This window comes from Bufo bufo, chromosome 9 (assembly GCF_905171765.1).
Source record: "Bufo bufo chromosome 9, aBufBuf1.1, whole genome shotgun sequence".
NCBI lineage: Eukaryota > Metazoa > Chordata > Amphibia > Anura > Bufonidae > Bufo > Bufo bufo.
The window spans coordinates 226,653,071-226,723,946 of NC_053397.1; the positions used below are offsets into that span (position 1 = coordinate 226,653,071).

The 70,876-nt window shown below is 49.3% G+C and overlaps 1 protein-coding gene, 2 long non-coding RNA genes and 8 other non-coding genes across 12 annotated transcripts; all 11 read right to left on the minus strand.

Moving 5' to 3' along the window:
* Window positions 1-6,340: 6,340 nt before the first annotated feature.
* LOC120979442 lies at window positions 6,341-12,926 on the minus strand. Its single transcript, XR_005774286.1, has 3 exons — window positions 12,853-12,926; window positions 9,722-9,726; window positions 6,341-6,434 (listed from the first exon to the last, which is right to left on the minus strand). It is a non-coding gene; the product is annotated as an uncharacterized LOC120979442 (long non-coding RNA).
* A 19,177-nt stretch (window positions 12,927-32,103) lies between these two features.
* On the minus strand, window positions 32,104-32,234 carry LOC120979933. The gene has a single exon (XR_005774433.1). It is a non-coding gene; the product is annotated as a small nucleolar RNA SNORA35 (small nucleolar RNA).
* A 27-nt stretch (window positions 32,235-32,261) lies between these two features.
* On the minus strand, window positions 32,262-34,247 carry LOC120978867. Of its 2 annotated transcripts, XR_005774199.1 has the most exons (3): window positions 33,527-33,655; window positions 33,429-33,493; window positions 32,263-32,802 (listed from the first exon to the last, which is right to left on the minus strand). It is a non-coding gene; the product is annotated as an uncharacterized LOC120978867 (long non-coding RNA). The 2 variants fall into 2 exon arrangements; XR_005774198.1 differs by lacking the exons at window positions 33,429-33,493; window positions 33,527-33,655 and adding an exon at window positions 34,072-34,247 and having other exon boundaries at window positions 32,262-32,802.
* Window positions 32,649-32,721, minus strand: LOC120979909. The gene has a single exon (XR_005774408.1). It is a non-coding gene; the product is annotated as a small nucleolar RNA SNORD38 (small nucleolar RNA).
* Window positions 32,925-32,992, minus strand: LOC120979911. Its single transcript, XR_005774409.1, has one exon. It is a non-coding gene; the product is annotated as a small nucleolar RNA SNORD38 (small nucleolar RNA).
* Window positions 34,248-47,603: 13,356 nt separating the features above from the next.
* On the minus strand, window positions 47,604-47,733 carry LOC120979932. The gene has a single exon (XR_005774432.1). It is a non-coding gene; the product is annotated as a small nucleolar RNA SNORA35 (small nucleolar RNA).
* A 69-nt stretch (window positions 47,734-47,802) lies between these two features.
* Window positions 47,803-53,778, minus strand: RPS8 (ribosomal protein S8). The gene is made up of 6 exons (XM_040407252.1): window positions 53,724-53,778; window positions 52,937-53,043; window positions 52,583-52,682; window positions 52,048-52,223; window positions 49,547-49,676; window positions 47,803-47,960 (listed from the first exon to the last, which is right to left on the minus strand). Exons 1-6 carry the CDS (start codon window positions 53,725-53,727, stop codon window positions 47,851-47,853), a joined length of 627 nt encoding a protein of 208 aa, XP_040263186.1. The 5' UTR covers window positions 53,728-53,778; the 3' UTR covers window positions 47,803-47,850.
* LOC120979906 lies at window positions 49,055-49,134 on the minus strand. Its single transcript, XR_005774405.1, has one exon. It is a non-coding gene; the product is annotated as a small nucleolar RNA SNORD55/SNORD39 (small nucleolar RNA).
* LOC120979908 lies at window positions 51,939-52,010 on the minus strand. Its single transcript, XR_005774407.1, has one exon. It is a non-coding gene; the product is annotated as a small nucleolar RNA SNORD38 (small nucleolar RNA).
* LOC120979912 lies at window positions 52,752-52,855 on the minus strand. Its single transcript, XR_005774410.1, has one exon. It is a non-coding gene; the product is annotated as a small nucleolar RNA SNORD46 (small nucleolar RNA).
* LOC120979907 lies at window positions 53,119-53,198 on the minus strand. The gene has a single exon (XR_005774406.1). It is a non-coding gene; the product is annotated as a small nucleolar RNA SNORD55/SNORD39 (small nucleolar RNA).
* Window positions 53,779-70,876: the final 17,098 nt, after the last annotated feature.

A 70,876-nucleotide genomic window follows, 5' to 3' on the forward strand; every position in this document is an offset into this window, starting at 1 on the left:
TACATCCTGTATTATACTCCAGAGCTGCACTCACTATTCTGCTGGTGCAGTCACTGTGTACATACATTACTTATCCTGTACTGATCCTGAGTTACATCCTGTATTATACTCCAGAGCTGCACTCACTATTCTGCTGGTGCAGTCACTGTGTACATACATTACTTATCCTGTACTGATCCTGAGTTACATCCTGTATTATACTCCAGAGCTGCACTCACTATTCTGCTGGTGCAGTCACTGTGTACATACAATACTTATACTGTACTTATCCTGAGTTACATCCTGTATTATACTCCAGAGCTGCACTCACTATTCTGCTGGTGCAGTCACTGTGTACATACATTACTTATCCTGTACTGATCCTGAGTTACATCCTGTATTATACTCCAGAGCTGCACTCACTATTCTGCTGGTGCAGTCACTGTGTACATACATTACTTATCCTGTACTGATCCTGAGTTACATCCTGTATTATACTCCAGAGCTGCACTCACTATTCTGCTGGTGCAGTCACTGTGTACATACATTACTTATCCTGTACTGATCCTGAGTTACATCCTGTATTATACTCCAGAGCTGCACTCACTATTCTGCTGGTGCAGTTACTGTGTACATACATTACTTATCCTGTACTGATCCTGAGTTACATCCTGTATTATACTCCAGAGCTGCACTCACTATTCTGCTGGTGGAGTCACTGTGTACATACATTACTTATCCTGTACTGATCCTGAGTTACATCCTGTATTATACTCCAGAGCTGCACTCACTATTCTGCTGGTGCAGTCACTGTGTACATACATTACTTATCCTGTACTGATCCTGAGTTACATCCTGTATTATACTCCAGAGCTGCACTCACTATTCTGCTGGTGCAGTCACTGTGTACATACATTACTTATCCTGTACTGATCCTGAGTTACATCCTGTATTATACTCCAGAGCTGCACTCACTATTCTGCTGGTGCAGTCACTGTGTACATACATTACTTATCCTGTACTGATCCTGAGTTACATCCTGTATTATACTCCAGAGCTGCACTCACTATTCTGCTGGTGCAGTCACTGTGTACATACATTACTTATCCTGTACTGATCCTGAGTTACATCCTGTATTATACTCCAGAGCTGCACTCACTATTCTGCTGGTGGAGTCACTGTGCACATACATTACTTATCCTGTACTGATCCTGAGTTACATCCTGTATTATACTCCAGAGCTGCACTCACTATTCTGCTGGTGCAGTCACTGTGTACATACAGTACTTATCCTGTACTGATCCTGAGTTACATCCTGTATTATACTCCAGAGCTGCACTCACTATTCTGCTGGTGCAGTCACTGTGCACATACATTACTTATCCTGTACTGATCCTGAGTTACATCCTGTATTATACTCCAGAGCTGCACTCACTATTCTGCTGGTGCAGTCACTGTGTACATACATTACTTATCCTGTACTGATCCTGAGTTACATCCTGTATTATACTCCAGAGCTGCACTCACTATTCTGCTGGTGCAGTCACTGTGTACATACATTACTTATCCTGTACTGATCCTGAGTTACATCCTGTATTATACTCCAGAGCTGCACTCACTATTCTGCTGGTGGAGTCACTGTGTACATACATTACTTATCCTGTACTGATCCTGAGTTACATCCTGTATTATACTCCAGAGCTGCACTCACTATTCTGCTGGTGCAGTCACTGTGTACATACATTACTTATCCTGTACTGATCCTGAGTTACATCCTGTATTATACTCCAGAGCTGCACTCACTATTCTGCTGGTGGAGTCACTGTGCACATACATTACTTATCCTGTACTGATCCTGAGTTACATCCTGTATTATACTCCAGAGCTGCACTCACTATTCTGCTGGTGCAGTCACTGTGTACATACATTACTTATCCTGTACTGATCCTGAGTTACATCCTGTATTATACTCCAGAGCTGCACTCACTATTCTGCTGGTGCAGTCACTGTGTACATACATTACTTATCCTGAGTTACATCCTGTATTATACTCCAGAGCTGCACTCACTATTCTGCTGGTGCAGTCACTGTGTACATACATTACTTATCCTGTACTGATCCTGAGTTACATCCTGTATTATACTCCAGAGCTGCACTCACTATTCTGCTGGTGCAGTCACTGTGTACATACATTACTTATCCTGTACTGATCCTGAGTTACATCCTGTATTATACTCCAGAGCTGCACTCACTATTCTGCTGGTGCAGTCACTGTGTACATACAATACTTATACTGTACTTATCCTGAGTTACATCCTGTATTATACTCCAGAGCTGCACTCACTATTCTGCTGGTGCAGTCACTGTGTACATACATTACTTATCCTGTACTGATCCTGAGTTACATCCTGTATTATACTCCAGAGCTGCACTCACTATTCTGCTGGTGCAGTCACTGTGTACATACATTACTTATCCTGTACTGATCCTGAGTTACATCCTGTATTATACTCCAGAGCTGCACTCACTATTCTGCTGGTGCAGTCACTGTGTACATACATTACTTATCCTGTACTGATCCTGAGTTACATCCTGTATTATACTCCAGAGCTGCACTCACTATTCTGCTGGTGCAGTTACTGTGTACATACATTACTTATCCTGTACTGATCCTGAGTTACATCCTGTATTATACTCCAGAGCTGCACTCACTATTCTGCTGGTGGAGTCACTGTGTACATACATTACTTATCCTGTACTGATCCTGAGTTACATCCTGTATTATACTCCAGAGCTGCACTCACTATTCTGCTGGTGCAGTCACTGTGTACATACATTACTTATCCTGTACTGATCCTGAGTTACATCCTGTATTATACTCCAGAGCTGCACTCACTATTCTGCTGGTGCAGTCACTGTGTACATACATTACTTATCCTGTACTGATCCTGAGTTACATCCTGTATTATACTCCAGAGCTGCACTCACTATTCTGCTGGTGCAGTCACTGTGTACATACATTACTTATCCTGTACTGATCCTGAGTTACATCCTGTATTATACTCCAGAGCTGCACTCACTATTCTGCTGGTGCAGTCACTGTGTACATACATTACTTATCCTGTACTGATCCTGAGTTACATCCTGTATTATACTCCAGAGCTGCACTCACTATTCTGCTGGTGGAGTCACTGTGCACATACATTACTTATCCTGTACTGATCCTGAGTTACATCCTGTATTATACTCCAGAGCTGCACTCACTATTCTGCTGGTGCAGTCACTGTGTACATACAGTACTTATCCTGTACTGATCCTGAGTTACATCCTGTATTATACTCCAGAGCTGCACTCACTATTCTGCTGGTGCAGTCACTGTGCACATACATTACTTATCCTGTACTGATCCTGAGTTACATCCTGTATTATACTCCAGAGCTGCACTCACTATTCTGCTGGTGCAGTCACTGTGTACATACATTACTTATCCTGTACTGATCCTGAGTTACATCCTGTATTATACTCCAGAGCTGCACTCACTATTCTGCTGGTGCAGTCACTGTGTACATACATTACTTATCCTGTACTGATCCTGAGTTACATCCTGTATTATACTCCAGAGCTGCACTCACTATTCTGCTGGTGGAGTCACTGTGTACATACATTACTTATCCTGTACTGATCCTGAGTTACATCCTGTATTATACTCCAGAGCTGCACTCACTATTCTGCTGGTGCAGTCACTGTGTACATACATTACTTATCCTGTACTGATCCTGAGTTACATCCTGTATTATACTCCAGAGCTGCACTCACTATTCTGCTGGTGGAGTCACTGTGCACATACATTACTTATCCTGTACTGATCCTGAGTTACATCCTGTATTATACTCCAGAGCTGCACTCACTATTCTGCTGGTGCAGTCACTGTGTACATACATTACTTATCCTGTACTGATCCTGAGTTACATCCTGTATTATACTCCAGAGCTGCACTCACTATTCTGCTGGTGCAGTCACTGTGTACATACATTACTTATCCTGAGTTACATCCTGTATTATACTCCAGAGCTGCACTCACTATGCTGCTGGTGCAGTCACTGTGTACATACATTACTTATCCTGTACTGATCCTGAGTTACATCCTGTATTATACTCCAGAGCTGCACTCACTATTCTGCTGGTGCAGTCACTGTGTACATACATTACTTATCCTGTACTGATCCTGAGTTACATCCTGTATTATACTCCAGAGCTGCACTCACTATTCTGCTGGTGCAGTCACTGTGTACATACATTACTTATCCTGTACTGATCCTGAGTTACATCCTGTATTATACTCCAGAGCTGCACTCACTATTCTGCTGGTGCAGTCACTGTGTACATACATTACTTATCCTGTACTGATCCTGAGTTACATCCTGTATTATACTCCAGAGCTGCACTCACTATTCTGCTGTTGGAGTCACTGTGTACATACATTACTTATCCTGTACTGATCCTGAGTTACATCCTGTATTATACTCCAGAGCTGCACTCACTATTCTGCTGGTGCAGTCACTGTGTACATACAGTACTTATCCTGTACTGATCCTGAGTTACATCCTGTATTATACTCCAGAGCTGCACTCACTATTCTGCTGGTGCAGTCACTGTGCACATACATTACTTATCCTGTACTGATCCTGAGTTACATCCTGTATTATACTCCAGAGCTGCACTCACTATTCTGCTGGTGCAGTCACTGTGTACATACATTACTTATCCTGTACTGATCCTGAGTTACATCCTGTATTATACTCCAGAGCTGCACTCACTATTCTGCTGGTGCAGTCACTGTGTACATACATTACTTATCCTGTACTGATCCTGAGTTACATCCTGTATTATACTCCAGAGCTGCACTCACTATTCTGCTGGTGGAGTCACTGTGCACATACATTACTTATCCTGTACTGATCCTGAGTTACATCCTGTATTATACTCCAGAGCTGCACTCACTATTCTGCTGGTGCAGTCACTGTGTACATACATTACTTATCCTGTACTGATCCTGAGTTACATCCTGTATTATACTCCAGAGCTGCACTCACTATTCTGCTGGTGCAGTCACTGTGTACATACATTACTTATCCTGAGTTACATCCTGTATTATACTCCAGAGCTGCACTCACTATTCTGCTGGTGCAGTCACTGTGTACATACATTACTTATCCTGTACTGATCCTGAGTTACATCCTGTATTATACTCCAGAGCTGCACTCACTATTCTGCTGGTGCAGTCACTGTGTACATACATTACTTATCCTGTACTGATCCTGAGTTACATCCTGTATTATACTCCAGAGCTGCACTCACTATTCTGCTGGTGCAGTCACTGTGTACATACATTACTTATCCTGTACTGATCCTGAGTTACATCCTGTATTATACTCCAGAGCTGCACTCACTATTCTGCTGGTGCAGTCACTGTGTACATACATTACTTATCCTGTACTGATCCTGAGTTACATCCTGTATTATACTGCAGAGCTGCACTCACTATTCTGCTGCTGCAGTCACTGTGTACATACATTACTTATCCTGTACTGATCCTGAGTTACATCCTGTATTATACTCCAGAGCTGCACTCACTATTCTGCTGGTGCAGTCACTGTGTACATACATTACTTATCCTGTACTGATCCTGAGTTACATCCTCTATTATACTCCAGAGCTGCACTCACTATTCTGCTGGTGCAGTCACTGTGTACATACATTACTTATCCTGTACTGATCCTGAGTTTTACATCAAGACACGGAGGCTTCCTATTGCTTACTCCTTCTTTACTTCCACCAATAGCAGCAAAGGAGAAATTAACATAATCAAAACAATAAAGGCCCCTCCCCTGACAGATCCTATAATAAGCAGTGTCCTCTTTATATCTTCCTCTTTCTTTGCTGCTCCACCAAAGATAAGTGACCTATATATTCGATTATGTGATTTAGATTTTGAAGCAATTTTATGTATTTTCATGGCGTTTTAATTCTGGCCTAGTAGATAGATATATATGCTGTTCTGACCTATATCCAGGTCTCCCCCCCCCTTTTTTCCCTTCATTTTGGAGATTTTATCTCAGTATATTCTGTATTCCCCTCATTTGGGGGCCCCCCCCCCCCCCCTCTCTTCCCCTTTGCGTTTCTTCATCGGCGGTTTTATCCCCTGTAGCCTTTCGTCTTGGGGGTGAGTTCTTTTGACCCCCCTCCTCTCCCACTACCTTTGTCACCGCTCCGATGCCTTCCCTCTGCTATCCGGCGGCATAGGTTATCGGCGGCAGGTTTCTTTAGCCTCCCGCGGCTCCGAGACCTCGCGAGATCTCGGCGGCCATCTTGGGAGCTCCCGCCCGTCTTCTCGCGGGATTTCGGAGCGCTCTCCAGTGCATTGCTGCTCCTCTCAGCTCCGGATCGGCTCCTACCTTACTGCGGCGATTGGGGTGATTAACCCCTGTTTAGGTTAGTTGGCTTTTCTACCCGAGATTAGTACCTTTAGATTAGGTTCCCCATCGGCCACCAGACATTATATTTTAGATCTTAATAACGAGATCATGTCCTCAGACCGCTCTCCCGCTGGGCCTAATCCCCCCCCACCCACAGGGGACCCCAGCCTGACAGACATGAGTGCACAGGCCCTGGAGCTACAACGCTCAGTGTCTAGTGCCATTATAGAGGCCATGGGATCCATGTCCTCAATGATCTCTCAGACCATATCCCAGGCATTATCTGCCCATGCTCCTGGCCCCTCTAATCTATTGCCTGCACTCATTAACCCGCAGCCTACCATTGAACCTCCTGCCCAGGAGACTTTGACTGGTGTGATCCAAGCCACCCATGATAGCGCGCTTAGATCGCGCAAAAGAGCCTTACCGCGCCAGGCAGAAAGGGCGCGAACGTGGAAATGTGCTAGAGCACAAACTGATGACTTTGATTCTGATATTGAATCGGACATGGAGGCTTATGCGGAGGCAAGTGACCACTCTGATGGAGTGTTAGATATGGAACCTCAGTTTCCAAGCACCTCGGGCCCTAGGCCTTCCACATCTGAGTCCGTGGGCGCATCCACCTCTACCCCTAACACGGCTTCTACCCTGGTGGATCCTTCTGGTAACCCACTATTTGATCCTGATGCCCTCCACCACCCTAGGTCGGCGGAGTGGTTGCCGGTAGCTCATGTGAGCGATTATTTGGAGCATTGGGTGCGTCGTCCTCTCAGCAAAGAGGCGCGCAGCAAGCTCCGTACAGAATGCCCCAGACCATTGATCCCTAACAAGGTCTGTGAGACCCCATCTGTGGATCAGAAGATGACTCAGTTTTTAACTAAAATCGGCTGGAATCCCCGTAAAGGGTTAGATTCCGCAATTAAGAGCTGTCAGGACAAGCTCCTTGACATTTTTGGCCCCCTCGCCAAAATCTTTGAAATGGCCGAATCGGCCAAAGTGGACGGCTCTCCGATAGATCCGGAGGAGCTTACTGGCTGGATACAGAGAGCCATTTGTATTGCGGGCAGCACCAATTCCTCCCTGTCCATTGAAAGGCGTAAAGCCATCCTGTTTAAAATTGACCCAAAATTGGCCAACCTGGCACTCACTGAGACAGGGAAGGATGCTCAGGGTCAACTGTTCGGGGATTCCTTCATCAAGGACCTCAGCAGGTACGTTGGAGCGTTTACCGCATTGGACAAAGCCCAGTCCTCCATGAAAAGGGTATTTCAGGGACGGGTCTCCACTAGGGCCGGCAGTAGTAGGGGCCGTCTGTCCGGCCGCTCCAGTTATCATGCCCGCAGCTCGGGCAGAGGCTCCTTCAACCAGAGGCCTCCTTTCCAGGACCAAAGAAATCCCCCCTCGTTCTTCCCGGCCAGAGGCGGCCAATGGCGTTCCAGGTCGGTTAGAGGGAATCCGAACTACAGAAAATCTTTCGGTAAGTCTTTCCCCAGTGGGGACTTCTTTCACTCCTTGTGTAGGGGGCAGACTCCGTCTATGTTCCCACGTTTGGTCCAGCATCACATCAGATCCATGGGTGCTGAACACTGTACAGGGGTTCCACATAGAACTTACGAGTTCGCCAGATCTCGTCCCTTCTCCCCCTCCCCTGGCACTACCGGACAGGGAGCTAGTGGACGTGGAACTTTTTTCCCTCTTGCACAAGGATGCGATAGAAAGGGCTCCTCCTACCCAAAGGGGCGTTCTCAGCCACATTTTTCTAGTTCAGAAAAAAGGGGGCCAATTTCGTCCGGTCATAAATCTCCGGGCACTGAACTCTGTGGTGCGCTACCGCCACTTCAAGATGGAGGGGATTCACCTCCTTCGGGACTTGCTGATTCCGGGGGACTGGATGGTGAAGCTGGATCTCAAGGATGCCTATCTGACGGTCCCGATTGCCTCCTCCTCCAGGGATCTTCTGCGCTTCCTGTGGAAGGGCGAAGTGTGGCGCTTCACTTGCCTACCGTTCGGCCTTTCCTCAGCGCCTTGGTGCTTCACCAAGTTACTGCGCCCAGTCATGGCCTGGCTTCGGAGCCGTGGGGTTCGTCTTGTCATTTACCTGGACGACATCCTCATTATGCACCAATGTCGGTCGTCTCTGCTGCAACACCTCCAGTGGACCTCGGATCTTCTGACGGGTCTGGGTTTTCTACTCAATGTCGAGAAATCTTGCCTCACACCGGCTCGACGTATGGAGTTTCTGGGCTTCACGGTGGACTCTGTCGCGGAATCTCTCAGCCTCCCTGCAGAGAAATTGCGGACGATACGCAAGGAGTTGAGACATGCTCTCTCAACTCCCTCTCTATCCCTACGCCACCTGGCTCGCATCATTGGGTTACTTGCCTCCTCTATCCAGGCAGTCTTTCCCGCTCCGCTCCATTATCGGGCTTTACAGCGCCTGAAGATCGCCCACCTCCGTGCCGGGGCCTCGTTTGCAGACACTGTGATTCTGGATCAAGAAGCTCAGGAGGAACTTCGCTGGTGGTTGAGCAATTTGGAAGCCTGGAACGGCAGAGCAATCTTCGGATTCCAACCGGAATTCACGGTAGAGTCGGACGCGAGTCTCCAAGGATGGGGTGCCCACTGCGAGGGTATCTCCACTGGGGGTCGATGGTCGGAGTCAGAGACCCATCTGCACATCAACGCTCTGGAACTTCTAGCGGGTTCGTTTGCCATCAGGAGTTTCACCAAGGGCATAGCTCATGCATGCATCCGTCTACGCATGGACAATGTGTCGGCGGTCCGATACGTCAATCACCTAGGCGGCACTCAATCGGCCACCTTAGCCCGACTGGCGAAGGAGTTCTGGTCCTATTGTCTGTCCAGGGACATCATGATTCAAGCGGAGTACCTGCCGGGTCTTCACAACTACAAAGCGGATCGGAGTTCCCGATGCTTCACGGACGGCAGCGACTGGAGGCTGAATCCGGAAATGTTCTCCACAATCTCGGACATCTGGGGTCCTTGCTCCATAGACCTTTTTGCTTCCCGGCTCAATACTCACCTGTCCAGGTTCTTCAGCTGGCGGCCGGACCCGGAGGCAGAAGCGGTGGATGCGTTTCTACAGGACTGGTCCTCAGCCCTACATTACGCGTTTCCACCGTTTGCCATGATCCCGAGGATGTTGCTACAGACTCGGCGTCAGATGGCGGAACTGGTGGTGGTGATTCCCTTCTGGGGATCTCAAGCCTGGTACCCGATCCTCCTAGAACTCCTGGTCGACGTACCTCTCCTACTCCCGACGCGGACGGATCTCCTCCAGGACCCTCTGGGTGCCCCACATCCCCTGCTGGTCGAAGGCTCCCTTCAACTTCTTGCATGCCGAATTCCAGGACTCCAGGAGAGGTCGAGGGAATTTCGGAGGCAACTAGACGCCTCCTGGACAACGCTTGGGCTCCCGGCACCCGAAAATCTTACCGGGCAGCTTGGGGATCTTGGGTTAGCTGGTGCATGGAACGGGACCTGGATCCCGTTTCGGCATCTGTAACCCATTTGTTGCAATTCCTGACTTCTCTCTTTGAGGCAGGGAAAGCTTATCGGACCATCAATTTGTTCCGTTCTGCGATTTCCTCGACTCATCAGGGATTTGACGGCGTTCCGGCTGGTCAACACCCTTTAGTGTCTCGACTTTTACGTGGCTCACGCTTGGCTCGGCCTCCTCGGCCACGTTTCACCACTACGTGGGATGTTTCCCTGGTCCTTTCGTTCCTCTCTTCCTGGCCCGACAACGCGGCCCTTTCCCTCCGTCAACTGTCAGCCAAGTTGCTGACCCTTTTTTGCCTGATTTCCTGTAAGAGGATCTCTGATGTCAGGGCTCTGGATCATGATGCCAGATCCTTTACTCCCGAGGGTGTTACTTTTAACATCACGCGGCGCACCAAGACCAATATTCGGTCTGTGTCCTATCCCAGTTTTCCGTCTTCCCCGGCACTCTGTCCTGTAGCTTGTCTACGGGAATATGAGTTGCGCACTCGTGCTCACCGGTCTGCGGACGTTCCGCAGCTTTTCCTCTCTATTCGCCATCCCTTTGGCCCGGTGACCAGTCCCACTTTGGCGCGTTGGATGAAGTGGGTCATGTCCCTTTCTGGGATTGATACGACAATCTTTACCGCTCATTCGGCCAGGGGCGCGGCTGCTACTGCCCTGGCAGTTTCGGGGGCTCGTTTGGAGGACATTCTGCGTCTGGCTGACTGGTCTAGGGCCACGACGTTCACAGAGTTTTATTTCCGTCCGACCCCTCATGTGTTTTCTGCTATTATTGAGCAGCTTTGAACTTGCAATACGAAGCCTCCGTGTCTTGATGTAAAACTTAATGATTTTCCTATTTCATGACGTAAAGTCATAGTTTTATTAAAGACACGGAGGCGAGTATTGCCCGCCCTAGGTTTCTCTTGCCCACCCTATTATTATTTTAATGTTATGGTATTATTATTGACTATTACACTGTTTCTGTGATTATTTATGACATTTTACCGTCAAGATTGATTATGGTTCTGTTAAGCGACCTTTTTAATGTACGACCGTTATAGGGTCGAGATTGCACATTTGTACCCATGTGTTTACACTGGCTATATTATTTGTTTTGTTATAGGTTGAAAGATCCTTGGCGGATGGCATTCCGTGTTGTTCCGGGTTTCCTGAAATGTTAGCCATGTTGGCTTGAGTTCTTCAGTCGGAGGAAAAGAATGGTCGGTGTCGGAACCAGTTCCAGTTCGGTTCGTTTTTCGGTTATGGTTTGGCGGTTGGTGTCGTGGATTCAAAGAAAGAGGAAGATATAAAGAGGACACTGCTTATTATAGGATCTGTTTGGGGAGGATCCTTTATTGTTTTGATTATGTTAATTTCTCCTTTGCTGCTATTGGTGGAAGTAAAGAAGGAGTAAGCAATACTCGCCTCCGTGTCTTTAATAAAACTATGACTTTACGTCATGAAATAGGAAAATCATTAAGTTACATCCTGTATTATACTCCAGAGCTGCACTCACTATTCTGCTGGTGCAGTCACTGTGTACATACATTACTTATCCTGTACTGATCCTGAGTTACATCCTGTATTATACTCCAGAGCTGCACTCACTATTCTGCTGGTGCAGTCACTGTGTACATACATTACTTATCCTGTACTGATCCTGAGTTATATCCTGTATTATACTCCAGAGCTGCACTCACTATTCTGCTGGTGGAGTCACTGTGCACATACATTACTTATCCTGTACTGATCCTGAGTTACATCCTGTATTATACTCCAGAGCTGCACTCACTATTCTGCTGGTGCAGTCACTGTGTACATACATTACTTATCCTGTACTGATCCTGAGTTACATCCTGTATTATACTCCAGAGCTGCACTCACTATTCTGCTGGTGCAGTCACTGTGTACATACATTACTTATCCTGAGTTACATCCTGTATTATACTCCAGAGCTGCACTCACTATTCTGCTGGTGCAGTCACTGTGTACATACATTACTTATCCTGTACTGATCCTGAGTTACATCCTGTATTATACTCCAGAGCTGCACTCACTATTCTGCTGGTGCAGTCACTGTGTACATACATTACTTATCCTGTACTGATCCTGAGTTACATCCTGTATTATACCCCAGAGCTGCACTCACTATTCTGCTGGTGCAGTCACTGTGTACATACATTACTTATCCTGTACTGATCCTGAGTTTTACAGCCAGACACGGAGGCTTCGTATTGCTTTCTCCTTCTTTACTTCCACCAATAGCAGCAAAGGAGAAATTTACATAAACATAACAATACAGGCCCCTCCCCTGACAGATCCTATAATAAGCAGTGTCCTCTTCATATCTTCCTCTTTCTTTGCTGCTCCACCAAAGCTAAGTGATTTCTATATGTTCGATTATGTGATTTTAGATTTGGAAGCCATTATGTCTTTGCATGGTGTTTTATTACTTGCCTAGTATATATAGACTGTTCTGACCTCTAACAGGGTCTCCCTTTTCCCTTCATTTGGAGATTTTATCACAGTACTACTGTATCCCCCATACTCCTATTGCGGCCTTCATCTGGGGGTCGTCGTCCCCCCTCCCTCTCTTTCCCCTCTGATTTGTTTCATCAGCGTTTTTTATCTCCTAAATCCTTTCCTTTTTGGGGTGTGTTTCCTTGACCCCCCTCCTCTCCCACTACCTTCGTCGCCGCTCCGATTCCTCCCCGCTGGTCTCCGGCGGCATAGGTTTTCGGCGGCATATTTCTGTTGCTTCCCGCGGCTCCGAGATCTCGCGAGATCTCGGCGGCCATCTTGGGAGCTCCCGCCCGTCCTCTCGCGGGATTTCGGAGCATTCACCAGTGCCTTGCTGCTCCACTCGGCTCCGGATCGGCTCCTGCTACACTGCGGCGCTTGGGGTGATTAACCCCTGCTTAGGTTAGTTTTCTGCCACAGATTAGGTACCATTAGACTAGGTACCCCCATCAGTTACCCTGCATTTAGATTTTATCTCATAATAAACGAGATCATGTCCTCAGACCGCTCTCCCTCTGGGCCTAATCCCCCCCCACCCACAGGGGACCCCAGCCTGCCAGTAATGAGTGCACAGGCCCTGGAGCTACAACGCTCAGTGTCTAGTGCCATTATAGAGGCCATGGGCTCCATGTCCTCAATGATCTCTCAGACCATATCTCAGGCCTTATCTGCCCATGCCCCTGGCCCCTCTACTCTAATGCCTACACCCACTAACCCGCAGCCTACCATTGAACCTCCTGCCCAGGAGACATTGACTGGTGTGATCCAAGCCACCCATGATAGCGCGCTTAGATCGCGCAAAAGATCCTTACCGCGCCAGGCAGAAAGGGCGCGAACGTGGAAATGTGCTAGAGCACAAACTAATGACATAGATTCTGATAATGAATCTGACATGGAGGCTTATGCGGAGGCAAGTGACCATTCTGATGGAGTGTTAGAGATGGAACCTGAGTTTCCAAGCACCTCAGGCCCTAGGCCTTCCACATCTGGGTCCGTGGGCGCATCCACCACCGCCCCTAACACGGCTTCTACCCTGGTGGATCCTTCTGGCAACCCACTATTTGACCCTGATGCCCTCCACCACCCTAGGTCGGCGGAGTGGATGCCGGTAGCTCATGTAAGTGACTACCTGGAGCATTGGGTGCGTCGTCCTCTCAGCAAAGAGGCGCGCAGCAAGCTCCGTGCGGAATGCCCTAGACCATTGATCCCCAACAAGGTTTGTGAAACGCCATCTGTGGATCAAAAGATGACGCAGTTTTTAACAAAAACCGGCTGGAATCCCCGTAAAGGGCTTGATTCCGCTATAAAGAGTTGTCAGGACAAGCTCCTCGACATTTTAGGCCCCCTCGCCAAAATCTTTGAAATGGCCGAATCGGCAAGAGTGGACGGCTCTCCGATAGATCCGGAGGAGCTTACTGGCTGGATACAAAGAGCAGAAATAGAGAAAAAAAAGGGAGAGGGTTATCCAAAAAGCTGCCAGGGACTGTGCTTTGTCCCTGAAGAAAAAGGATAAAGAAAGGGGCGCCACAAGGATGGTATGGAAAAAAAAGGGGAATTAAACAAGGAAAAAAAAGGTTTTGCTGGAGAGGCAGCTCTGGTGTGGGATGAGACCAACCACCACAGAGAAATCAAGATAATAAGTGAAGGGTAGGGAACAGGGGGTAGTCACCCACCCCGAGTTATAACCGGTCACTGTGTAAGAACAGTTGAGCGCCAAACTCCTAGGGGACAGAATAGAGGTGTTGGAAAATCGTTGACAATAGCAAAGATCACCAAACTCAAGTGCTATAGGCTGCTATGTAGAGCACTAATGAGAATAGGTGTTGAAAAATAGAATGATGCTTGTATAATTATTAGGTCAAGTCATATAGCAATATAACCGAATGGATGCATAAAATGAATATTTCAAGAGAGTTTAAAATATTGGAACTATGGAAATAAATAAAAAAATAATGAATAAAAACATTGGTAAAAATCCACTCACTTCACAGGGGGGGCACCACAAGGATGAACTAAAGCACCTGTGGCAAGTCACCCCCCTAAGCCGGGATCGCGTGTAAGTTGTCAGAGGTAGACGTCTACGTCCTGGGTGTACAGCCTGGTTGGTAAAGCAGCAGACAAATCCAAGGGTACGTATTCGATCCTCTTTAATGATTAAACATATAGGGCTCAACGCGTTTCAGGGGTCACAATACCCCCTTCATCAGGAGCAGGATATACCTGCTCCTGATGAAGGGGGTATTGTGACCCCTGAAACGCGTTGAGCCCTATATGTTTAATCATTAAAGAGGATCGAATACGTACCCTTGGATTTGTCTGCTGCTTTACCAACCAGGCTGTACACCCAGGACGTAGACGTCTACCTCTGACAACTTACACGCGATCCCGGCTTAGGGGGGTGACTTGCCACAGGTGCTTTAGTTCATCCTTGTGGTGCCCCCCCTGTGAAGTGAGTGGATTTTTACCAATGTTTTTATTCATTATTATTTTTTTTATTTCCATAGTTCCAATATTTTAAACTCTCTTGAAATATTCATTTTATGCATCCATTCGGTTATATTGCTATATGACTTGACCTAATAATTATACAAGCATCATTCTATTTTTCAACACCTATTCTCATTAGTGCTCTACATAGCAGCCTATAGCACTTGAGTTTGGTGATCTTTGCTATTGTCAACGATTTTCCAACACCTCTATTCTGTCCCCTAGGAGTTTGGCGCTCAACTGTTCTTACACAGTGACCGGTTATAACTCGGGGTGGGTGACTACCCCCTGTTCCCTACCCTTCACTTATTATCTGGATACAAAGAGCCATTTGCATTGCGGGCAGCACCAACTCCTCCCTGGCCATTGAAAGGCGTAAAGCCATTCTTTTTAAAATTGACCCAAAATTGGCCAACCTGGCACTCACTGAGACAGGGAAGGATGCTCAGGGTCAACTGTTCGGGGATTCCTTCATCAAGGACCTCAGCATGTACGTAGGAGCATTTACCGCATTGGACAAGGCCCAGTCCTCCATGAAAAGGGTATTTCAGGGACGGGTCTCCACTAGGGCCGGCAGTAGTAGGGGCCGTCTGTCCGGCCGCTCCAGTTATCAAGCCCGCAGCTCGGGCAGAGGCTCCTTCAACCAGAGACCTCCTTTCCAGGACCAAAGGAACCCTCCCTCGTTCTTCCCGGCCAGAGGTGGCCAATGGCGTTCCAGGTCGGTTAGAGGAAATCCGAACTACAGAAAATCTTTCGGTAAGTCTTTCCCCATTGGGGACTTCTTTGGCTCCTTGTGTCGGGGGAAGACTCCGTCTATGTTCCCACGATTGGTCCAGCATTACATCAGACCCATGGGTGCTGAACACTGTGCAGGGGTTCCACATAGGACGAGATCTGGCGAACCCGTAAGTTCTTTCTCCCCCTCCCCTAGCACTACCGGACAGGGAGCTAGTGGACGTAGAACTTTGTTCCCTCTTGCACAAGGATGCGATAGAAAGGGCCCCTCCTACCCCGGGGGGGCGTTCTCAGCCACATTTTTCTAGTTCAGAAAAAAGGGGGACAATTTCGCCCAGTCATAAATCTCCGGGCACTGAACGCTGTGGTGCGCTACCGCCACTTCAAGATGGAGGGGATTCACCTCCTTCGGGACTTGCTGATTCCAGGGGACTGGATGGTGAAGCTGGATCTCAAAGATGCCTATCTGACGGTCCCGATTGCCTCCTCCTCCAGGGATCTTCTGCGCTTCCTGTGGAAGGGCGAAGTGTGGCGCTTCACTTGCCTGCCGTTCAGTCTTTCCTCAGCACCTTGGTGCTTCACCAAGTTACTGCGCCCAGTCATGGCCTGGCTGCGGAGTCGTGGGGTTCGTCTTGTCATATACCTGGACGACATCCTCATTATGCACCAATGTCAGTCGTCTCTGCTACTACATCTCCAGTGGACCTCGGATCTTCTGACGGGTCTGGGTTTTCTACTCAATCTCGAGAAATCCTGCCTCACACCGACTCGACGTATGGAGTTTCTGGGCTTCACGGTGGACTCTGTCGCGGAATCTCTCAGTCTCCCTGCAGAGAAATTGCGGACGATACGCAAGGAGTTGAGACATGCTCTCTCAACTCCCTCCCTATCACTACGCCACCTGGCTCGCATCATTGGGCTATTAGCCTCCTCTATCCAGGCAGTCTTCCCCGCTCCACTCCATTATCGGGCTTTACAGCGCCTGAAGATCGCCCACCTCCGTGCCGGGGCCTCGTTTGCAGACGCGGTGATTCTGGATCAGGAAGCTCAGGAGGAACTTCGTTGGTGGTTGAGCAATTTGGAAGCCTGGAACGGCAGAGCAATCTTCGGATTCCAACCGGAATTCACGGTAGAGTCGGACGCGAGTCTCCAAGGCTGGGGTCCCCACTGCGAGGGTATCTCCACTGGGGGTCGATGGTCGGAGTCCGAGACCCATCTTCACATCAACGCGCTGGAACTTCTAGCGGGTTCGTTTGCCATCAGGAGTTTCACCAAGGGCATAGCTCATGCATGCATCCGTCTACGCATGGACAATGTGTCGGCGGTCCGATACGTCAATCACCTAGGCGGCACTCAATCGGCCACCTTAGCCCGACTGGCGAAGGAGTTCTGGTCCTACTGTCTGTCCAGGGACATCATGATTCAAGCGGAGTACCTGCCGGGTCTTGACAACTACAAAGCGGATCGGAGTTCCCGATGCTTCACGGACGGCAGCGACTGGAGGCTGAATCCGGAAATATTCTCCACAATCTCGGACATCTGGGGTCCTTGCTCCATAGACCTGTTCGCCTCCCGACTCAATACTCACCTGCTCAGGTTCTTCAGCTGGCGGCCGGACCCGGAAGCAGAAGCGGTGGATGCGTTTCTACAGGACTGGTCTTCAGCCCTACATTACGCGTTTCCACCGTTTGCTATGATTCCGAGGATGTTGCTACAGACTCGGCGTCAGGTGGCGGAACTGGTGGTGGTGGTTCCCTTCTGGGGATCTCAAGCCTGGTACCCGATCCTCCTAGAACTCCTAGTCGATGTTCCTCTCCTACTCCCGACGCAGACGGATCTCCTCCAGGACCCTCTGGGTGCCCCACATCCCCTGCTGGTCGAAGGCTCCCTTCAACTTCTCGTGTGCCGAATCTCAGGACTCCAGGAGAGGTCGAGGGAATTTCGGAGGCAACTAGACGCCTCCTGGACAACGCTTGGGCTCCCGGCACCCGAAAATCTTACCGGGCAGCTTGGGGATCTTGGGTTAGCCGGTGCATGGAACGGGACCTGGATCCCGTTTCGGCGTCTGTAACCCATTTATTGCAATTCCTGACATCTCTTTTTGAAGCAGGGAAAGCTTATCGGACCATCAATTTGTTCCGTTCTGCGATTTCCTCGACTCATCAGGGATTTGATGGCGTTCCTGCTGGTCAACACCCTTTGGTGTCCCGACTTTTACGTGGCTCACGCTTGGCTCGGCCTCCTCGGCCACGTTTCACCACTACGTGGGATGTTTCCCTGGTGCTGTCTTTCCTCTCTTCCTGGCCCGACAACGCGGCTCTTTCCCTCCGTCATCTGTCGGCCAAGTTGCTGACCCTTTTTTGCCTGATTTCCTGTAAGAGGGTATCTGATGTCAGGGCTTTGGATCATGATGTCAGATCCTTTACTCCCGAGGGTGTTACTTTTAACATCACGCGGCGTACCAAGACCAATATTCGGTCTGTGTCCTATCCCAGTTTTCCGTCTTCTCCGGCGCTCTGTCCTGTAGCTTGTCTACGGGAATATGAGTTGCGCACTTGGTCTCACCGGTCTGCGGACGTTCCGCAGCTTTTCCTCTCTATTCGTCATCCCTTTGGCCCGGTGACCAGTCCCACTTTGGCGCGTTGGATGAAGTGGGTCATGTCCCTTTCCGGGATTGATACGACGATCTTTACCGCTCACTCGGCCAGGGGCGCGGCTGCTACTGCCCTGGCAGTTTCGGCGGCTCGTTTGGAGGACATTCTGCGTCTGGCTGACTGGTCTAGGGCCACGACGTTCACAGAGTTTTATTTCCGTCCTTCCCCTCATGTGTTTTCAGCTATTATTGAGCAGCTTTGAACTTGCAATACGAAGCCTCCGTGTCTTGATGTAAAACATAATGATTTTCCTATTTCATGACGTAAAGTCATAGTTTTATTAAAGACACGGAGGCGAGTATTGCCCGCCCTAGGTTTCTCCTGCCCCCCCTTTTATTATTACTGTTATGGTATTATTATTGACTATTACACTGTCTTCTGTTGTTATTTATGACGTTTTACCGTTAAGGCTTATTATGGTTCTGTTTCAGCGACCTTTTTGATGTACGACCGTTATAGGGTCGAGATTGCGCATTTGTACCCATGTGTTTACACTGGCTATATTATTTATTCTGTTTCAGGTTGAAAACTCCTTGGCAGATGGAATTCCGTGTTGTTCCAGGTTTCCTGAGATGTTAGCCATGTTGGCTTGAGTTCTTCAGTTGGAGGGACAAGAATGGTCGGTGTCGGAACCAGTTCCAGTTCAGTTCGTTTTCGGTTATGGTTTGGCGGTTGGTGTCGTGGATTCAAAGAAAGAGGAAGATATAAAGAGGACACTGCTTATTATAGGATCTGTCAGGGGAGGGGCCTGTATTGTTTTGTTTATGTTAATTTCTCCTTTGCTGCTATTGGTGGAAGTAAAGAAGGAGAAAGCAATACTCGCCTCCGTGTCTTTAATAAAACTATGACTTTACGTCATGGAATAGGAAAATCATTTAGTTACATCCTGTATTATACTCCAGAGCTGCACTCACTATTCTGCTGGTGCAGTCACTGTGTACACACATTACTTATCCTGAGTTACATCCTGTATTATATTCCAGAGCTGCACTCACTGTTCTGCTGGTGCAGTCACTGTGTACATACATTACTTATCCTGTACTGATCCTGAGTTACATCCTGTATTATACTCCAGAGCTGCACTCACTATTCTGCTGGTGCAGTCACTGTGTACATACATTACTTATCCTGTACTGATCCTGAGTTACATCCTGTATTATACTCCAGAGCTGCACTCACTATTCTGCTGGTGCAGTCACTATGTACATACATTACTTATCCTGTACTGATCCTGAGTTACATCCTGTATTATACTTCAGAGCTGCACTCACTATTCTGCTGGTGCAGTCACTGTGTGCATACATCACTTATCCTGTACTGATCCTGAGTTACATCCTGTATTATACTCCAGAGCTGCACTCACTATTCTGCTGGTGCAGTCACTATGTACATACATTACTTATCCTGTACTGATCCTGAGTTACATCCTGTATTATACTTCAGAGCTGCACTCACTATTCTGCTGGTGCAGTCACTGTGTACACACATTACTTATCCTGAGTTACATCCTGTATTATACTCCAGAGCTGCACTCACTGTTCTGCTGGTGCAGTCACTGTGTACATACATTACTTATCCTGTACTGATCCTGAGTTACATCCTGTATTATACTCCAGAGCTGCACTCACTATTCTGCTGGTGCAGTCACTGTGTACATACATTACTTATCCTGTACTGATCCTGAGTTACATCCTGTATTATACTCCAGAGCTGCACTCACTATTCTGCTGGTGCAGTCACTATGTACATACATTACTTATCCTGTACTGATCCTGAGTTACATCCTGTATTATACTTCAGAGCTGCACTCACTATTCTGCTGGTGCAGTCACTGTGTGCATACATCACTTATCCTGTACTGATCCTGAGTTACATCCTGTATTATACTCCAGAGCTGCACTCACTATTCTGCTGGTGCAGTCACTGTGTGCATACATCACTTATCCTGTACTGATCCTGAGTTACATCCTGTATTATACTCCAGAGCTGCACTCACTATTCTGCTGGTGCAGTCACTGTGTGCATACATCACTTATCCTGTACTGATCCTGAGTTACATCCTGTATTATACTCCAGAGCTGCACTCACTATTCTGCTGGTGCAGTCACTGTGTACATACATTACTTATCCTGTACTGATCCTGAGTTACATCCTGTATTATACTCCAGAGCTGCACTCACTATTCTGCTGGTGCAGTCACTGTGTACATACATTACTGATCCTGTACTGATCCTGAGTTACATCCTGTATTATACCCCAGAGCTGCACTCACTATTCTGCTGGTGCAGTCACTGTGTACATACATTACTCATCCTGTACTGATCCTGAGTTACATCCTGTATTATACTCCAGAGCTGCACTCACTATTCTGCTGGTGCAGTCACTGTGTACATACATTACTTATCCTGTACTGATCCTGAGTTACATCCTGTATTATACTCCAGAGCTGCACTCACTATTCTGCTGGTGCAGTCACTGTGTACATACATTACTTATCCTGTACTGATCCTGAGTTACATCCTGTATTATACTCCAGAGCTGCACTCACTATTCTGCTGCTGCAGCAATAAAGGTAGAAGACACAGCAGCATATCCGGTGCACACACACACAGAGTACGACGTTTCGTCTACGCTGTAGCCTTTGTCAAGTTTACAAATGGTAGAAACTAGCAAACATAAATAGATACATGTGACCTCTCCTATAGAACGTTAGAGCCAATCATTCGGAGGCTCAGCCCAATCAACAAATGTCATTAAGAGCAGCCTATTCATCAATCAGGCATCTGAAATACATTATGATATAGATTTGTATCTGATCCATATTATGTATCGTTTGACATCACCAAGTTAACTCAAGCTCATACTTTGGCGTCTGACCGATCGCAATGCACATGTCAGTGACGTCACCGCGCTGCATCATCTAGTCACCTGATGATCACATGACACGCGCCAGGTCCTTTGCACACATGTAACTCAAGCAGTATGGAAGGTCCTATAAACGGACATCACCGCTGGCCCCACATATGTCAATGGGGACAACACCGTGTCTCACACATAGACATAATCATAAGGACAAAGCGATTTATCCAATCGATATCAAATTGATATTCCATAGGGCTGGGTACATGTTGCGCAGTATCATCTATCTATTGGTAGACATGAAGGTAGAGCTTGATTTCATAAAGGTCGGATGAAACAATATGTCAGATCCACATCATATAAATATATATTGTGAATAAACATATGAGATTAGTGACCCCAAAAAAATAATGATATATTAAACCATAAAATACCATATAAAAACTATGTTTTATACTGAGTCAGACATAAATAACTGAAATATACTGTACTACCTATCTACACTGTTCACGTTAAATTCGATATTGAGTCCCTGGGGTTGTAACGATTGTAATGTAAAGATCCATTTAAGCTCTTTTTTTTCTTAACATGCGCTCGCTGTCACCCCCCCTCCCCCACCTGGGAATATCAACAGTCAATGACCCTAAATCTCAGTTGGCTGACAGTGTCCACAGTCATTAAAGGGCTTCGCCAGCGGCTTGTCCAACGTTTTTTCCCTAATGTTACCTTTGTGTTTGTTAATGCGCTCCCTAATTCCCATGGTGGTTTCTCCTACGTAGACCAAGCTGCAGGGACATTCATGTGAACTACAAACCTGGACCGACGTGTGTAATATCCTGCAATGTTAGATTTCTTTCCGCGGTATGGGTGCATACAGGTATTCACCTTCAGCATATTCCCACAGTTACAACAATCTCCCATCTTTCTGGGTTTGAGGTAAGTCTGACCCCCTTTAATAACATCTCCTATGTCAGTTTTAATCAGTTTGTCATGGAAATTAGTGCCCCGCTTATATGCCATCAATGGCGGATTATCAAATTCACAAACAGTGGGAAAACCCCTATGTAGAATATGCCAATCTCTCCTCAAAATATGTGCTATGTCAGCACTGTGGCTGCCATAGGTGGACACAAACGGAATGCGTCCAGTATCCCTACTTGTAGGGGAAGCCTGAAATGTGGACACTGTCAAGAAAAAAGAGACCCTGGTCCTAGACTTGTGTAGCAACCTACCCGGATACCTCCTGTCAGAAAATGTATTACACATCTCATTGATGTGGTTGGTGAACACATGATCATCTGATACAACTCGTCTAACACAGGGAATCTAGCATGCGGCGTGGGTGACAACTATCATATCTCAGGAGGTTAATCCTGTCCGTAGGCTTCTTATACAAGTCTGTTTTCAATTCACCCCCTTCAATGTAAACCTGTACTGATCCTGAGTTACATACAGTATTATACTCCAGAGCTGCACTCACTATTCTGCTGGAGCAGTCACTGTGCACATACATTACTTATCCTGTACTGATCCTGAGTTACATCCTGTATTATACTCCAGAGCTTCACTCACTATTCTGCTGGTGCAGTCACTGTGTACATACATTACTTATCCTGTACTGATCCTGAGTTACATCCTGTATTATACTCCAGAGCTGCACTCACTATTCTGCTGGTGCAGTCACTGTGTACATACATTACTTATCCTGTACTGATCCTGAGTTACATCCTGTATTATACTCCAGAGCTGCACTCACTATTCTGCTGGTGCAGTCACTGTGTACATACATTACTTATCCTGTACTGATCCTGAGTTACATCCTGTATTATACTCCAGAGCTGCACTCACTATTCTGCTGGTGCAGTCACTGTGTACATACATTACTTATCCTGTACTGATCCTGAGTTACATCCTGTATTATACTCCAGAGCTGCAGTTCTTTAGTCCTAGTTCACACTTTAGCGTTTGGGAGCCAAAACCAGGCATGGGTGAAAAAACAGAAGCGGTGCAGATCTTTCCCTTAGGGCTCTCTCAGACGGCACATGAACAGGTAGGACCCAGAGTCTTCCGGCCTCCACGCCGCTGAGATAGAACATGTTGTCTACCTTTTGCTGGATCTTACGGATCATTGAACTCAATGGGACTGTGCACAGCTGGTGCCCGTGTTTTGCACACACTTTGCAGTCTGTAGTAACAGCGGCCCCGCAGTCCCGTGCCTGACCTTATTGCAGTGTTCAGAGCTCTCCCAGCTTGTCCAGTGTCTGCACCGTGGTTCTGGGAGCTGCATTCAGGGAAGTCTTCCCTCCAGCCTGTGAACAGCCCCTCTGAATTACAGGAGCTCATAAAGCTGGTCACTTCTTAGAACAAGCAGCAGAATTGTGATTCCAGCTCCGGGGTGAATTATAAAGCCTTATTTGTGAGCCAAACCTTGTACCTAATCTCTGTAGCCGCCCCTTAAAATAACTGACTGTATGAAAGCTGGACTTGTGTTTGGCTTTGACTACCAGACATCGGATAGTGGGATCTGCAGCACCAGCGCGGCCCCGGTGCCCACTGACCGTCCTCTTCATCGGTGCACAGGACATCATCTACTGTCATACATAAAGTCGGTTCTTCCAGAGCGCACAACAAGGACGGGCAGCAAAGTGTGAACACAACCGGCAGAGCTGCCACCTGCTGGCCAATTCCTGACATTACAGCTGGTGCTTATATAGACAGATCACGGCTCAGACGCTGAACGGCAAAATCTGCACCAAAACCACCGATTTGCAGCATAAATTACAGCACAGGGCAGATAAAAAAACAACAACATGTTCTTCCCAACAATAAGACTGGGGCACATTCACACAGCCCTAAGTGTTTTACAGTCCGGCCCCGCAATTGTGCGCAATAGGACATGCTCTCTCTTATTTGGGGGCCGCAAAACAGAAGTACGGATACGGACAGCGCACGTTGTGCTGCCTGTATCTTTTGCAGCCCCATTGAAATGAACGGATGCAGACACGTAAATACAGCCATGTGAATGCACCCTTAGGGCTCATGCACAAAACCGTTGTTGTTTCGCAGTCCGTTTTTCACAGATCCATTGTTCCATATCTAAAGCTTTTTTTAATTTCTCAGATTTAAGTCCTCTTCCGTTATTCCACAAAACATATCCGTATGCGATCCGTTTTTTGCGGATCAGAAACGGGAACAGTAACTTATTAATCACCAAACGCATGATTAATGGGCTGGGCAGAGCATTTCTACACTATGGATCCGCAAACTACGGATGTTCATATGTTCCGTATATTTTGCAGACCCGTTTACTTAAATGAGGTCTCGGACCGTGATTTGCGGACAATAATAGGACATGCACTACTTTTTTTGCAGAACGGAAATACGTAAACAAAATGCACTTTCCGTTGTTGCATTAAAATGAATGGTTCTGCATACGGTCCGCAAAAAAAAACGGAAAGAAAACACATTCGTGTGCATGAGCCCTTAAGCTGCACTGTGCCGCAGCCCCACCCTCAGAGCAGCATGCATCCCTGATCAGATCTGCAGCTGGACACGCTGCAGCGTTTTCCACCATTGAATGTGGGGCAAGTTCTGCGAGATGCAGTCAGGGAAAACGGATCTTCAGTTGTGGAAAATTCTGCACGGATTGTATAGATGTTTCTGTAACATTCGCCGCTGAAGGGAGAGATTCTGCGCCACACGGCACAGCACATGTGAAGGCGCTGCTCGGGCACATGCACACGTCCAAACTGAAATCCGCGCAGTCAAGTCGCATCAATTGGTGCAGATTTTATTCTCCCCACTGAAAATGGAGAAAATCCGGTCAGGAAAATTAAATGGACATGCTGCAGATTTTAACCCCATAAGGACCCATGAGATACATGTACGTCATGGTGATCGGGTTGGTGCAGGAGCTGCGCCCGCCCAATTAGCAGCAGGGGTCCGGCAGTCACTGACAGCCAGACCCCTGCTGAATGCTCCAGCCTATATTAACCCTTGCACTGCCACGGCACATGCGATGTATGGGAAGGGAGGGCGCTGCCATCGGGTCCCCGCGATGCTGTGACGGGGACCTGATGCCTTCCGTGACAGCCTGTGAGATCCAGCCCCATATCTTACACTGGTAATACACCTACAGCCAATGCATCACAATACAGAAGTATCGTAATGCATTGTAAAGGGGGTCAGACCCCCAAAAGTCCCAAAGTGGGACTAAAAAAAAGAAAGTAAAAAAAAAAAAAGAAAGTTTCAAGTAAAAAAATAGGGGGGGGGGGGGGGGGGGGAGAGAAAGGTACACATATTAGGTATCGCCGCGTCCGTATCGACCGGCTCTATAAAAATATCACATGACCTAACCCCTCAGGTAAACACCAAAAAAAAAAAAATGCTAATTCTTTTTTTTTTGTCACCTTACATCACTAAAAGTACAACACCAAATGATCAAAAAGGAGTATGCACCCCAAAATAGTACCAATCTAACCATCACCTCAGCCCTAAAAAAAAAAAAGCTTCTGCATAAGACAATCGCCCAAAAAAGAAACTATGGCTCCGACTATGGGGACACTAAAACATGATTTTCTTTTTGTTTCATACCACATGACCTAACCCTTCAGGTGAACACTGTAAAAAATAGATAAAATAAAAAGTGTCAAAAAAGCAATTTTTTGTCACATTACTAAAAGTGTAATAGCAAGTGATCAAAAAAGGCGTATGCACCCCAAAATAGTACCAATCTAACCGCTATCTCGTCCCGCAAAAAATGAGCCCCAACCTAAGACAATCGCCCCCCAAAAATACTATGGCTTTCAGAATATGGAGACACTAAAAAAATAATTATTTTCAAAAATGCTTTATTAGGCCTCTTTCACCCGCACTGAATCCGGACCCATTCATTTCTATGGGGCTGTTCACATGGGCGGTGATTTTCACGCATCACTTGTGCGTTGCGTTAAAATCGCAGCCTGTTCTATATTTTGCCTTTTTCACGCAACGCAGGCCCCATAGAAGTGAATGGGGCTGCGTGAAAATCACAAGCATCCGCAAGCAAGTGCAGATACGGTGCGATTTTCACCCATGGTTCCTAGGAGATGATCGGGATGGAGACCCGATCATTATTATTTTCCCTTATAACATGGTTAATACAGAATGCTTAGTAAAATAGGGCTGGAGGGGTTAAAAAAAATAAAATTTAACTCACCTCATCCACTTGTTTGCTCAGCCCGGCTTTTCTTCTTTCTTCTTCTTTGCTGTGCGGGAGGAAAAGGACCTGTGGTGACGTCACTGCGCTCATTACATGGTCAGTCACATGTTCATTCACCATGGTGATGAATCATGTGATAAGTGCAGTGACGTCATCAAAGATCATATTCCTCAAAGAAGACAGACAGAAGAGATGCCGGCTGCGCGAACAAGTGGATTAAGGTGAGTTAAATTATTTATTTTTAACCCCTCCAGCGCTATTGTACTATGCATTCTGTATGAAGGATGCTATTATTTTCCCGTGTAACCATGTTATAAGGGGAAATAATACAATCTACAGAACACCGATCCCAAACCTGAACTTCTGTGAAGAAGTTCGGGTTTGGGTACCAGACATGCAGATTTTTCTCACACGCGTGCAAAACGCATTACAATGCTCTGCAACCGCGCAGAAAAATTGCGCATTTTCCCGCGACGCACACGCATCTTATCCGGCCCAAATCCATGACGCCCGTGTGAAAGAGGCCTTATGTAAAACTGAAACAAACAACCAAAAAAAAAGTTGTCATATTTGGTATTGTCGCCTCCGTAACAACCTGCTCTATAAAAATACCACATGATCTAACCTGTCAGATGAAAGTTGTAAATAAAAACGGTGCCAAAACAGCTATTTTTTTTTGTTACCTTGCCTCACAAAAAGTGTAATATAGAGCGACCAAAAGTCGTATGTACCCTAAACTAGCACCAACAAAACTGCCACCTTATCCCGTAGTTTCTACTCTAGGAATGCATCAGGGGGTCTTCAAATGTGACATGGCAAATTAATTATCCCAGTGAATTCTGCCTTCCAAAAACCATATGGCGTTCCTTTCCTTCTGCGCCCTGCCGTGTGCCCGTACAGCAGTTTACGACCACATATGGGGTGTTTCTGTAAACTACAGAATCAGGGCAATAGATATTGAGTTGTGTTACTGGAAAAAAATGATCAAAATGGAAAACCTGCCAAAAAAGTGAAATTCTGAAATTTCTACATTTTCCATTAATTCTTGTGCAACACCTAAAGGGTTAACAAAGTTTGTAAAATCAGTTTTGAATACCTTGAGGGGTGTAGTTTCTAAAATGGGGTCATTTTTGGGTGGTTTCTATTATGTAAGCCTCACAAAGTGACTTCAGACCTGAACTGGTCCTTAAAAAGTGGGTTTAGAAAATTCAGAAAAATTTCAAGATTTACTTCTAAGGCCCCCAAAAAAAGAAAATGTAATTTATAAAATGATCCAAACATGAAGTAGACATATGGGGAATGTAAAGTAATTACTATTTTAGGAGGAATTACTATCTGTTTTAAAAGCAGAGAAATTGAAATTTTTTAAATTATGATTTTTTTTCCAAAACCCACTTTTTAAAGACCAGTTCAGGTCTAAAGTCACTTTGTGAGGCTTACATAATAGAAACCACCCCATTCTAGAAACTACACCCCTCAAGGTATTCAAAACTGATTTTACAAACTTTGTTAACCCTTTAGTTGTTCCAGAAGAGTTAATGGCAAATGGAGATAAAATTTACGAATTTAGATTTTTGGGCAAATTTATTCATGTTAATCAATTTTCTCCAGTAACAAAGCAAGGGTTAACAGCCAGCAAAACTCAATATTTATTGCCCTGATTCTGTAGTTTGCAGAAACACCCCATATGTGGTCGTAAACTCCTGTACGGGCACACAGCAGGGCGTAGAGGGAAAGGAATGCTGGACTGTTTTTTTTGACACCATGTCCCATTTGAAGCCCCCCTGATGCACCCCTAGAGTAGAGACTCCATAAAACTGACCCCATTTTGGAAACTATGGGATAAGGTGGCAGTTTTGTTGGTACTATTTTTAGGGTACATATGATTTTTGGTTTCTCTTTATTACATTTTTGTGAGGCAAGGTTACCAAAAATTGAAATTCTGAAATTTCATCTCCATTTGCCATAAACTGTTGAGGAACACTTAAAGGGTTAATAAAGTTTGTAAAATCAGTTTTGAATACCTTGAGGGGTGTAGTTTCTCAGATGGGGTCACTTTTATGGAGTTTCTACTCTAGGGGTGCATCAGGGGTTCTTCAAATGGGACATGGTGTAAAAAAAAAAAATGGCCATCAAAATCTGCCTTCCAGAAACCGTATGGCATTCCTTTCCTTCTGCGCTCTGCCGTGTGCCCGTACAGCAGTTTATGACCACATATGGGGTGTTTCTGTAAACTGCAGAATCAGGGCCATAAATATTAAGTTTTGTTTAGCTGTTTATCCTTGCTTTGTTACTGGGGAAAAAAAAGATTAAAATTTGCAAAAAAATTGCTGTTGTGGCACCGTTTTAATTTTTTTGACCGTGTTCATCTGAGGGGTTACATCATGCCTGACACTGGGTTTTTTGACTAGGCTTATATGAAGCACGAGGCCCCAAAACATGCTCATCTCAGCTGCACTGACCGGAGTCCAGCCACCGGCCCTAGCCAAAAAGGAGCCCGGGTGTTGAGCAATGAACTGTTGGGCGTACAGGTTCGTTTGCTCCACCATCAGATTCACAAAGTGGTCACTAAAAAAAGACTAAAATAGCCGTATTCCGTGAAGTCCACTGTGGGAATCTGGATTCCTGCTTGGCCAACAAAATCAGGAATCACGGGCACAAAATGCTCTGGGAGTACACCATGCAAGTTCACCGGTAAGGGGTTTAGGTGGAGCGGAAAACTAGTACGAGCCCCAGAGCTGCTCGTCCTAATGTGGGCACAGGGTCCCTGGCGGTCCCCTTACTTCGCCACCTTGGGGGCTCATCATCGCTAGATGATGAGGACACAGGTGACAAGAGGAAAGTGGGGTCATTCTCATCGGGACTCTCGGCTTCAGAGGGAAGCAGGGTGTATGCCTCCTCGGCTGTGAACGTCCGGCGGGCCATTGGGGGAGTGAGTGTGGAAAACTTTATTCAGTGTGCGTGTGTGGGGGACGGGTGTTCGCGTACTTTGCCCTACACCTAACAGAAGACAAATAAATAAAATATTCAAACACGCTGATCAGCGGTGGGGTGGGAGATGCGCGGGGGGGGGGGCAAGATGCAGCACCCCTGGGGGGGGGTCACACAGCTGAGTGCTGTGGACCCGACACCCGATCCAGGTGCTAGACCACAATAAAAAATAAGTTTCCCCTAACTCTTCCTGCCTAATCTACCTCTCAAATGCACCGATTTGTGCCCGATGGCACAAAAAAAAAAAAAACTTACAGTACTCTCTTCCGCTCCATGGACCTGTATGAGCGGGGAGAGGAGCTCCTGCCACTGCGCCCCGCCCAATAAGAAGCGATCATTCACTCACTGCGCCGAATACAGAAGTGAACAGCGCGGGATTTCGCCAGCGATGCTGCAAACCGTGACATCAATCAAGAGCGGGTTGGGCAGAACGGAGGACCTGGGCGGGATAACAGCGAGTGGACGGAGCCTCTAGGTGCCAACTCTACGCCCACATAGCACCTAGAGACTCATTAGCATATTATAAAAGTGCTTATTTTATCAGAACGGCTGCAGGGAGAAAGGTAATAAACAGACTGTTATGTAGTGCAGACGTTAGCGCATCACTATATCAGTCAGCTACATAACGGTATTTCTGGTGGTAGAACGTTATCACCACATAAAGGGACGTCAGATTTGCTAAAAATGGCCTGGGCAGAAAGGTGAAAAATGGAAGGGCCTGAAGTGGTTAAAATCCATATCATGTGCATTAGAATTTCAAATTCTCATAGAACACAATGTACATGACCTAGGGTGCAGAAACAATCCTGATCGTGAGCATTTACCCCAAGGCCTCTTTCAGACGGGCGTTCTGGATTTGCGCCAGATGAGTTGCGTGTGCATTGCAGGGAAAACCGAGCGAGTGCGCACACAATTTCAGTCAGTTTGGTCTGCGATTGTGTTCCGATGTTCAGTTTTTTTTTCCGCAGGAGTGCAGTGAGTGGTGGCCAGACTTCTTCACTGAAGGTCAGGTGTTCTATTCATTTTATTATTTTCCCTTAGGGCTCTTTCACACTTGCGTTCTTGTCTTCCGGCATAGAGTTCCGTCGTCGGGGCTCTATGCCGGAAGAATCCTGATCAGGATTATCCTAATGCATTCTGAATGGAGAGAAATCCGTTCAGGATGCATCAGGATGTCTTCAGTTCCGGAATGGAATGTTTTTTGGCCGGAGAAAATACCGCAGCATGCTGCGCTTTTTCCTCCAGCCAAAAATCCTGAACACTTGCCGCAAGGCCGGATCCGGAATTAATGCCCATTGGAAGGCATTGATCCGGATCCGGCCTTAAGCTAAACATCGTTTCGACGCATTGCCGGATCCGACGTTTAGCTTTTTCTGAATGGTTACCATGGCTGCCAGGACTTTAGCGTCCCAGCAGCCATGGTAAGGTGTAGTGGGGAGCGGTATACTTACCGTCCGTGCGGCTCCCCGGGCGCTCCAGAGTGACGTCAGGGCGCCCCAAGGCGCATGGATCACGTCATCCATGCGCATGGGGCACTCTGACATCATTCTGGAGCACCCCGGGAGCCGCACGGACGGTAAGTACACTGCTCCCCCGCTCCTACTATGGCAACCAGGACTTTAATAGCGTCCTGGCTGCCATAGTAACACTGAACGCATTTTGAAGACGGCACCGTCTTCAAATGCTTTCAGTACACTTGCGTTTTTCCGGATCCGGCGGGCACCTCCGGCAAGTGGAGTACACGCCGGATTCGGACAACCCAAGTGTGAAAGAGGCCTTATATCATGGTTATAAAGGAAAATATCATTCTTAATACATAATGCTTAGTAAAATGTGCCTTGAGGGGTTAAAAAATAAATGATCTCGCCTCATTCTCTTGTTAGCACAGCCGGCATCTTTTCAGGACCTTTGAAGACGTAATCGCACTCAGCACGTGGTCCTGCTGAATAAAGATCCTTCTACGCTCATTCAGCAGGACCTGCGCTGACGTCACCACATGCTGAGTGCGATTACATCAAAGGTCCTGAAGGATAATGTCCGCTGTGCGAACAAGTAGGAGTTAATTTTTTAACCCCTCAATGGACATTTTACTAAGCATTCTGTATTCAGAATGCTATTATTTTCCTTTATAAGCATGCTATAAGGGAAAATACAGTAAATTGACTTTAACCAATTTACTATCATCTCCTAGCAACCATGCGTGAAATCGCACCACATCCGCACTTGCTTGCGATTTTCATGCAGCCCCATTTACTTCTATGGGGCCTGCATTGCATGATAAACACAAGATATAGAGCATGCTGCGATTTTCACACAACGCACAAGTGAAGTGAAAATCACTGCTCATGTGCACAGCCGCACTGAAGTGAATGGGTCCGGATTCAGTGCGGGTGCAATGCGTTCACCTTACACCCACATGGAATTCTCATGCATGTGAAAGGGGTCTTAGTGACAAACGTGGTCGGGGGTCTTAACCGCAGCTCTAACCCCTGCTGTTCCCCCAGATCTGAGACAGATATAACAGCGGAGCCACAAGCACAGCGCTAAGGCTCAGACCCGACAGCCCCCCCCCCCCCCCCCCATCCTGTACAGTGGGAGTCTTCCACACCCGTGACCGCCTGGTACAGGTACAAACCCCAGAACACCTTCAGGTGCCATAGAGCAGCACCCACCACATACAGATCTCAGCAGGGAATCTTGTACCCAACCTTCGGAATGAACGGGTCACGGGACGGCCCGGCCATTCTGCAGGAAGGGGTTAATCTGGCACTGAATAATGAGTCTCCGAGGTCATTAGAAGGGACCAGGAGACCCTCGGCAGTGCGGACTACAAATTATGACACTGAGCCAAAGCAAAGGGCAAAACAAAGCTTTATTGAAACCATACACAAATACAAAACCACAGGCTGTCCCACGGCGCCACGTCCTCAGTCACCAACTTCAACCTGCAGAGAAGACAAGGATTAGAGGGGAGATACGCGCATCATTACATCCTATCTGAAGGTCAGCGACCAGACACTGCCGACCTGATAACCGCTGACCCTCTGGATGCAGCTAGTCTCCCCCAGTGCTGCTCACGTAGCTGAAGGGTTGTTACAATGCATCAGCCCAGAGTCCAGCACTGGGGAGATTTAGCTCAGAATCCAGGGTACATTATACACTGGCTGCAAGTCCCTAGTCTCAGACATATAGCAGAGATCTTGAAGCCCCCTCCCCCAATATCTGGTCACTGCAGGGGCATCTGCTTCAGAATAGTCGATGTCATCGCTGACCGTCAGTAGCAGAACTGGACAAGGTTCTCATCACGAGTAGACGCCACCTGCAGAGATCCACAGACACAGCCGTCACTTACCGCGCTCTGCCGCCACAGATCCAGGCACGGCCGCCATGAACCCTGCAAATATATAAAAGTCATAAGGATGAAAATTTGGAAAACCCTGCAGCCAAATCCCAGCACCAAGTAATCCCCAGTCACTGGGCCCAGGAGCTGACGCTCTACATGGACCTGACCAATGCTTCCTCAGAAGTAGCAGTGTCATCACCAGTCATCAGCAGCAGAACTGACAAGGTTCTCATCACAGGAAGAAATACTGCCCCCCCCCCAACAGCACAGAAATGAGCACAAATACAATAAAATGGCTGCATCATTCTAAAAATAAAAAAAGCACAACTTCTGCCTTTGCTATGGAAAGACACAACCCCAACCGCCCCCTGTGATCATCCAGTCGGGACTCCCATAAATCCTAAATTGGTAATAAATATGGCGACTGGATGATCACAGGAGGCAGCTAGGGCTGTGTCATCCCATAGCAAAGGCAGATTCACAGACTACCACCCATACACTGCAGGGGGCAGACCGGGCATGATCCCCCGTAATGTAGGGGCACCCACCTATGTGACCCATACACTGCAGGGGGCAGACCGGGCATGATCCCACGTAATGTAGGGGCACCCACCTATGTGTCCCATACACTGCAGGGGCAGACAGGGCATGATCCACCATAATGTAGGGGCACCCACCTATGTGGCCCATACACTGCAGGGGGCAGACAGGGGATGATCCACCGTAATGTAGGGGCACCCACCTATGTGGCCCATACACTGCAGTGGGCACCCACCTATGTGGCCCATACACTGCAGGGGGCAGACAGGGCATTACAGCCACCACTCACCGGCTCAGGGCAGCAGGTAGATGAACACGAACAGGATCAGGTCAAACAGGAGGAAGACCCAGATGTGGAACCAGTAGGAGTGCTGGGACAGCGGCAGCCCCGAACCTCCCTCCTCCGCTCCGCCAGCTCGGCGGACACCGTCTCCTGCCCGCCTTCATCTTGCCGCTGTGCCCGCTGCCAAGTGTCCATGTCTCACGGGACGATGGAGAGTCTTGAGGTCTTTGACAGGGAAGGGGTCATGTGAGAGGAAGAGGTTACGTCGTCTCTATGGTGAGAACGGGGAGCGTCGCACGTACTGGGCGCCCCATTGCCAAGTGCCGCCCTAGGCAAATGCCTTGTTTGCCTCATGATAGCTACACCCCTGGTGCCCTGTATGCAGCCTGACCTATACAATGCGTATATGCCAATAGGCATAGCTCCCAGCAGTGGCTGCAGCCGGTATACAGTCTCCTCCATGTCCTCCCCATATAAACAGGACCCCAGACACTCACCGACCAGCGCAGCTCCTTCCCTTAGGTGAAAAGACAGCACGAGGCGGGAGGCGCTCTTATGTACCGGCCAAACCTCGCGAGATTTCCGGCCTCCGCGAGACAGCCGCGTCTTCCCGAAGAGCTGTGATTTCTGTCCCCGCCCTCGTCCCCTACGTCATGACCCACGTGTCCCTCTTATTACCTGATCTGGAGAAGCAGCGATGATTTGCTCCCCGGAGGACAATCCCCAGCAGCCGGCGGCACAACTACTCTCAGCCGCCCCTTTGTTATGTTCACATTAGCCGTTTTTCCATTGCGTCAGTTTGCAGTTCCTGACCGCACGTTTTGCGCCTCCTCTCAGCTGTTACAGGGCCTCACAGGAGTCGCAGCTTTGTGTGGCCCCCAGATAATGGCGCCATCAGCCGTCATGTGACTCCATGCGTTTCTCCATCGTGTCTCCAGTCTGCGATATGCGGTAGAAGAAAAGGAAAATGTTAGTAACACGATGGAGACCAGAAGAAATCATTAGGGGCTTATTAGCTGACAATTCTACCTGTCTGAACTCCTACCACAATCTCCACTGGGCCTCGTCACACCCGCATTCAGCATCAGATCCGGGTTTTAAGCCCCTGTTCACACGTTTGCAAGTTCCACTGTGTTCCATAGTCATAATCACATGAGAAATATAATTAGTGCAACGCACGGACGCCGCGGCTTCCGAACATATCCGCATTCATACTTATACACGGACGCCGCGGCTTCCGAACATATCCGCATTCATACTTATACACGGAAGCTGCGACTTCAGAACATATCCGCATTCATACTTATACACGGACACTGCGGCTTCAGAACATATCCGCACTGATACTTATACACGGACGCCGCGGCTTCCGAACATATCCGCACTGATACTTCCACACGGACGCTGAGACTTCAGAACATATCCGCACTGATACTTATACACGGACGCTGCGACTTCAGAACATATCCGCACTGATACTTATACACGGACGCTGCGACTTCAGAACATATCCGCACTGATACTTATACACGGACGCTGCGACTTCAGAACATATCCGCACTGATACTTATACACGGACACTGCGACTTCAGAACATATCCGTACTGATACTTATACACGGACGCTGCGACTTCAGAACATATCCGTACTGATACTTCTACACGGACGCTGCGACTTCAGAACATATCCGCACTGATACTTATACACGGACGCTGCGACTTCAGAACATATCCGCACTGATACTTATATACGGACGCCGCGGCTTCAGAACATATCCGCACTGATACTTATATACGGACACCGCGGCTTCAGAACATATCCGTACTGATACTTATACACGGACACTGCGGCTTCAGAACATATCCGTACTGATACTTATACACGGACGCTGCGGCTTCAGAACATATCCGCACTGATACTTATACACGGACGCTGCGACTTCAGAACATATCCGTACTGATACTTATACACGGACGCTGCAGCTTCAGAACATATCCGTACTGATACTTATACACGTACACTGCGACTTCAGAACATATCCGTACTGATACTTATACACGTACACTGCGACTTCAGAACATATCCGCACTGATACTTCTACACGGACACTGCGGCTTCAGAACATATCCGTACTGATACTTATACACGGACGCTGCGACTTCAGAACATATCCGCACTGATACTTATACACGGACGCTGCGACTTCAGAACATATCCGTACTGATACTTATACACGGACGCTGCGACTTCAGAACATATCCGCACTGATACTTCTACACGGACGCTGCGACTTCAGAACATATCCGTACTGATACTTATACACGGACGCTGCGACTTCAGAACATATCCGCACTGATACTTATACACGGACGCTGCGACTTCAGAACATATCCGCACTGATACTTATACACGGACGCTGCGACTTCAGAACATATCCGCACTGATACTTATACACGGACGCTGCGACTTCAGAACATATCCGTACTGATACTTCTACACGGACGCTGCGACTTCAGAACATATCCTCACTGATACTTATACACGGACACTGCGACTTCAGAACATATCCGTACTGATACTTATATACGGACACCGCGGCTTCAGAACATATCCGTACTGATACTTATACACGGACGCTGCGACTTCAGAACATATCCGCACTGATACTTATACACGGACACTGCGGCTTCAGAACATATCCGTACTGATACTTATACACGGACGCTGCGGCTTCAGAACATATCCGCACTGATACTTATACACGGACGCTGCGACTTCAGAACATATCCGCACTGATACTTCTACACGGACACTGCGGCTTCAGAACATATCCGTACTGATACTTATACACGGACGCTGCGACTTCAGAACATATCCGTACTGATACTTATACACGGACGCTGCGACTTCAGAACATATCCGCACTGATACTTATACACGGACGCTGCGACTTCAGAACATATCCGCACTGATACTTATACACGGACGCTGCGACTTCAGAACATATCCGTACTGATACTTATACACGGACGCTGCGACTTCAGAACATATCCGCACTGATACTTCTACACGGACGCTGCGACTTCAGAACATATCCGCACTGATACTTATACACGGACGCTGCGACTTCAGAACATATCCGTACTGATACTTATATACGGACGCTGCGACTTCAGAACATATCCGTACTGATACTTGTACACGGACGCTGCGACTTCAGAACATATCCGCACTGATACTTCTACACGGACACTGCGGCTTCAGAACATATCCGCACTGATACTTATACACGGACACTGCGGCTTCAGAACATATCCGTACTGATACTTATACACGGACGCTGCGACTTCAGAACATATCCGCACTGATACTTGTACACGGACGCTGCGACTTCAGAACATATCCTCACTGATACTTATACACGGACGCTGCAGCTTCAGAACATATCCGCACTGATACTTATACACGGACGCTGCGACTTCAGAACATATCCGCACTGATACTTATACACGGACACTGCGACTTCAGAACATATCCGCACTGATACTTATACACGGACGCTGCGACTTCAGAACATATCCTCACTGATACTTATACACGGACGCTGCGACTTCAGAACATATCCGCACTGATACTTCTACACGGACACTGCGGCTTCAGAACATATCCGCACTAATACTTATACACGGACGCTGCGGCTTCAGAACATATCCGTACTGATACTTATACACGGACGCTGCAGCTTCAGAACATATCCGCACTGATACTTCTACACGGACGCTGCGACTTCAGAACATATCCGCACTGATACTTATACACGGACGCTGAGACTTCAGAACATATCCGCACTGATACTTATACACGGACGCCGCGGCTTCCGAACATATTCGCATTCATACTTATACACGGACGCTGAGACTTCAGAACATATCCGCACTGATACTTGTACACGGACGCTGCGACTTCAGAACATATCCTGATACTTATACACGGACGCTGCAGCTTCAGAACATATCCGCACTGATACTTATACACGGACGCTGCGACTTCAGAACATATCCGCACTGATACTTATACACGGACGCTGAGACTTCAGAACATATCCGCACTGATACTTCTACACGGACGCTGCAGCTTCAGAACATATCCGCACTGATACTTATACACGGACACTGCGGCTTCAGAACATATCCGCACTGATACTTATACACGGACACTGCGGCTTCAGAACATATCCGCACTGATACTTATACACGGACACTGCGGCTTCAGAACATATCCGCACTGATACTTATACACGGACGCTGCGACTTCAGAACATATCCGCACTGATACTTATACACGGACACTGCGGCTTCAGAACATATCCGTACTGATACTTATACACGGACACTGCGGCTTCAGAACATATCCGTACTGATACTTCTACACGGACGCTGCAGCTTCAGAACATATCCGCACTGATACTTATACACGGACGCTGCGACTTCAGAACATATCCGCACTGATACTTATACACGGACGCTGCGACTTCAGAACATATCCGCACTGATACTTATACACGGCGCTGCGACTTCAGAACATATCCGTACTGATACTTATACACGGACACTGCGGCTTCAGAACATATCCGCACTGATACTTATACACGGACACTGTGACTTCAGAACATATCCGCGCTGATACTTATACACGGACGCTGCAGCTTCAGAACATATCCGCACTGATACTTGTACACGGACGCTGCGACTTCAGAACATATCCGCACTGATACTTATACACGGACGCTGCAGCTTCAGAACATATCCGCACTGATACTTGTACACGGACGCTGCAGCTTCAGAACATATCCGTACTGATACTTATACACGGACACTGCGGCTTCAGAACATATCCGCACTGATACTTATACACGGACACTGTGACTTCAGAACATATCCGCGCTGATACTTATACACGGACGCTGCGGCTTCAGAACATATCCGCACTGATACTTGTACACGGACGCTGCGACTTCAGAACATATCCGCACTGATACTTCTACACGGACACTGCGGCTTCAGAACATATCCGTACTGATACTTCTACACGGACACTGCGGCTTCAGAACATATCCGTACTGATACTTCTACACGGACGCTGCGACTTCAGAACATATCCGCACTGATACTTATATACGGACACCGCGGCTTCAGAACATATCCGTACTGATACTTATACACGGACACTGCGGCTTCAGAACATATCCGTACTGATACTTATACACGGACGCTGCGGCTTCAGAACATATCCGCACTGATACTTATACACGGACGCTGCGACTTCAGAACATATCCGTACTGATACTTATACACGGACGCTGCAGCTTCAGAACATATCCGTACTGATACTTATACACGTACACTGCGACTTCAGAACATATCCGCACTGATACTTATACACGGACACTGCGGCTTCAGAACATATCCGCACTGATACTTCTACACGGACACTGCGGCTTCAGAACATATCCGTACTGATACTTATACACGGACGCTGCGACTTCAGAACATATCCGCACTGATACTTCTACACGGACGCTGCGACTTCAGAACATATCCGTACTGATACTTATACACGGACGCTGCGACTTCAGAACATATCCGCACTGATACTTATACACGGACGCTGCGACTTCAGAACATATCCGCACTGATACTTATACACGGACGCTGCGACTTCAGAACATATCCGCACTGATACTTATACACGGACGCTGCGACTTCAGAACATATCCGTACTGATACTTATACACGGACGCTGCGACTTCAGAACATATCCTCACTGATACTTATACACGGACACTGCGACTTCAGAACATATCCGTACTGATACTTATATACGGACACCGCGGCTTCAGAACATATCCGTACTGATACTTATACACGGACGCTGCGACTTCAGAACATATCCGCACTGATACTTATACACGGACACTGCGGCTTCAGAACATATCCGTACTGATACTTATACACGGACGCTGTGGCTTCAGAACATATCCGCACTGATACTTATACACGGACGCTGCGACTTCAGAACATATCCGCACTGATACTTCTACACGGACACTGCGGCTTCAGAACATATCCGTACTGATACTTATACACGGACGCTGCGACTTCAGAACATATCCGTACTGATACTTATACACGGACGCTGCGACTTCAGAACATATCCGCACTGATACTTATACACGGACGCTGCGACTTCAGAACATATCCGCACTGATACTTATACACGGACGCTGCGACTTCAGAACATATCCGTACTGATACTTATACACGGACGCTGCGACTTCAGAACATATCCGCACTGATACTTCTACACGGACGCTGCGACTTCAGAACATATCCGCACTGATACTTATACACGGACGCTGCGACTTCAGAACATATCCGTACTGATACTTATATACGGACGCTGCGACTTCAGAACATATCCGTACTGATACTTGTACACGGACGCTGCGACTTCAGAACATATCCGCACTGATACTTCTACACGGACACTGCGGCTTCAGAACATATCCGCACTGATACTTGTACACGGACGCTGCGACTTCAGAACATATCCTCACTGATACTTATACACGGACGCTGCAGCTTCAGAACATATCCGCACTGATACTTATACACGGACGCTGCGACTTCAGAACATATCCGCACTGATACTTATACACGGACACTGCGACTTCAGAACATATCCGCACTGATACTTATACACGGACGCTGCGACTTCAGAACATATCCGCACTGATACTTCTACACGGACACTGCGGCTTCAGAACATATCCGCACTAATACTTATACACGGACGCTGCGGCTTCAGAACATATCCGTACTGATACTTATACACGGACGCTGCAGCTTCAGAACATATCCGCACTGATACTTCTACACGGACGCTGCGACTTCAGAACATATCCGCACTGATACTTATACACGGACGCTGAGACTTCAGAACATATCCGCACTGATACTTATACACGGACGCCGCGGCTTCCGAACATATTCGCATTCATACTTATACACGGACGCTGAGACTTCAGAACATATCCGCACTGATACTTGTACACGGACGCTGCGACTTCAGAACATATCCTGATACTTATACACGGACGCTGCAGCTTCAGAACATATCCGCACTGATACTTATACACGGACGCTGCGACTTCAGAACATATCCGCACTGATACTTATACACGGACGCTGAGACTTCAGAACATATCCGCACTGATACTTCTACACGGACGCTGCAGCTTCAGAACATATCCGCACTGATACTTATACACGGACACTGCGGCTTCAGAACATATCCGCACTGATACTTATACACGGACACTGCGGCTTCAGAACATATCCGCACTGATACTTATACACGGACACTGCGGCTTCAGAACATATCCGCACTGATACTTATACACGGACGCTGCGACTTCAGAACATATCCGCACTGATACTTCTACACGGACGCTGCAGCTTCAGAACATATCCGCACTGATACTTATACACGGACGCTGCGACTTCAGAACATATCCGCACTGATACTTATACACGGACGCTGCGACTTCAGAACATATCCGCACTGATACTTATACACGGACGCTGCGACTTCAGAACATATCCGTACTGATACTTCTACACGGACGCTGCAGCTTCAGAACATATCCGCACTGATACTTATACACGGACACTGTGACTTCAGAACATATCCGCGCTGATACTTATACACGGACGCTGCAGCTTCAGAACATATCCGTACTGATACTTATACACGGACACTGCGGCTTCAGAACATATCCGCACTGATACTTATACACGGACACTGTGACTTCAGAACATATCCGCGCTGATACTTATACACGGACGCTGCAGCTTCAGAACATATCCGCACTGATACTTGTACACGGACGCTGCGACTTCAGAACATATCCGCACTGATACTTATACACGGACGCTGCAGCTTCAGAACATATCCGCACTGATACTTGTACACGGACGCTGCAGCTTCAGAACATATCCGTACTGATACTTATACACGGACACTGCGGCTTCAGAACATATCCGCACTGATACTTATACACGGACACTGTGACTTCAGAACATATCCGCGCTGATACTTATACACGGACGCTGCGGCTTCAGAACATATCCGCACTGATACTTGTACACGGACGCTGCGACTTCAGAACATATCCGCACTGATACTTCTACACGGACACTGCGGCTTCAGAACATATCCGTACTGATACTTCTACACGGACGCTGCGACTTCAGAACATATCCGCACTGATACTTCTACACGGACACTGCGGCTTCAGAACATATCCGTACTGATACTTCTACACGGACGCTGCGACTTCAGAACATATCCGCACTGATACTTCTACACGGACGCTGCGACTTCAGAACATATCCGCACTGATACTTATACACGGACACTGCGGCTTCAGAACATATCCGTACTGATACTTCTACACGGACGCTGCGACTTCAGAACATATCCGCACTGATACTTATACACGGACGCTGCGACTTCAGAACATATTCGCACTGATACTTATACACGGACGCCGCGACTTCAGAACATATCCGCACTGATACTTATACACGGACACAAGGCTCTCACTGTCTGTGACGTACTTTTTATCGATTGTATATACAGACGCTGATTATCTCCCTGTGTAGAGAGCTGGATCATGAGGAAACCTGCGTGGAATGGACACGAGGATTCCAAGTCCACGTTGCTTATCTTCACTCTTTGCAACGTGTAACATGCGCACTTTTTCCTGGATGTTCGATATCCTGTGGACAAACCCTTCCGTGTGGAAAACCGCAGGGTAGTACAGTACCAGCAAAGCGTATGACATTATACAAATCTCGTGAACACTTTGCAGACATTTTCTGTGCGGAAATTGACCTGCCGTGCATATTTTTTTTAATCCGCAGCGTGTCATTTATGGTCACGTGAGTGAGATCTGTGGCCAAACAAAATCCATTATTAGAAATTGTGGACACGATGCAGAAAACCGGTGACGTAATACAGCGGCAGAATGTATAATGGGAGAAATCTCATGTATCATTTGATTCTTTCTTACACGCGGATACGGAGATCTGCAGCATGTCTGTCTGTGTGATGTGTGGAGGGAGAGATCTGCAGCATGTCTGTCTGTCTGTGTGATGTGTGGAGGGAGAGATCTGCAGCATGTCTGTCTGTGTGATGTGTGGAGGGAGAGATCTGCAGCATGTCTGTCTGTCTGATGTGTGGAGGGAGAGATCTGCAGCGTGTCTGTCTGTGTGATGTGTGGAGGGAGAGATCTGCAGCATGTCTGTCTGTCTGATGTGTGGAGGGAGAGATCTGCAGCGTGTCTGTCTGTCTGTGTGATGTGTGGAGGGAGAGATCTGCAGCATGTCTGTCTGTCTGTGTGTGGAGGGAGAGATCTGCAGCATGTCTGTCTGTCTGTGTGATGTGTGGAGGGAGAGATCTGCAGCATGTCTGTCTGTCTGTGTGATGTGTGGAGGGAGAGATCTGCAGCATGTCTGTCTGTGTGATGTGTGGAGGGAGAGATCTGCAGCATGTCTGTCTGTCTGTGGAGGGAGAGATCTGCAGCGTGTCTGTCTGTCTGTGTGATGTGTGGAGGGAGAGATCGGCAGCGTGTCTGTCTGTCTGTGTGATGTGTGGAGGGAGAGATCTGCAGCGTGTCTGTCTGTCTGTGTGATGTGTGGAGGGAGAGATCTGCAGCGTGTCTGTCTGTCTGTGTGATGTGTGGAGGGAGAGATCTGCAGCATGTCTGTCTGTCTGTCTGATGTGTGGAGGGAGAGATCTGCAGCGTGTCTGTCTGTCTGTGTGATGTGTGGAGGGAGAGATCTGCAGTGTGTGTGTGATGTGTGGAGGGAGAGATCTGCAGCGTGTCTGTCTGTCTGTGTGATGTGTGGAGGGAGAGATCTGCAGTGTGTGTGTGATGTGTGGAGGGAGAGATCTGCAGCGTGTCTGTCTGTCTGTGTGATGTGTGGAGGGAGAGATCTGCAGCGTGTCTGTCTGTCTGTGTGATGTGTGGAGGGAGAGATCTGCAGCATGTCTGTCTGTCTGTGTGATGTGTGGAGGGAGAGATCTGCAGCATGTCTGTCTGATGTGTGAAGGGAGAGATCTGCAGCATGTCTGTCTGTCTGTGTGATGTGTGGAGGGAGAGATCTGCAGCATGTCTGTCTGTCTGTGTGATGTGTGGAGGGAGAGATCTGCAGCATGTCTGTCTGATGTGTGGAGGGAGAGATCGGCAGCGTGTCTGTCTGTGTGTGTGATGTGTGGAGGGAGAGATCTGCAGCATGTCTGTCTGTCTGTGTGATGTGTGGAGGGAGAGATCTGCAGTGTGTGTGTGATGTGTTGAGGGAGAGATCTGCAGCATGTCTGTCTGTGTGATGTGTGGAGGGAGAGATCTGCAGCATGTCTGTCTGTCTGTGTGTGTGATGTGTGGAGGGAGAGATCTGCAGCATGTCTGTCTGTCTGATGTGTGGAGGGAGAGATCTGCAGCAAAGTCCAGAAGGAATGTTGTCATCCATACAAAGAACCGTGAGGATTTTCTGTTTTAAAACCATCATTTGATCCCGGAGATCTAGCGAATGACTTCATTTAGTAATTAGAGAAGATATTCGGATTTACAGTTGATTCTATTTAAAGGGATTCGGTCCTGACATTTGAGGCCTATAACCTAAACGTATGGCCAGGTCCGTACTAATAACCTGAATCCGAAACGGTCCTTATTAAATCTGCCTGTGGCTCTATTAGCCCATAAAACTGGTTTTTATAACCTGTTATTCACCTACCTAGGGTGCCCAAGGGGACGTCTCTTCATACAGGGTGCCCGGCTGCACCCATCTCCGTCTGGTGCCCAGCGCCGCCTCCGCAATCATCCGGTCCCTCAGGTTATTCCTAGTGCGCACGCGCAGGATCTGGCAGAGGGACCGGACGATTGCGGAGGCGGGGCTGAGGAAGGCGGCACTGGGCACCAAACGGAGATGGGTGCAGCCGGGCACCCTGTATGAAGAGACGTCCCCTTGGGCACCCTAGGTAGGTGAATAACAGGTTATAAAAACCAGTTTTATGTGCTAATAGAGCCACAGGCAGATTTAATAAGGACCGTTTCGGATTCAGGTTATTAGTACGGACCTGGCCATACGTTTAGGTTATAGGCCTCAAATGTCACAACCGAATCCCTTTAATCCTAGTCATATAATTCAGTCCGGATCAGAAGCCGCACCGAGTCTGCGAATGGCGTCTCATAGTACGGGAATGGATTATGGAATGATATTACAGCATCGGGGGAGGGGGATATTAGGGAACAACAAATGTGTATAAATGTCTTCGCTCATTTATTTAATGACAAAAATCCGTTTTCTCTGTATACGCAATGTGATATATGCTGAACTCTGAGTATTGAAATGTCAAATACATGGAAAACTGAATAAAAAATTATGTTTAAAATAAACCCCCCATCATTTGTGTGCAGGTTATCAGCGCGCCCACAGCAGTGACGTCACGTACAATCATCACAGGACCTCGGCCGGCCCTGAATGGAAGAGACCTGAGGATGACTTAGGCCCCTTTCACACGGGCGAGTATTCCACGCGGATGCGTGAGTTGAGCGCATTGCACCCGCTCTGAAATCCGAACTATTCATTTCTATGGGGCTGTTCACATGAGCGGTGATTTTCACGCATCACTTTTGCGTTGTGTGAAAATCGCAGCATGCTCTATATTCTGCATTTTTCACGCAAACACAGGCCCCATAGAAGTGAATGGGGTTGCGTGAAAATCGCAAGCAAGTGCAGATGCGGTGCGATTTTCACGCACAGTTGCTAGGAGACGATCGGGATGGAGACCCAATCTTTATTATTTCTCCTTATAACATGGTTATAAGGGAAAATAATAGCATTCTGAATACAGACTGCATAGTACAATGGCGCTGGAGGGGTTAAAATAAAAATTATTTAACTCCCCTTAATCCACTTGCTGGCACTGCCGGCTTCTTGTCTGTCTCCTTTGCTGAACAGGACCTGTGGTGACGTCACTCCGGTCATCACATGATCTTTTACCATGGTGATGGGTCATGTGATGACCGGAGTGATGTCACCACAGGTCCTGGAATAAATGCTCACCACAGGTCCTGTTCAGCAAAGGACAGACGAGATGCCGGCAGCGCCAGCAAGTGGATTAAGGAGAGTTAAATTATTATTATTATTTATAACCCCTCCAGCGCCATTGTACTATGCAGTCTGTATTCAGAATGCTATTATTTCCCCCTATAACCATGTTATAAGGGAAAATAATACAATCTACATAACACCGATCCCAAGCCCAAACTTCTGTGAAGAAGTTCGGGTACCAAACATGCACGATTTTTTCTCACGCGAGTGCAAAACGCATTACAATGTTTTGCACTCGCGCAGAAAAATCGCAGATGTTCCCGTAATGCACCCACACATTTTCCCGCAACGCCCGTGTGAAAGAGGCCTTAATGGTGGGGGTGGAGAAAGGCATCTACCCAACAGCACCATGGGCCACCTATATAAAATGACTCGGTACCAGCTCCTGCGTAAACCAGGCGAACAAAAAAAAAAACGGAGCGCACAGTACAGTTATAAAAATAACTTTATTGTAACATGATTGAAACATATAAAGTAAGCCGTTAAAAAGTAAGAGGGTGACCGCGTGCCATCCTGGTGCTGATACCAAGCGTATCCAAAATGTAATATAATTACCAAATATTTAAATATAGTGAATATACAAGAGGAGTCGCGGTAACGTTGGTTGCGTGGCTAAGGGATCAGGAAACACATGCAAGTCCATAAACTGGAATAGGTTCGCAGTAATAAAGTATAAAGAGTCGCCTATATCCAATGCCAGTATGACCAAAAAACAGACTCCCCTAATAATGACGGCGTGCTGTACCAACATCCCCAGGCGACCATGCATCAGGGTAGCGCCATCCTGGTTGGTACAGCACGCCGTCATTATTAGGGGAGTCTGTTTTTTGGTCATACTGGCATTGGATATAGGCGACTCTTTATACTTTATTACTGCGAACCTATTCCAGTTTATGGACTTGCATGTGTTTCCTAATCCCTTAGCCACGCAACCAACGTTACCGAGACTCCTCTTGTATATTCACTATATTTAAATATTTGGTAATTATATTACATTTTGGATACACTTGGTATCAGCACCAGGATGGCACGCAGTCATCCTCTTAATTTTTAACGAATATATATAATATATTTTAATCAGGTCACAAAAAAATATATATTTTTATAACGGTTCTGCGAGCTCCGTTTTTTCTTTATTCACCAGGCCCTTAATGGAGCAGAGACGGGACATTTAAAAGGTGAGTAAGGTTGTGTCTTATGTTTTACGGCTCCGACCACAAGGCATTTAGCAGATTTTTATATCTAATTTTTATTTTTCCTCCTAAAATGAGGACAACTGGCTCCTACCTCATGAGGGTTTTGCTTTCCTCTGGATCGACTTTGGAGAACCAGATGGACGGACATACATCTCTGTTCCTGCCTTACATACAATTGGGGTCCTTTATCAAACTGATGTAAAGTAGAACTGGCTTTGTTGCCCATAGCAACCAACCAGATCACTCCTTTCATTTTCAAAAGGAGCCTTCAAAAATGAAAGATGTAATCTGAATGGTTGTTATGTGCAACTCTGCCAGTTCCACTTTCCACCAGTTTGATGAATGGCCCCGTATGTTAGTCTTACAGTGGCCCACCCTTTCAGACTCCGCTGCTAGACTGCGAGCTCTTCCGGGTCTCCTGAAGCCCCCTGTGATCATGCACAGAATATACATGGCAGCTGTTAATCCCACACTTCCCATGACAAACCAATATAGAGGGGAAAGAGTTGAGACAAAACCACAATCTGGCATTTATTGTGCGTCATCCACAGGGACAGTAAAGCCTCACAGATCCACGTTACTGACGGTCACAGCGTTTGTACCCAACTCTCAGAAAGAACAGGTCAGCGCGGGGCCCGGCCTTTCTGCTAGAAGGGATTTGTTCTTGCACCGGAATGAGACCCCAGAGCCAAGGAGAAGACTAAGGAGACACTTAACAGTGCGGAGTCACCGCCACGATCCCTCAGCGGACAAGTCACCGAGGACGGCAGGAAATGAAGCAGACGGAGCAGACTGGTATAATACATTTTTTTTTATTTGGAGCGAACAGTTGGAGAGAAGTTTATTTGCCTTTTTTGGCCTTGATCTTCCTCAGGTAGAACTCCAATTCCTTGCCCTCGAGGACATATCCATCAGCTCTGCCGCACTGGCCTGGTCTGGAGGCTATACAGGCTGTGAAGAGAGCGCAACAGGTTACACATTGTAAAACAGACACGAGCGGTGACCAACTGCTGCGGAACTACAACTCCCACCAGGACAACTACATTGGTTCAGTTCATGCATGAACCAATCTGAACGTCACAAAGACAAAAAGGACTCCACAAGGCAGAGCAGCAGCAGAGGCTTCACACTCCTGCTGGTCACCAGTGTCTTCATGTGGTCAGCAGAACATCAGGAACCTGCTCAAGGAAGAAGAGAAGCCCCTGCCCAGATGAAGATAAACATGGGTGGTCCCGAGAGTCACCGGCACAGACAGGCTACTTTCACACCTAAGTTAGCTATAAATGCAAACGCTGGGATCCGTTCAGTACGGAGCCGTCTGCATAACTGTTAAAAAAACAAAAAAAACTAAGTGTAAGTCAAACGGATCAGTCCTGACTTCATTGAAAGTCAATGGGGGACGGATCAGTTTACAATTGCACCATATTGTGTCAATGTAAACGGATCCGTCCCCATTGACTAACATTGTAAGTCAGGAGGGATCCGTTTGGCTCCGCACCGCCAGATGGACGCCAAAACGCTGCAAGCAGCCTCCAGAGCAGAATGGAGGTGGAACGGAGCCAAACTGACGCATTCTGAACAGATCCTTACCCATTCAGAATGCATTGGGGCTGAACTGATCCGTTTGGGGCCGCTTGCGAGAGCCTTGAAACTGATCTCACGGGCTGACCCAGAAACGGCAGCGTGAAAGTAGCCTAAGCAAGACCCTCTGAAGACCATCGTTAATGCAGCTTCTAATATCTCTGAGAAAAAGCTCAGGTGGTTTTAGATTTTCACAGTAAGGATAAGATCTACCTCAGCGAGAAACCTCCCGTCAATTATAAGGCCACTTTAACACTTGCGGCAAGGTGATCCGGCAAGCAGTTCTGTCGCTGGAACTGCCTGCCGGATCCAGCAAAACATATGGCAACTGATGGCATTTGTAAGAATAATCAGGATCCTGATCAGTCAGAAAAATGCATTGGAATGCCGGATCAGTCTTTGGGGGGCAGCAGTTATAAGCGCAGCAAACACGTGACGGCCGCGCTGACCGCTCAGGACGGGACAGAGTGCTCAGCTCTCCAAGGAGTTTTCCACATTGCAATTTCAGAAATTCGCAGCATGAAATGAAGTCATCACATGCACTCTGCCCGCAGGCGGAAACCAGGGCGCAACAGTGCCAGGGGCCACAACTCAGAGGGCAGGCCTCAGCACATGGAACAGATGCCAGGCTCCTATGCTATAAAATAAGAGGGGCACAGGGCAGGATAGTGACAGGACACTGCACCCCTCTACAGAGGCCACAATGGCAGGGGCCCGCCTATTATAACTCGGAGCGGGGGTCACATAACAGGCACTTATACTCTATCCACGACCGCGGGCGCAGACCATGCAGTATGGCGGCGTCCGTCAGGCCCGGAGCCCCAGACTTCACCAATACCTCGGATCCCACATTCGGCCAGTAGGACCCGCACCTATGTGAACTTTAGCCAAACAGAATGGCCCTTTAAAGACCTCCACTACCTGCTCATGGTTTAAAGTCACCGCTCATCACTCACCGAGCAGTTTGCCCTGTTGGAACTGCTCCTCCAGCAGAGTGCCGATCTTTGCCAACTTTTTGCGCTCGTCATACTTCTTTTGGGTTTTCTTGGATCTTTTCTTGTTCAGAATTTCTTCCTCTTCTGGAGTCTGTGGGGAAGAAGTGAGAAGTTTAACAGAGACATGTGCAGCAGAACCAACCTCCCTCATCCACAGATTCTACTCCCAAACTTCACTAACTCAGGGGTTTATTTACTAGAATCCTCAGACTTTATTTCAGATCATCTTGCGGTTACAGGGGAAAGTCTCACAGGCTTTGCTAGGAGTGGTCACATCACTCGGCATCCAGCAACTATGCGACACATGCACATTACTGGAGGAAACCTGCAGCCGCCGGACACCACGTGGCTTCACAACACCACGGCTAAGAGAAAAAGCAACAAGCCCCCCATCAGGTCTCCCATCATTCTTCCCACTGACTATTCCACATTCCATCCATTTACAGGAAGTGCATTTTACAAAAAAGCAAATCACTCAATATCCTGTTTAACAAGGGAACATGGCAGAGACTGATCAGTTCCTTCACCTGCAATCTGGAGTGTGATGTGCATGGGGAGCAGCTGTCGTCACATCGCACAGATGACGTCACATGACGCCACTTTACCATAGAGACCCTGCACTTTGTCATCAGCATCTGCAGTAGGGTTGTTTCAGGTATCCCAATCGATACTTTTGCCTGGTATCGACCTCGATGCCGGGATTTGCCCATTGGTGGCGCAGTGGCAGTTCTGATCGGAGCCCCAGCAGTGTAATCCTGGGGCTCCGATCAGTTACCATGGCAGCCAGGACGCTACTGAAGCCCTGGCTGCCATAGTCAGCTCCCTGCTGCTGTGTACACAAAGCACAGGACAGCAGGGAGAGTGTGAGGTCCTATTCACCTAACACCCAAGTATAAATCACCCCCTTTCCCAATTTCACATATGAAATATATAAACAATAAATAAACATATTACATATCGCCACCTCCAAACTATTAAAATTATGGAAAATGGGAGGTTATGATCAGATTTATTTTTTTTAAGCCCCCCTAGGGAACCTTATGTCCTTATTTTATGCACTTCTATAGCGCTGCTATATTCCGCGGCGCTTTAGCATCAACCTGTCCCCAATGGGGCTCACAATACAAGTTCCCCGCCTGTATAGATGGATTGATTCTCCTGTATACTACTGTGATTTAATACAGCGGTATATGGTAAATTCTGTATATTTCAGTGCAGCACGGGGTAAATACTTCTACATTTTAATAGCCTTGATATTTTTGGCTGTGGTGATGCTAATTATTTTTATTTGGAAAATGGGAAAGGATCTGAATTTTTGCTTTTTTATTTTTAAGGGAATTAAACATTTAATTGATAGATTGCAGTGTATGGTAGAAGCAATGATTCCTGCCTGAGGCAGGGCTTAATAGGAGCTTGGCTATGGCAGGCCCAGGAGCATTCAGAAGTCTCCCAACTGCCCACAATCTCCTTTTTGAGGGGGGCAGCTCCTGGTAAATGACCACTCAGGCCGGTCACAACTAGTTAACTTTACAGGTTGGTAAGAGTGTGCTGACAAAATATGTAAAGGGGGTTTCTTTTTCAGATTTTTGCACAGTAAAAACATGTTTTACGGTAAGTAATTTTTGTCGCACTTATTTCCGACTGAGTTGTGCGCTGCCTAGGGCCACGAGGCACAGACCCGACACTTCTGTGCTCGTCAGCCTCTGACGCCATGTTCACACATTGGACGTGATCCTCAACAGGACCCGAGCAATGCTGAGGCCGCCAAGAGGACCAGGGGCTCAGCCTGCAGCATTCCCAAGGGGGGACCTCACCAACTGACTTATAGGTGGGTCTCGGTGCAGCCATGTTTGTCCCACTTTAAATCAAAATAAGAAATAAACCAATTATTGAGGTAGAAATCCACTTTACATAGGACCGGCTCTGGTTCCTGCTTCCGCACTGCTTTACGGTAGACACGCCGTCTGAAGCACGTGAACAGGATTTATAGTTTATACACCGGCCTAGTCGACCAGTAACCCTGGAGCTGGTCCCACTTGGGCTCATACTTTCCCCAGTTTCAAGGTTACTTTGTCAGTGAATGGGGGAAGCTGACAGACCTCACGGCAAAAGGCCCTCTGCCCTGGAATCCAGACTGGATACCATCACAACAAAACCCTCCTCGGAATTGGGATGAATAATGAATGTTTCAAGTCACTGACCAAAAGCAGAGATCTTGAAAACATGGAAAAGTATAACGTTCAGAACTTTCCATTACAGATCTGGGTGAGCCGTTCAGGAGGCACAAGGCTCAGCCTTACATCAAGGCGGCGGCACAGAGCAGAGGACCGAGGCCCAGCACGAGCGGCTCAGTCTTCCTCAGATATACCATGATCATCTCTTTCCATTCAGTAGCAGAACTGGACAAGGTTATCATCACCGGAAGACACTGGCGTGCGATGGAGCCATGTCACATGACTTACCAGCTTGGCTCCCTTCTTGCGTCCAAGTGGAGTGGCGTAGTGCGCTTCATACCACTGTCTGTAGGGGGTGCTGTCGACCAGGACAATGCAGTTCTTCACCAGGGTCTTGGTTCTAACCAGCTCGTTGTTGGAAGCGTTGTAGACGACGTCAATGATTCTGGACTTGCGGGTACAACCTGACGGGGAGGCAAAGGTTCCGTTAATGGAAGAAGGGGCACAGCCACAAGGAGCAGGGCGCAGAACAGAGCGGCGCAGTCAGTGTAACTATGACTGATCCTAGCATGGTGAGGTCCACATGTCAGAATGACAGTACGACCATCACATAAGGTCAGAGTTCTCATCACTCGCACCACCGGACTAATAAGGCCTCCGCCGAAGCATGGAGACCTCCCTCATCGTACCGCTGGCCGCAGATCACTTCTGCGCAGTCACATGACATCTTCCCTGGCTCAGCGGCAATAAGGGGCCGAAAAGTAAGATGGGCAAAAGCCACCAGGGCTATCCCTCCAGAAAACCCCTACAGGGTGACACTTACACTCTGAGCCCCAGGAGAAGTTGCCAGCGTCCAACCTCAGAGCGCGGTATTTCTTGTTTCCGCCGCGGACTCTCACGGTATGGATACGGCGCGGACCAATCTGCAGCAAGAGAAAAACTTTTATAAACTCTTAAAGCAATTAACTAAACGCTTTCATTATAATAAAAGTAACGTGTCAGTGTAACTATGACGAGCCCAACATCGGACGGCAGCAGAAACAGGCCAAAACGGCTGCCACTGCCGCCCTAAGGACAACACTTCATCACACACGCCGCCGCCGCACAGAACAGGACGCCCTGGGTGGTAACTTGGAGACCCGAAGGCCGACAACCTGACAACTCTTTTCTCATGCACCTTTGTGTTGGCGGCTGGACGGCCCAGTTCATACTTCCTCTTCTTGTGGTAGGGCTTCCTTTTGCCTCCGGTCTTGCGGCGCTTGTGCCAGTTGTCCCTTGAGATACCTGTGGGATTGGGGGGCAGCAGTTATAAGCACAGCAAACACACGTGACCGCCGCGCTGACCGCTCAGGACGGGACAGAGTGCTCAGCTCTCCAAGGAGTTTTCCACATTGCAATTTCAGAAATTCGCAGCATGAAATAAAGTCATCACATGCACTCTGCCCGCAGGCGGGCACCAGGGCGCAACAGTGCCCAGAGCTGCAAGGCGCAAGCACAGCGCCAGGGGCCACAACTGGAACAGATGCCAGGCTCTTATGCTATAAAATAAGAGGGGCACAGGGCAGGATAGTGACAGGACATGGCACCCCTCTACAGAGGCCACAGTGGCAGGGGCCGCCTATCATAACATGCACGGACTGTACCAACATCATGGGCGAAGGGGGGTGAACGGGGGTTATTACTCGGAGCGGGGGTCACATAACAGGCACTTATACTCTATCCACGACCGCGGGCTCAGACCGTGCAGTATGGCGGCGTCCGTCAGGCCCGGAGCCCCGGACTTCACCAATACCTCGAATCCCACACTCGGCGACCAAACGTCTCCCCGATACCGCCCGGTCCAGAGAGCCCAGACGCTACCCGAGCACCCCAGCTGGTAAACGGGCGCCTGAGGACCCGGAGCGGGCAGATGGACAAGGATTGCGGGTCAGTCCCCTACACACAGCAGAGCAGCCATGACATACCCATTCTCAGGCGCTGGCAGGAAAGAGGAAACGCAAAGGATCCTGGGTAAGTTTGTTAGCTTCGAAACCTCGCGAGAATAGAGATGGCGTGACGTCACACATAGCAACAGAGACGCTGTTAGCCGGGAGAACGAAGCACGTGATGGTCGGGATCGTCCATACGGCGAGGGGGGGAGGGCGTGATGCTGAGGACCCCCTCACAAAACCAGTGCAGGGGGGGGGGGGGAAGTGGACCCATAGCAACCAATCAGGCTGAGGCTTCTGGAAAATAAGCTGGAATCCGGTTGCTATGGGTGACTTCTCTATTTCTGCAGACTTTCGTTCAGATAAGCCCTCCTGCACATGGCGGTGTCCGCGAGAACGCCGCCTTCCACGTCGTCTAGAGAAAAGTCTTACTCATGTTCTGTTTTTATTGTGCGGCTGCGGAACGGACATACGGATGCGGACAGCACGCGGTGTTTGGTGGCCCCATTGAGATGAATGGATCCACATCAAATTCGCAAAAAACACGGATCGGGTGCAAAACGAAACTATGGCCATGGGCATGAGGCCTAAATCTGTCATCAGGAGTCCCCGCGACAGCGCCCTGTGGAGCCGGCTGAATGGAAGGACGCCCGTTAAGTGCACCAAGGGCGGGGCCAAGCCACTGTGCACCCGTGCCCCTCCCCTTCTCTGCTAGCCCCTGGCTGGAAGAGGGAGGGGCATGGGTGCACAGAGCGGCTTGGCCCTGCCCTCAGTGCACTTAAAGGGGTTTTCCCATCTCAAACAATGGGGGCATATCGATAGGACCCAATGAGAACGGAGCGGGGAAATGAACGGCGGGCGCACTGCGCATGCGCAGCCGCCCTCCATTCATTTCTATGGGGCCGCCGAAAATAGCCGAGCGCTGGCTCGGCTATTGCCGTCTGCCCTATAGAAATGAATGGGAGCATGGGCCGCGCATGCGCAGTGCGTTCCCATTCACTTCTATAGGAGCAGCCCTTGGTGGTGGACGGACCCCGGGAAATCCATGGTCCTCCAGCCACAGCGCTCCCCGCTTTGTTCTCGTTGTAGGTGCGGGTCCTAGCGGTGGGACCCGCACCTATCAGACAATGGGGACATATCCTAGTGATATGCCCCCATTGTCTGAGATGGGAATACCCCTTTAACCCTCTCTAATCTATTAATGCAACAGCCAGGGTCACCTATCTGACCAACCGCTACTCCGATGCCTCCACCCTGTGTAAGTCATTGCACTGGTTGCCCATACAGTATAGAATCCAAATCAAACTGCTCGTCCTCACCCACAAAGCTCTCCACAGTGCTGCACCCCCTACATCTCCTCCTCATCTCTGTCTACCATCCTACCCGTGCTCTCCACAGTGCTGCACCCCCTACATCTCCTCCTCATCTCTGTCTACCATCCTACCTGTGCTCTCCACAGTGCTGCACCCCCTACATCTCCTCCTCATCTCTATCTACCATCCTACCTGTACTCTCCATAGTGCTGCACCCCCTACATCTCCTCCTCATCTCTGTCCACCCTCCTACCTGTACTCTCCACAGTGCTGCACCTCCTACATCTCCTCCTCATCTCTGTCTACCATCCTACCTGTGCTCTCCACAGTGCTGCACCCCATACATCTCCTCCTCATCTCTGTCTACCATCCTACCTGTGCTCTCCACAGTGCTGCACCCCCTACATCTCCTCCTCATCTCTGTCTACCATCCTACCTGTACTCTCCACAGTGCTACACCTCCTACATCTCCTCCTCATCTCTGTCTACCATCCTACCTGTGCTCTCCACAGTGCTGCACTCCTGCATCTCCTCCTCATCTCTGTCTACCATCCTACCTGTGCTCTCCACAGTGCTGCACCCCCTACATCTCCTTCTCATCTCTGTCTACCATCCTACCTGTACTCTCCACAGTGCTGCACCCCCTACATCTCCTCCTCATCTCTGTCTACCATCCTACCCGTGCTCTCCACAGTGCTGCACCCCCTACATCTCCTCCTCATCTCTGTCTACCATCCTACCTGTGCTCTCCACAGTGCTGCACCCCCTACATCTCCTCCTCATCTCTATCTACCATCCTACCTGTACTCTCCATAGTGCTGCACCCCCTACATCTCCTCCTCATCTCTGTCCACCCTCCTACCTGTACTCTCCACAGTGCTGCACCTCCTACATCTCCTCCTCATCTCTGTCTACCATCCTACCTGTGCTCTCCACAGTGCTGCACCCCATACATCTCCTCCTCATCTCTGTCTACCATCCTACCTGTGCTCTCCACAGTGCTGCACCCCCTACATCTCCTCCTCATCTCTGTCTACCACCCTACCTGTACTCTCCACAGTGCTGCACTCCTGCATCTCCTCCTCATCTCTGTCTACCATCCTACCTGTGCTCTCCACAGTGCTGCACCCCCTACATCTCCTCCTCATCTCTGTCTACCATCCTACCTGTACTCTCCACAGTGCTGCACTCCTGCATCTCCTCCTCATCTCTGTCTACCATCCTACCTGTGCTCTCCACAGTGCTGCACCCCCTACATCTCCTTCTCATCTCTGTCTACCATCCTACCTGTACTCTCCACAGTGCTGCACCCCCTACATCTCCTCCTCATCTCTGTCTACCATCCTACCTGTGCTCTCCACAGTGCTGCACTCCTGCATCTCCTCCTCATCTCTGTCTACCATCCTACCTGTACTCTCCACAGTGCTGCACCTCCTACATCTCCTCCTCATCTCTGTCTACCATCCTACCTGTACTCTCCACAGTGCTGCACCCCCTACATCTCCTCCTCATCTGTCTACCATCCTACCTGTACTCTCCACAGTGCTGCACCTCCTACATCTCCTCCTCATCTCTGTCTACCATCCTACCTGTACTCTCCACAGTGCTGCACCCCCTACATCTCCTCATCTCTGTCTACCATCCTACCTGTGCTCTCCACAGTGCTGCACTCCTACATCTCCTCCTCATCTCTGTCTACCATCCTACCCGTGCTCTCCACAGTGCTGCACCTTCTATATCTCCTCCTCATCTCTGTCTACCATCCTACCCGTGCTCTCCACAGTGCTGCACCTCCTACATCTCCTCCTCATCTGTCTACCATCCTACCTGTACTCTCCACAGTGCTGCACCTCCTACATCTCCTCCTCATCTCTGTCTACCATCCTACCTGTACTCTCCACAGTGCTGCACCCCCTACATCTCCTCATCTCTGTCTACCATCCTACCTGTGCTCTCCACAGTGCTGCACTCCTACATCTCCTCCTCATCTCTGTCTACCATCCTACCCGTGCTCTCCACTGTGCTGCACCTCCTACATTTCCTCCTCATCTCTGTCTACCATCCTACCCGTGCTCTCCACAGTGCTGAACCCCCTACATCTCCTCCTCATCTCTGTCTACCATCCTACCTATGCTCTCCACAGTGCTGCACCCCCTACATCTCTTCCTCATCTCTGTCTACCATCCTACCCGTGCTCTCCACAGTGCTGCACCCCCTACATCTCCTCATCTATGTCTATCATCCTACCCGTGCTCTCCACAGTGCTGCACCCCCTACATCTCCTCCTCATCTCTGTCTACCATCGTACCTGTACTCTCCACAGTGCTGCACCTCCTACATCTTCTCCTTATCTTTGTCTACCACCCTACATGTGCTCTCCACAGTGCTGCACCTCCTACATCTCCTCCTCATCTCTGTCTGCCATCCTACCTGTGCTCTCCACAGTGCTGCACCTCCTACATCTCCTCCTCATCTCTGTCTGCCATCCTACCTGTACTCTCCACAGTGCTGCACTCCCTACATCTCCTCCTCATCTCTGTCTACCATCCTACCCGTGTTCTCCACAGTGCTGCACCCCCTACATCTCCTCCTCATCTCTGTCTACCATCCTACCTGTGCTCTCCACAGTGCTGCACCCCCTACATCTCCTCCTCATCTCTGTCTGCCATCCTACCTGTGCTCTCCACAGTGCTGCACCTCCTACATCTCCTCCTCATCTCTGTCTGCCATCCTACCTGTACTCTCCACAGTGCTGCACCCCCTACATCTCCTCCTCATCTCCGTCTACCATCCTACCCGTGTTCTCCACAGTGCTGCACCCCCTACATCTCCTCCTCATCTCTGTCTACCATCCTACCTGTGCTCTCCACAGTGCTGCACCCCCTACATCTCCTCCTCATCTCTGTCTACCATCCTACCAGTGCTCTCCACAGTACTGCACCCCTACATCTCCTCCTCATCTCTGTATACCATCCTACCTGTGCTCTCCACAGTGCTGCACCTCCTACATCTCCTCCTCATCTCTGTCTACCATCCTACCTGTGCTCTCCACAGTGCTGCACCCCCTACATCTCCTCCTCATCTCTGTCTACCATCCTACCTGTGCTCTCCACAGTGCTGCACCCCCTACATCTCCTCCTCATCTCCGTCTACCATCCTACCCGTGCTCTCCACAGTGCTGCACCCCTACATCTCCTCCTTATCTCTGTCTACCACCCTACCAGTACTCTCCACAGTGCTGCACCTCCTACATCTCCTCCCTCATCTTTGTCTGCCATCCTACCCGTCCTCTCCACAGTGCTGCACCCCCTGCATCTCCTCCTCATCTCTGTCTACCATCCTACCTGTGTTATCCACAGTGCTGCACCCCCTACATCTCCTCCTCATCTCTGTCTACCATCCTACCCATTCTCTCCACAGTGCTGCACCCCCTACATCTCCTCCTCATCTCTGTCTACCACCCTACCTGTATACCACCCTACCACTGTGTGCTCTCCACAGTGCTGCACCCCCTACATCTCCTCCTCATCTCTGTCTACCATCCTACCTGTGCTCTCCACAGTGCTGCACCTCCTACATCTCCTCCTCATCTCTGTCTACCATCCTACCTGTGCTCTCCACAGTGCTGCACCTCCTACATCTTCTCCTTATCTCTGTCTACCATCCTACCTGTGCTCTCCACAGTGCTGCACCCCCTGCATCTCCTCCTCATCTCTGTCTACCATCCTACCTGTGTTATCCACAGTGCTGCACCCCCTACATCTCCTCCTTATCTCTGTATACCACCCTACCTGTGCTCTCCACAGTGCTGCACCCCCTACATCTCCTCCTCATCTTTGTCTGCCATCCTACCCGTCCTCTCCACAGTGCTGCACCCCCTGCATCTCCTCCTCATCTCTGTCTACCATCCTACCTGTGTTATCCACAGTGATGCACCCCCTACATCTCCTCCTCATCTCTGTCTACCATCCTACCCATTCTCTCCACAGTGCTGCACCCCCTACATCTCCTCCTCATCTCTGTCTACCACCCTACCTGTATACCACCCTACCACTGTGTGCTCTCCACAGTGCTGCACCCCCTACATCTCCTCCTCATCTCTGTCTGCCATCCTACCTGTGCTCTCCACAGTGCTGCACCCCCTACATCTCCTCTTCATCTCTGTCTGCCATCCTACCTGTGCTCTCCACAGTGCTGCACCCTTACATCTCCTCCTCATCTCTGTCTGCCATCCTACCTGTGATCTCCACAGTGCTGCACCCCCTACATCTCCTCCTCATCTCTGTCTACCACCCTACCTGTGCTCTCCACAGTGCTGCACCTCCTACATCTCCTCCTCATCTCTGTGTACCATCCTACTTGTGCTCTCCACAGTGCTGCACCCCCTACATCTTCTCCTCATCTTTGTCTGCCATCCTACCTGTACTCTCCACAGTGCTGCACCTCCTACATCTCCTCCTCATCTCTGTCTACCATCCTACCTGTGCTCTCCACAGTGCTGCACCTCCTACATCTCCTCCTCATCTCTGTCTACCATCCTACCTGTGCTCTCCACAGTGCTGCACCTCCTACATCTCCTCCTCATCTCTGTCTACCATCCTACCTGTGCTCTCCACAGTGCTGCACCCCCTACATCTCCTCCTCATCTCTGTCTACCATCCTACCCGTGCTCTCCACAGTGCTGCACCTCCTACATCTCCTCCTCATCTCTGTCTACCATCCTACCTGTACTCTCCACAGTGCTGCACCCCCTACATCTCCTCCTCATCTCTGTCTACCATCCTACCTGTACTCTCCACAGTGCTGCACCTCCTACATCTCCTCCCTCATCTCTGTCTACAATCCTACCTGTACTCTCCACAGTGCTGCACCTCCTACATCTCCTCCTCATCTCTGTCTACCATCCTACCTGTGCTCTCCACAGTGCTGCACCTCCTACATCTCCTCCTCATCTCTGTCTACCATCCTACCTGTGCTCTCCACAGTGCTGCACCTCCTACATCTCCTCCTCATCTCTGTCTACCATCCTACCTGTGCTCTCCACAGTGCTGCACCTCCTAGATCTTCTCCTTATCTCTGTCTACCATCCTACCTGTGCTCTCCACAGTGCTGCACCCCCTGCATCTCCTCCTCATCTCTGTCTACCATCCTACCTGTGTTATCCACAGTGCTGCACCCCCTACATCTCCTCCTTATCTCTGTATACCACCCTACCTGTGCTCTCCACAGTGCTGCACCCCCTACATCTCCTCCTCATCTTTGTCTGCCATCCTACCCGTCCTCTCCACAGTGCTGCACCCCTACATCTCCTCCTCATCTCTGTCTACCATCCTACCCATTCTCTCCACAGTGCTGCACCCCCTACATCTCCTCCTCATCTCTGTCTACCACCCTACCTGTATACCACCCTACCACTGTGTGCTCTCCACAGTGCTGCACCCCCTACATCTCCTCCTCATCTCTGTCTGCCATCCTACCTGTGCTCTCCACAGTGCTGCACCCCCTACATCTCCTCCTCATCTCTGTCTGCCATCCTACCTGTGCTCTCCACAGTGCTGCACCCCCTACATCTCCTCCTCATCTCTGTCTACCACCCTACCTGTGCTCTCCACAGTGCTGCACCTCCTACATCTCCTCCTCATCTCTGTGTACCATCCTACCTGTGCTCTCCACAGTGCTGCACCCCCTACATCTTCTCCTCATCTTTGTCTGCCATCCTACCTGTACTCTCCACAGTGCTGCACCCCCTACATCTCCTCCTCATCTCTGTCTGCCATCCTACCCGTGCTCTCCACAGTGCTGCCATCCTGCATCTCCTCCTTATCTCTGTCTGCTATCCTATCCGTGCTCTCCACAGTGCTGCCATCCTGCATCTCCTCCTTATCTCTGTCTACCATCCTACCTGTGCTCTCCACAGTGCTGCACCCCCTACATCTCCTCCTTATCTCTGTCTACCATCCTACCTGTGCTCTCCACAGTGCTGCACCTACATCTCCTCCTCATATCTGTCTACCATCCTACCTGTGCTCTCCACAGTGCTGCACCCCTACATCTCCTCCTCATCTCTGTCTACCATCCTACCAGTACTCTCCACAATGCTGCATCCCCTACATCTCCTCCTCATCTCTGTCTACCATCCTACCTGTGCTCTCCACAGTGCTGCACCCCCTACATCTCCTCCTCATCTCTGTCTACCATCCTACCCGTGCTCTCCACAGTGCTGCACCCCCTACATCTCCTCCTCATCTCTGTCTACCATTCTACCTGTACTCTCCACAGTTCTGCACCCCCAACATCTCCTCCTCATCTCTGTCTACCATCCTACCTGTACTCTCCACAGTGCTGCACCCCTACATCTCCTCCTCATCTCTGTCTACCATCCTACCTGTGCTCTCCACAGTGCTGCACCCCTACATCTCCTCCTCATCTCTGTCTACCATCCTACCTGTGCTCTCCACAGTGCTGCACCTCCTACATCTCCTCCTCATCTCTGTCTACCATCCTACCTGTGCTCTCCACAGTGCTGCACCTACATCTCCTCCTCATCTCTGTCTACCATCCTACCTGTGCTTTCCACAGTGCTGCACCCTTACATCTCCTCCTCATCTCTGTCTACCATCCTACCTGTGCTCTCCACAATGCTGCATCCCCTACATCTCCTCCTCATCTCTGTCTACCATCCTACCTGTACTCTCCACAGTGCTGCACCTCCTACATCTCCTCATCTCTGTCTACCATCCTACCTGTACTCTCCACAGTGCTGCACCCCCTACATCTCCTCCTCATCTCTGTCTACCATCCTACCTGTGCTCTCCAAAGTGCTGCACCTCCTACATCTCCTCCTCATCTCTGTCTACCATCCTACCTGTGCTCTCCACAGTGCTGCACCTCCTACATCTCCTCCTCATCTCTGTCTACCATCCTACCTGTACTCTCCACAGTGCTGCACCCCCTACATCTCCTCCTCATCTGTCTACCATCCTACCTGTACTCTCCACAGTGCTGCACCTCCTACATCTCCTCCTCATCTCTGTCTACCATCCTACCTGTACTCTCCACAGTGCTGCACCCCCTACATCTCCTCATCTCTGTCTACCATCCTACCTGTACTCTCCACAGTGCTGCACCTCCTACATCTCCTCCTCATCTCTGTCTACCATCCTACCTGTACTCTCCACAGTGCTGCACCCCCTACATCTCCTCATCTCTGTCTACCATCCTACCTGTGCTCTCCACAGTGCTGCACTCCTACATCTCCTCCTCATCTCTGTCTACCATCCTATCTGTGCTCTCCACAGTGCTGCACCTCCTATATCTCCTCCTCATCTCTGTCTACCATCCTACCCGTGCTCTCCACAGTGCTGCACCTCCTACATCTCCTCCTCATCTGTCTACCATCCTACCTGTACTCTCCACAGTGCTGCACCTCCTACATCTCCTCCTCATCTCTGTCTACCATCCTACCTGTACTCTCCACAGTGCTGCACCCCCTACATCTCCTCATCTCTGTCTACCATCCTACCTGTGCTCTCCACAGTGCTGCACTCCTACATCTCCTCCTCATCTCTGTCTACCATCCTACCCGTGCTCTCCACTGTGCTGCACCTCCTACATTTCCTCCTCATCTCTGTCTACCATCCTACCCGTGCTCTCCACAGTGCTGCACCCCCTACATCTCCTCCTCATCTCTGTCTACCATCCTACCATGCTCTCCACAGTGCTGCACCCCCTACATCTCTTCCTCATCTCTGTCTACCATCCTACCCGTGCTCTCCACAGTGCTGCACCCCCTACATCTCCTCCTCATCTATGTCTATCATCCTACCCGTGCTCTCCACAGTGCTGCACCCCCTACATCTCCTCCTCATCTCTGTCTACCATCGTACCTGTACTCTCCACAGTGCTGCACCTCCTACATCTTCTCCTCATCTTTGTCTACCACCCTACATGTGCTCTCCACAGTGCTGCACCTCCTATATCTCCTCCTCATCTCTGTCTACCATCCTACCTGTACTCTCCACAGTGCTGCACCCCCTACATCTCCTCCTCATCTGTCTACCATCCTACCTGTACTCTCCACAGTGCTGCACCTCCTACATCTCCTCCTCATCTCTGTCTACCATCCTACCTGTACTCTCCACAGTGCTGCACCCCCTACATCTCCTCATCTCTGTCTACCATCCTACCTTTGCTCTCCACAGTGCTGCACTCCTACATCTCCTCCTCATCTCTGTCTACCATCCTACCCGTGCTCTCCACAGTGCTGCACCTCCTATATCTCCTCCTCATCTCTGTCTACCATCCTACCCGTGCTCTCCACAGTGCTGCACCTCCTACATCTCCTCCTCATCTGTCTACCATCCTACCTGTACTCTCCACAGTGCTGCACCTCCTACATCTCCTCCTCATCTCTGTCTACCATCCTACCTGTACTCTCCACAGTGCTGCACCCCCTACATCTCCTCATCTCTGTCTACCATCCTACCTGTGCTCTCCACAGTGCTGCACTCCTACATCTCCTCCTCATCTCTGTGTACCATCCTACCCGTGCTCTCCACTGTGCTGCACCTCCTACATTTCCTCCTCATCTCTGTCTACCATCCTACCCGTGCTCTCCACAGTGCTGAACCCCCTACATCTCCTCCTCATCTCTGTCTACCATCCTACCCATGCTCTCCACAGTGCTGCACCCCCTACATCTCTTCCTCATCTCTGTCTACCATCCTACCCGTGCTCTCCACAGTGCTGCACCCCCTACATCTCCTCATCTATGTCTATCATCCTACCCGTGCTCTCCACAGTGCTGCACCCCCTACATCTCCTCCTCATCTCTGTCTACCATCGTACCTGTACTCTCCACAGTGCTGCACCTCCTACATCTTCTCCTCATCTTTGTCTACCACCCTACATGTGCTCTCCACAGTGCTGCACCTCCTACATCTCCTCCTCATCTCTGTCTGCCATCCTACCTGTGCTCTCCACAGTGCTGCACCTCCTACATCTCCTCCTCATCTCTGTCTGCCATCCTACCTGTACTCTCCACAGTGCTGCACTCCCTACATCTCCTCCTCATCTCTGTCTACCATCCTACCCGTGTTCTCCACAGTGCTGCACCCCCTACATCTCCTCCTCATCTCTGTCTACCATCCTACCTGTGCTCTCCACAGTGCTGCACCCCCTACATCTCCTCCTCATCTCTGTCTGCCATCCTACCTGTGCTCTCCACAGTGCTGCACCTCCTACATCTCCTCCTCATCTCTGTCTGCCATCCTACCTGTACTCTCCACAGTGCTGCACCCCCCTACATCTCCTCCTCATCTCTGTCTACCATCCTACCCGTGTTCTCCACAGTGCTGCACCCTCTACATCTCCTCCTCATCTCTGTCTACCATCCTACCTGTGCTCTCCACAGTGCTGCAACCCCTACATCTCCTCCTCATCTCTGTCTACCATCCTACCTGTGCTCTCCACAGTACTGCACCCCTACATCTCCTCCTCATCTCTGTCTACCATCCTACCTGTGCTCTCCACAGTGCTGCACCCCCTACATCTCCTCCTCATCTCTGTCTACCATCCTACCTGTACTCTCCACAGTGCTGCACCTCCTACATCTGCTCCTCATCTCTGTCTACCATCCTACCTGTACTCTCCACAGTGCTGCACCCCCTACATCTCCTCCTCATCTCTGTCTACCATCCTACCTGTACTCTCCATAGTGCTGCACCTCCTACATCTCCTCCTCATCTCTGTCTACCATCCTACCTGTGCTCTCCACAGTGCTGCACCCCCTACATCTCCTCCTCATCTGTCTACCATCCTACCCGTGCTCTCCACAGTGCTGCACCCACTACATCTCCTCCTCATCTCTGTATACCATCCTACCTGTGCTCTCCACAGTGCTGCACCTCCTACATCTCCTCCTCATCTCTGTCTACCATCCTACCTGTGCTCTCCACAGTGCTGCACCCCCTACATCTCTCCTCATCTCTGTCTACCATCCCACCTGTACTCTCCACAGTGCTGCACCCCCTACATCTCCTCCTCATCTCTGTCTACCATCCTAACTGTACTCTCCACAGTGCTGTCCCTCCTACATCTCCTCCTCCATCTCTGTCTACCATCCTACCCGTGCTCTCCACAGTGCTGCACCCCTACATCTCCTCCTCATCTCTGTCTACCATCCTACCTGTGCTCTCCACAGTGCTGCACCCCCTACATCTCCTCCTCATCTCTGTCTACCATCCTACCCTGTACTCTCCACAGTGCTGCACCCCCTACATCTCCTCCTCATCTCTGTATACCATCCTACCTGTGCTCTCCACAGTGCTGCACCCCTACATCTCCTCCTCATCTCTGTCTACCATCCTACCTGTGCTCTCCACAGTGCTGCACCACCTACATCTCCTCCTCATCTCTGTCTACCATCCTACCTGTGCTCTCCACAGTGCTGCACCTCCTACATCTCCTCCTCATCTCTGTCTACCATCCTACCTGTGCTCTCCACAGTGCTGCACCCCCTACATCTCCTCCTCATCTCTGTCTACCATCCTACCTGTGCTCTCCACAGTGCTGCACCCCTACATCTCCTCCTCATCTCTGTCTACCATCCTACCTGTGCTCTCCACAGTGCTGCACCCCCTACATCTCCTCCTCATCTCTGTCTACCATCCTACCTGTGCTCTCCCACAGTGCTGCACCCCCTACATCTCCTCCTCATCTCTGTCTACCATCCTACCTGTGCTCTCCACAGTGCTGCACCCCCTACATCTCCTCCTCTATCTCTGTCTACCATCCTACCTGTGCTCTCCACAGTGCTGCACCCCTACATCTCCTCCTCATCTCTGTCTGCCATCCTACCCGTCCTCTCCACAGTGCTGCACCCCCTACATCTCCTCCTCATCTCTGTCTACCATCCTACCTGTGCTCTCCACAGTGCTGCACCTCCTACATCTCCTCCTCATCTCTGTCTACCATCCTACCTGTGCTCTCCACAGTGCTGCACCCCCCTACATCTCCTCCTCATCTCTGTCTACCATCCTACCTGTGCTCTCCACAGTGCTGCACCTCCTACATCTCCTCCTCATCTCTGTCTACCACCCTACCTGTACTCTCCACAGTGCTGCCCCCCCTACATCTCCTCCTCATCTCTGTCTACCATCCTACCTGTGCTCTCCACAGTGCTGCACTCCTACATCTCCTCCTCATCTCTGTCTACCATCCTACCCGTGCTCTCCACTGTGCTGCACCTCCTACATTTCCTCCTCATCTCTGTCTACCATCCTACCCGTGCTCTCCACAGTGCTGAACCCCCTACATCTCCTCCTCATCTCTGTCTACCATCCTACCTATGCTCTCCACAGTGCTGCACCCCCTACATCTCTTCCTCATCTCTGTCTACCATCCTACCCGTGCTCTCCACAGTGCTGCACCCCCTACATCTCCTCATCTATGTCTATCATCCTACCCGTGCTCTCCACAGTGCTGCACCCCCTACATCTCCTCCTCATCTCTGTCTACCATCGTACCTGTACTCTCCACAGTGCTGCACCTCCTACATCTTCTCCTCATCTTTGTCTACCACCCTACATGTGCTCTCCACAGTGCTGCACCTCCTACATCTCCTCCTCATCTCTGTCTGCCATCCTACCTGTGCTCTCCACAGTGCTGCACCTCCTACATCTCCTCCTCATCTCTGTCTACCATCCTACCTGTACTCTCCACAGTGCTGCACCTCCTACATCTCCTCCTCATCTCTGTCTACCATCCTACCTGTACTCTCCACAGTGCTGCACCCCTACATCTCCTCCTCATCTCTGTCTACCATCCTACCTGTACTCTACACAGTGCTGCACTCCTACATCTCCTCCTCATCTCTGTCTACCATCCTACCTGTGCTCTCCACAGTGCTGCACCTCCTACATCTCCTCCTCATCTCTGTCTACCATCCTACCTGTACTCTCCACAGTGCTGCACCCCCTACATCTCCTCCTCATCTCTGTCTACCATCCTTCCTGTACTCTCCACAGTGCTGCACCCCTACATCTCCTCCTCATCTCTGTCTACCATCCCTACCTGTACTCTCCACAGTGCTGCACCCCTACATCTCCTCCTCATCTCTGTCCACATCCTACCTGTGCTCTCCACAGTGCTGCACCCCTACATCTCCTCCTCATCTCTGTCTACCATCCTACCTGTACTCTCCACAGTGCTGCACCCCCTACATCTCCTCCTCATCTCTGTCTACCATCCTACCTGTACTCTCCACAGTGCTGCACCCCCTACATCTCCTCCCTCATCTCTGTCTACCATCCTACCTGTACTCTCCACAGTGCTGCACCCCTACATCTCCTCCTCATCTCTGTCTACCATCCTACCTGTGCTCTCCACAGTGCTGCACCCCTACATCTCCTCCTCATCTCTGTCTACCATCTACCCTGTGCTCTCCACAGTGCTGCACCCCTACATCTCCTCCTCATCTCTGTCTACCATCCTACCTGTACTCTCCACAGTGCTGCACCTCTACATCTCCTCCTCATCTCTGTCTACCATCCTACTGTGCTCTTCCACAGTGCTGCACCCCCTACATCTCCTCCTCATCTCTGTCTACCATCCTACCTGTGCTCTCCACAGTGCTGCACCCCCTACATCTCCTCCTCATCTCTGTCTACCATCCATTCCTGCCTGTACTCTCCACAGTGCTGCACCTCCTACATCTCCTCCTCATCTCTGTCTACCATCCTACCTGTGCTTCTCACAGTGCTGCACCCCTACATCTCCTCCTCATCTCTGTCTACCATCCTACCTGTACTCTCCACAGTTCTGCACCCCCAACATCTCCTCCTACATCTCTGTCTACCCCATTCTACCTGTACCTCTCCACAGTGCTGCCCCCCCTACATCTCCTCCTCATCTCTGTCTACCACCTACCTGTGCTCTCCACAGTGCTGCACCTCCTACATCTCCTCCTCATCTCTGTCTACCATCCTACCTGTGCTCTCCACAGTGCTGCACCTACATCTCCTCCTCATCTCTGTCTACCATCCTACCTGTGCTCTCCACAGTGCTGCCCCCTTACATCTCCTCCTCATCTCTGTCTACCATCCTAGCCTGTGCTCTCCACAGTGCTGCACCTCCTACATCTCCTCCTCATCTCTGTCTACCATCCTACCTGATGCTCTCCACAGTGCTGCACCCCCTACATCTCCTCCTCATCTCTGTCTACCATCCTACCTGTGCTCTCCACAGTGCTGCACCCCCTACATCTCCTCCTCATCTCTGTCTACCATCCTACCTGTGCTCTCCACAGTGCTGCACCCTACATCTCCTCCTCATCTCTGTCTACCATCCTACCTGTGCTCTCCACAGTGCTGCACCCCTACATCTCCTCCTCATCTCTGTCTACCATCCTACCTGTACTCTCCACAGTGCTGCACCCCCTACATCTCCTCCTATCTCTGTCTACCATCCTACCTGTACTCTCCACAGTGCTGCACCCCCTACATCTCCTCCTCATCTCTGTCTACCATCCTACCTGTGCTCTCCACAGTGCTGCACCCCTACATCTCCTCCTCATCTCTGTCTACCATCCTACCTGTGCTCTCCACAGTGCTGCACCTCCCTACATCTCCTCCTCATCTCTGTCTACCATCCTACCTGTGCTCTCCACAGTGCTGCACCCCTACATCTCCTCCTCATCTCTGTCTACCATCCTACCTGTGCTCTCCACAGTGCTGCACCCCTACATCTCCTCCTCATCTCTGTCTACCATCCTACCTGTACTCTCCACAGTGCTGCACCCCCTAATCTCCTCCTCATCTCTGTCTACCATCCTACCTGTACTCTCCACAGTGCTGCACCTCCTACATCTCCTCCTCATCTCTGTCTACCATCCTACCTGTACTCTCCACAGTGCTGCACCCCCTACATCTCCTCCTCATCTCTGTCTACCATCCTACCTGTGCTCTCCACGTGCTGCACCTCCTACATCTCCTCCTCATCTCTGTCTACCATCCTACCTGTGCTCTCCACAGTGCTGCACCTCCTACATCTCCTCCTCATCTCTGTCTACCATCCTACCTGTGCTCTCCACAGTGCTGCACCCCCTACATCTCCTCCTCATCTGTCTACCATCCTACCTGTACTCTCCACAGTGCTGCACCCTCCCTACATCTCCTCCTCATCTCCTGTCTACCCCCATCCTACTGTACTCTCCACTGTGCTGCACCCCCTACATCTCCTCATCTCTGTCTACCATCCTCCTGTACTCTCCACAGTGCTGCACCTCCTAACATCTCCTCCTCATCTCTGTCTACCATCCTACCTGTACTCTCCACAGTGCTGCACCCCCTACATCCTCCTCATCTCTGTCTAACATCCTACCTGTGCTCTCCACAGTGCTGCACTCCCTACATCTCCTCCTCATCTCTGTCTACCATCCTCTCCTGTGCTTCCACAGTGCTGCACCTCCTATATCTCCTCCTCATCTCTGTCTACCATCCTACCCGTGCTCTCCACAGTGCTGCACCCTCCTACATCCTCCTCCTCATCTGTCTACCATCCTACCTGTACTCTCCACAGTGCTGCACCTCCTACATCTCCTCCTCCTTCTCTGTCTACCATCCTACTGTGCTCTCCACAGTGCTGCACCCCCTACATCTCCTCCTCATCTCTGTTACCATCCTACCTGTGCTCTCCACAGTGCTGCACCCCTACATTCTCCTCATCTCTGTGCCATCCTACCTGTGCTCTCCACAGTGCTGCACCCCCTACATCTCTCCTCATCTTCTGTCTGCCATCCTACTGTGCTCTCCACAGTGCTGCACCCCCTACATCTCCTCCTCATCTCTGTCTACCATCCTACCGTGCTCTCCACAGTGCTGCATCCTGCATCTTCCTCCTATCTCTGTCTACCATCTACCTGTGCTCTCCACAGTGCTGCACCTACATCTCCTCCTTATCTCTGTCTACCATCCTACCCTGTGCTCTCCACAGTGCTGCACCCCCTACATCTCCTCCTATCTCTGTTACCATCTACCTGTGCTCTCCACAGTGCTGCACCCTACATCTCCTCCTCATCTCTGTCTACCATCCTACCTGTGCTCTCCACAGTGTGCACCCCTACATCTCCTCCTCATCTCTGTCTACCATCCTACCCTGTACCTCTCCACAGTGCTGCACCCCCTACATCTCCTCCTCATCTCTGTCTACCATCCTACCTGTACTCTCCACAGTGCTGCACCCCCCTACATCTCCTCCTCATCTCTGTCTACCATCCTACCCGTGCTCTCCACAGTGCTGCACCCCTACATCACTCCTCATCTCTGTCTACCATCCTACCCGTGCTCTCCACAGTGCTGCACCCCCTACATCTCCTCCTCATCTCTGTCTACCATCCTACCCGTGCTCTCCACAGTGCTGCTGCACCTCCTACAATCTCCTCCTCCATCTCTGTCTACCATCCTACCCTGTGCTCTCCACAGTGCTGCATCCTCCTACATCTCCTCATCTCTGTCTACCATCCTACCAGTACTCTCCACAGTGCTGCACCCCCTACATCTCCTCCTCATCTCTGTCTACCATCCTACCTGTACTCTCCACAGTGCTGCACCTCCTACATCTCTTCCTCATCTCTGTCTACCATCCTACCTGTGCTCTCCACAGTGCTGCACACTCCTACATCTCCTCCTCATCTCTGTCTACCATCCTACCTGTGCTCTCCACAATGCTGCATCCCCTACATCTCCTCCTCATCTCTGTCTACCATCCTACCTGTACTCTCCACAGTGCTGCACCTCCTACATCTCCTCATCTCTGTCTACCATCCTACCTGTACTCTCCACAGTGCTGCACCCCCTACATCTCCTCCTCATCTCTGTC

What these genes read in the sequence shown, in the direction of transcription:
- RPS8 (XM_040407252.1), bottom strand. An exon ending in GCAAGAAGGGAGCCAAGCTG is followed by an intron (nt 49,677 to 52,047) that starts GTAAGTCATGTG and finishes TCTTCCCCACAG; the next exon opens with ACTCCAGAAGAGGAAGAAAT. An exon ending in CCAACAGGGCAAACTGCTCG is followed by an intron (nt 47,961 to 49,546) that starts GTGAGTGATGAG and finishes CTCTCTTCACAG; the next exon opens with CCTGTATAGCCTCCAGACCA.